Source organism: Salvelinus fontinalis, unplaced genomic scaffold (genome assembly GCF_029448725.1).
Source record: "Salvelinus fontinalis isolate EN_2023a unplaced genomic scaffold, ASM2944872v1 scaffold_0114, whole genome shotgun sequence".
Classification (NCBI taxonomy): domain Eukaryota; kingdom Metazoa; phylum Chordata; class Actinopteri; order Salmoniformes; family Salmonidae; genus Salvelinus; species Salvelinus fontinalis.
In genome coordinates this window covers 232,845-302,500 of record NW_026600323.1, presented here as the reverse complement: position 1 = coordinate 302,500, position 69,656 = coordinate 232,845, and the positions used below count along the sequence as shown (strand labels likewise).

The 69,656-nt window shown below is 48.2% G+C and overlaps 2 protein-coding genes across 6 annotated transcripts; both read left to right on the top strand.

The window, feature by feature from the left end:
• The first annotated feature begins 10,837 nt into the window (after positions 1-10,837).
• LOC129843330 (neuropeptide Y receptor type 2-like) lies at positions 10,838-13,709 on the top strand. Its single transcript, XM_055911965.1, has one exon. The coding sequence runs from the start codon at positions 11,176-11,178 to the stop codon at positions 12,265-12,267; it is 1,092 nt and encodes a 363-aa protein (XP_055767940.1). The 5' UTR covers positions 10,838-11,175; the 3' UTR covers positions 12,268-13,709.
• Positions 13,710-26,100: 12,391 nt separating this feature from the next.
• On the top strand, positions 26,101-63,765 carry LOC129843327 (PRELI domain-containing protein 1, mitochondrial-like). Of its 5 annotated transcripts, none has more exons than XM_055911956.1 (6): positions 26,103-26,225; positions 26,751-26,887; positions 40,854-41,079; positions 43,402-43,515; positions 55,309-55,387; positions 60,226-63,765. In XM_055911956.1, the coding sequence occupies exons 2-6, from the start codon at positions 26,796-26,798 to the stop codon at positions 60,348-60,350; spliced, it is 636 nt and encodes a 211-aa protein (XP_055767931.1). In that variant the 5' UTR covers positions 26,103-26,225; positions 26,751-26,795; the 3' UTR covers positions 60,351-63,765. The 5 variants fall into 5 exon arrangements, with proteins under 5 accessions (XP_055767935.1, XP_055767933.1, XP_055767931.1 ...); XM_055911959.1 differs by having other exon boundaries at positions 57,260-60,319; XM_055911957.1 differs by lacking the exon at positions 26,103-26,225 and adding an exon at positions 26,419-26,516.
• The last annotated feature ends 5,891 nt before the right edge of the window (positions 63,766-69,656 follow it).

Below are 69,656 nucleotides of genomic sequence, written 5' to 3'. Positions count from 1 at the left end.
GTCTGTCTGTCTGACCGTCTGTCCCCCTGTCTGCCTGTCTGTCTATCCCCTGTCTGTCTGTCTCTCTGTCTGTCTGTCTGTCTGTCTGTCTGTCTGTCTGTCTGTCTATCCCCCTGTCTGTCCCCCTGTCTGTCTGTCTGTCCCCCTGTCTGTCTGTCCCCCTTTCTGTCTATCTGTCTGTCCCCCTGTCTGTCTGTCCCCCTTTCTGTCTATCTGTCTGTCTGTCTGTCTGTCTGTCTGTCTGTCTGTCCCCCTGTCTGTCCCCCTGTCTGTCTATCTGTCTGTCCCCCTGTCTGTCTGTCTGTCTGTCTATCCGTCTGTCTCTCTGTCTGTCTATCTGTCTGTCCCCCTGTCTGTCTGTCCCCCTGTCTGTCTGTCCCCCTGTCTGTCTGTCCCCCTGTCCCCCTGTCTGTCTGTCCCCCTGTCTGTCTGTCTGTCTGTCTGTCTGTCTATCCGTCTGTCTGTCTGTCTGTCTGTCTGTCTATCCCCCTGTCTGTCTGTCCCCCTGTCCGTCTATCCCCCTGTCTGTCTGTCCCCCTGTCTGTCTGTCCCCCTGTCTGTCTGTCCCCCTGTCTGTCTATCCCCCTGTCTGTCCCCCTGTCTGTCTGTCCCCCTGTCTGTCTGTCTGTCTGAATGCTATCCCCATATGTCTGCTGACAGCGCCACATTGACAAAGAGTGATTAGAGCTGAGAAGGAAGGAAGGTTGTTTTATAATGCTAAGTTGTTCTGATCCAAATAGTAGTATAGCCTGCATAATAAACACAAACCCACCGGCCTAGATAGATGTATTAATCGACAAGTCTTATTTCTGACCCAGACACATGCTGTATGCTTCTGATTCCATATTTCAGTCTGAATTCCTTCTGGCCTGCCATTGGGATGAGGTGCTGGGAGGGTTGGAGGCTGAGGCTGGGAAGGATGAGGTGCTGGGAGGGTTGGAGACTGAGGCTGGGAGGAATAAGGTGCTGGGAGGGTTGGAGACTGAGGCTATGAGGGATCAGGTGCTGGGAGGGTTGGAGACTGAGGCTGGGAGGGATCAGGTGCTGGGAGGGTTGGAGGCTGGGAAGGATGAGGTGCTGGGAGGGTTGGAGGCTGGGAAGGATGAGGTGCTGGGAGGGTTGGAGACTGAGGCTAGGAGGGATCAGGTGCTGGGAGGGTTGGAGACTGAGGCTAGGAAGGATGAGGTGCTGGGAGGGTTGGAGGCTGGGAAGGATGAGGTGCTGGGAGGGTTGGAGGCTGGGAAGGATGAGGTGCTGGGAGGGTTGCAGACTGAGGCTAGGAGGGATCAGGTGCTGGGAGGGTTGCAGACTGAGGCTAGGAGGGATCAGGTGCTGGGAGGGTTGCAGACTGAGGCTAGGAGGGATCAGGTGCTGGGAGGGTTGGAGGCTGAGGCTAGGAGGGATCAGGTGCTGGGAGGGTTGGAGACTGAGAAGGATGAGGTGCTGGGAGGGTTGGAGACTGAGGCTAGGAGGGATCAGGTGCTGGGAGGGTTGGAGACTGAGAAGGATGAGGTGCTGGGAGGGTTGCAGACTGAGGCTAGGAGGGATCAGGTGCTGGGAGGGTTGCAGACTGAGGCTAGGAGGGATCAGGTGCTGGGAGGGTTGCAGACTGAGGCTCGGAAGGATGAGGTGCTGGGAGTGTTGCAGACTGAGGCTAGGAGGGATCAGGTGCTGGGAGGGTTGCAGACTGAGGCTAGGAGGGATCAGGTGCTGGGAGGGTTGCAGACTGAGGCTGGGAAGGATGAGGTGCTGGGAGTGTTGCAGACTGAGGCTAGGAGGGATCAGGTGCTGGGAGGGTTGGAGACTGAGGCTGGGAGGGATGAGGTGCTGGGAGTGTTGCAGACTGAGACTGGGAGGGATGAGGTGCTGGGAGGGTTGCAGACTGAGGCTAGGAGGGATCAGGTGCTGGGAGGGTTGGAGACTGAGAAGGATGAGGTGCTGGGAGGGTTGGAGACTGAGGCTAGGAGGGATCAGGTGCTGGGAGGGTTGCAGACTGAGGCTAGGAGGGATCAGGTGCTGGGAGGGTTGCAGACTGAGGCTAGGAGGGATCAGGTGCTGGGAGGGTTGGAGACTGAGAAGGATGAGGTGCTGGGAGGGTTGGAGACTGAGGCTAGGAGGGATCAGGTGCTGGGAGGGTTGGAGGCTGGGAAGGATGAGGTGCTGGGAGGGTTGGAGGCTGGGAAGGATGAGGTGCTGGGAGGGTTGGAGGCTGGGATGAATGAAGTCCTGGGAGGGTTGGAGGCTGAGAAGGATGAGGTGCTGGGAGGGTTGGAGGCTGAGGCTGGGAAGGATGAGGTGCTGGGAGGGTTGGAGGCTGAGGCCGGGAGGAATAAGGTGCTGGAAGGGTTGGAGACTGAGAAGGATGAGGTGCTGGGTGGGTTGGAGGCTGAGAAGGATGAGGTGCTGGGAGGGTTGGAAGCTGAGGCTAGGAGGGATCAGGTGCTGGGAGGGTTGGAGACTGAGGCTGGGAAGGTTCAGGTGCTGGGAGGGTTGGAAGAGGGAAGGATGAGGTGCTGGGAGGGTTGGAGGCTGAGGCTGGGAAGGTTCAGGTGCTGGGAGGGTTGGAGACTGAGGCTGGGAGGGATGAGGTGCTGGGAGGGTTGGAGACTGAGGCTGGGAGGGATGAGGTGCTGGGAGGGTTGGAGACTGAGGCTGGGAGGGATGAGGTGCTAGGAGGGTTGTAGGCTGGGAAGGATGAGGTGCTGGGAGGGTTGGAGACTGAGGCTGGGAGGGATGAGGTGCTGGGAGGGTTGGAGACTGAGGCTAGGAGGGATCAGGTGCTGGGAGGGTTGCAGACTGAGGCTGGGAAGGATGAGGTGCTGGGAGTGTTGCAGACTGAGGCTAGGAGGGATCAGGTGCTGGGAGGGTTGCAGACTGAGGCTAGGAGGGATCAGGTGCTGGGAGGGTTGCAGACTGAGGCTGGGAAGGATGAGGTGCTGGGAGTGTTGCAGACTGAGGCTAGGAGGGATCAGGTGCTGGGAGGGTTGGAGACTGAGGCTGGGAGGGATGAGGTGCTGGGAGTGTTGCAGACTGAGACTGGGAGGGATGAGGTGCTGGGAGGGTTGCAGACTGAGGCTAGGAGGGATCAGGTGCTGGGAGGGTTGGAGACTGAGAAGGATGAGGTGCTGGGAGGGTTGGAGACTGAGGCTAGGAGGGATCAGGTGCTGGGAGGGTTGCAGACTGAGGCTAGGAGGGATCAGGTGCTGGGAGGGTTGGAGACTGAGAAGGATGAGGTGCTGGGAGGGTTGGAGACTGAGGCTAGGAGGGATCAGGTGCTGGGAGGGTTGGAGGCTGGGAAGGATGAGGTGCTGGGAGGGTTGGAGGCTGGGAAGGATGAGGTGCTGGGAGGGTTGGAGGCTGGGAAGGATGAAGTGCTGGGAGGGTTGGAGGCTGAGAAGGATGAGGTGCTGGGAGGGTTGGAGGCTGAGGCTGGGAGGAATAAGGTGCTGGGAGGGTTGGAGACTGAGAAGGATGAGGTGCTGGGTGGGTTGGAGGCCGAGAAGGATGAGGTGCTGGGAGGGTTGGAGGCTGAGGCTAGGAGGGATCAGGTGCTGGGAGGGTTGGAGACTGAGGCTGGGAAGGATGAGGTGCTGGGAGGGTTGGAGACTGAGGCTGGGAGGAATAAGGTGCTGGGAGGGTTGGAGACTGAGGCTATGAGGGATCAGGTGCTGGGAGGGTTGGAGACTGAGGCTGGGAGGGATCAGGTGCTGGGAGGGTTGGAGGCTGGGAAGGATGAGGTGCTGGGAGGGTTGGAGGCTGGAAAGGATGAGGTGCTGGGAGGGTTGGAGACTGAGGCTAGGAGGGATCAGGTGCTGGGAGGGTTGGAGACTGAGGCTAGGAAGGATGAGGTGATGGGAGGGTTGGAGGCTGGGAAGGATGAGGTGCTGGGAGGGTTGGAGGCTGGGAAGGATGAGGTGCTGGGAGGGTTGCAGACTGAGGCTAGGAGGGATCAGGTGCTGGGAGGGTTGCAGACTGAGGCTAGGAGGGATCAGGTGCTGGGAGGGTTGCAGACTGAGGCTAGGAGGGATCAGGTGCTGGGAGGGTTGCAGACTGAGGCTAGGAGGGATCAGGTGCTGGGAGGGTTGGAGGCTGAGGCTAGGAGGGATCAGGTGCTGGGAGGGTTGGAGGCTGAGAAGGATGAGGTGCTGGGAGGGTTGCAGACTGAGGCTAGGAGGGATCAGGTGCTGGGAGGGTTGCAGACTGAGGCTAGGAGGGATCAGGTGCTGGGAGGGTTGCAGACTGAGGCTAGGAGGGATCAGGTGCTGGGAGGGTTGCAGACTGAGGCTAGGAGGGATCAGGTGCTGGGAGGGTTGCAGACTGAGGCTAGGAGGGATCAGGTGCTGGGAGGGTTGGAGGCTGAGGCTAGGAGGGATCAGGTGCTGGGAGGGTTGGAGGCTGAGGCTAGGAGGGATCAGGTGCTGGGAGGGTTGGAGGCTGAGAAGGATGAGGTGCTGGGAGTGTTGCAGACTGAGGCTAGGAGGGATCAGGTGCTGGGAGGGTTGCAGACTGAGGCTGGGAAGGATGAGGTGCTGGGAGTGTTGCAGACTGAGGCTAGGAGGGATCAGGTGCTGGGAGGGTTGCAGACTGAGGCTAGGAGGGATCAGGTGCTGGGAGGGTTGCAGACTGAGGCTGGGAAGGATGAGGTGCTGGGAGTGTTGCAGACTGAGGCTAGGAGGGATCAGGTGCTGGGAGGGTTGGAGACTGAGGCTGGGAGGGATGAGGTGCTGGGAGTGTTGCAGACTGAGACTGGGAGGGATGAGGTGCTGGGAGGGTTGCAGACTGAGGCTAGGAGGGATCAGGTGCTGGGAGGGTTGGAGACTGAGAAGGATGAGGTGCTGGGAGGGTTGGAGACTGAGGCTAGGAGGGATCAGGTGCTGGGAGGGTTGCAGACTGAGGCTAGGAGGGATCAGGTGCTGGGAGGGTTGCAGACTGAGGCTAGGAGGGATCAGGTGCTGGGAGGGTTGGAGACTGAGAAGGATGAGGTGCTGGGAGGGTTGGAGACTGAGGCTAGGAGGGATCAGGTGCTGGGAGGGTTGGAGGCTGGGAAGGATGAGGTGCTGGGAGGGTTGGAGGCTGGGAAGGATGAGGTGCTGGGAGGGTTGGAGGCTGGGAAGGATGAAGTGCTGGGAGGGTTGGAGGCTGAGAAGGATGAGGTGCTGGGAGGGTTGGAGGCTGAGGCTGGGAAGGATGAGGTGCTGGGAGGGTTGGAGGCTGAGGCCGGGAGGAATAAGGTGCTGGGTGGGTTGGAGGCTGAGAAGGATGAGGTGCTGGGTGGGTTGGAGGCTGAGAAGGATGAGGTGCTGGGAGGGTTGGAGGCTGTGGCTAGGAGGGATCAGGTGCTGGGAGGGTTGGAGACTGAGGCTGGGAAGGTTCAGGTGCTGGGAGGGTTGGAGGCTGGGAAGGATGAGGTGCTGGGAGGGTTGGAGGCTGAGGCTGGGAAGGTTCAGGTGCTGGGAGGGTTGGAGACTGAGGCTGGGAGGGATGAGGTGCTGGGAGGGTTGGAGACTGAGGCTGGGAGGGATGAGGTGCTGGGAGGGTTGGAGACTGAGGCTGGGAGGGATGAGGTGCTAGGAGGGTTGGAGGCTGGGAAGGATGAGGTGCTGGGAGGGTTGGAGACTGAGGCTGGGAGGGATGAGGTGCTGGGAGGGTTGGAGACTGAGGCTAGGAGGGATCAGGTGCTGGGAGGGTTGCAGACTGAGGCTGGGAAGGATGAGGTGCTGGGAGTGTTGCAGACTGAGGCTAGGAGGGATCAGGTGCTGGGAGGGTTGGAGACTGAGGCTGGGAGGGATGAGGTGCTGGGAGTGTTGCAGACTGAGACTGGGAGGGATGAGGTGCTGGGAGGGTTGCAGACTGAGGCTAGGAGGGATCAGGTGCTGGGAGGGTTGGAGACTGAGAAGGATGAGGTGCTGGGAGGGTTGGAGACTGAGGCTAGGAGGGATCAGGTGCTGGGAGGGTTGCAGACTGAGGCTAGGAGGGATCAGGTGCTGGGAGGGTTGGAGACTGAGAAGGATGAGGTGCTGGGAGGGTTGGAGACTGAGGCTAGGAGGGATCAGGTGCTGGGAGGGTTGGAGGCTGGGAAGGATGAGGTGCTGGGAGGGTTGGAGGCTGGGAAGGATGAGGTGCTGGGAGGGTTGGAGGCTGGGAAGGATGAAGTGCTGGGAGGGTTGGAGGCTGAGAAGGATGAGGTGCTGGGAGGGTTGGAGGCTGAGGCTGGGAGGAATAAGGTGCTGGGAGGGTTGGAGACTGAGAAGGATGAGGTGCTGGGTGGGTTGGAGGCCGAGAAGGATGAGGTGCTGGGAGGGTTGGAGGCTGAGGCTAGGAGGGATCAGGTGCTGGGAGGGTTGGAGACTGAGGCTGGGAAGGTTCAGGTGCTGGGAGGGTTGGAGGCTGGGAAGGATGAGGTGCTGGGAGGGTTGGAGGCTGAGGCTGGGAAGGTTCAGGTGCTGGGAGGGTTGGAGACTGAGGCTGGGAGGGATGAGGTGCTGGGAGGGTTGGAGACTGAGGCTGGGAGGGATGAGGTGCTAGGATGGTTGGAGGCTGGGAAGGATGAGGTGCTGGGAGGGTTGGAGACTGAGGCTTTGAGGGATGAGGTGCTGGGAGGGTTGGAGACTTAGGCTGGGAGGGATGAGGTGTTGGGAGGGTTGGAGACTGAGGCTGGGAGGGATGAGGTGCTGGGAGGGTTGGAGACTGAGGCTGGGAAGGATGAGGTGCTGGGATGGTTGGAGGCTGAGACTGGGAGGGATAAGGTGCTGTGAGGGTTGGAGACTGAGGCTGGGAGGGATGAGGTGCTAGGAGGGTTGGAGGCTGGGAAGGATGAGGTGCTGGGAGGGTTGGAGACTGAGGCTGGGAGGGATGAGGTGCTGGGAGGGTTGGAGACTGAGGCTGGGAGGGATGAGGTGTTGGGAGGGTTGGAGACTGAGGCTGGGAGGGATGAGGTGCTAGGAGGGTTGGAGGCTGGGAAGGATGAGGTGCTGGGAGGGTTGGAGACTGAGGCTGGGAGGGATGAGGTGCTGGGAAGGTTGGAGACTGAGATGGGAGGGATGAGGTGCTGGGAGGGTTGGAGACTGAGGCTGGGAGGGATGAGGTGCTGGGAGGGTTGGAGACTGAGGCTGGGAGGGATGAGGTGTTGGGAGGGTTGGAGACTGAGGCTGGGAGGGATGAGGTGCTAGGAGGGTTGGAGGCTGGGAAGGATGAGGTGCTGGGAGGGTTGGAGACTGAGGCTGGGAAGGATAAGGTGCTGGGAGGGTTGGAGACTGAGGCTGGGAAGGATAAGGTGCTGGGAGGGTTGGAGACTGAGGCTGGGAAGGATAAGGTGCTGGGAGGGTTGGAGACTGAGGCTGGGAAGGATAAGGTGCTGGGAGGGTTGGAGAATGAGGCTGGGAGGGATAAGGTGCTGGGAGGGTTGGAGAATGAGGCTGGGAAGGATGAGGTGCTGGGAGGGTTGGAGAATGAGGCTGGGAAGGATGAGGTGCTGGGATGGTTGGAGGCTGAGGCTGGGAGGGATAAGGTGCTGGGAGGGTTGGAGACTGAGACTGGGAGGGATAAGGTGCTGGGAGGATAGATAACTTAGCTCACCCCTAATATCAGATAATAGGTAATATCAGATAATAGATCATATCAGATCATATATCATACCAGAGTACTGAATGAAGTGTACATGGTATAGGGTACGATATGGGACGCATCCGTATTTGATTGTGTTTTTGCGGCAGTAATGATTCTGTTTCCCCAAAACTCACTGTGTAAGAACACCCTCAAACTTGCACACAATTTAACGTGTACATTTCATTTGACATCATCAGCTATTCAGCAAGCTACCTGGCAGGAGGATGGTGAGTGCACTGTACTGAGAGTCGATCAGCATGCGTGTGGTGTGCACTGAATTTCAATTAATAGACTCTATTTAGAGACCATCTACAGAGTTTTTCCCTTGTGCAAATAATCAAGGAGCTTTCATCACGCTGTGTTTGTGAGTCCCAAATGGCACCCTATTATGACGTGGTGAGGTTTGCTACCCAGGTGCAGAGAAAAGACGAGACGTGGAATCAGTGGTTAAGGATGAACATAATACTTTACTGGGAAACGGTAGCCGCGGGATCACAGTACAATTGGGAAGAAGAAGAATAAGGAAGACAATTAATTAAATAACGAAAAGATAACCGCTTGGTCTCAAAACCTCACTCAGGAAGGGAACCTCACTCAGGAAGGGACCTCACTCAGGAAGGGACCTCACTCAGGAAGGGACCTCACTCAGGAACGGGACCTCACTCAGGAACGGGATCTCACTCAGGAACGGGATCTCACTCAGGAACGGGACCTCACTCAGGAACGGGACCTCACTCAGGAACGGGACCTCACTCAGGAACGGGACCTCACTCAGGAACGGGACCTCACTCAGGAACAGGACCTCACTCAGGAAGGAACCTCACTCAGGAAGGAACCTCACTCAGGAACGGGACCTCACTCAGGAAGGGACCTCACTCAGGAAGGGACCTCACTCAGGAACGGGACCTCACTCAGGAAGGGACCTCACTCAGGAAGGAACCTCACTCAGGAAGGAACCTCACTCAGGAAGGGACCTCACTCAGGAAACAATTCAAGCTTCAGCAAAGGACAACAGAAAACACACCTCATTTAACAGGGACATATAATGGGTAAATAGGACACACCTGAGTGTGGTTAATGTCGCTAGGATGGTCTCTGCTGCCCTCTGGTGACAGGTGGAACCATGACACCTATATAGGGTCTCTGGTCAAAATTGGTGCACTATATAGGGGACAGGTGCACTGTATAGGGGATAGGTGCCCTATTTAGGGGATAAGGTGCCATTTGAGATGCAGCCTTAAAGTTCCTTTAAAACTGTTTTAGATTGGATATATAATCCCAGCCCCCGTCACCGCAGGAGGCCTTTCGCCTCCTGGTAAGCCGTCATTGTACATAAGAATTTGTTCTTAATTGACTTGCCTAGTTAAATGAAAGTTAAATTTAAAAAAATACAATAAAAGAATGATCTCCTCTCCTGGCTAATTTATTGCTGATCAAGGGGAGGTGTGAAAGTTATAAAATAGCACACTACTTGGGCTTTAAAGTAGTGCACTATATAGGGGATAGGTGCACTATATAGATGACAGGTGCACTGTATAGGGGATAGGTGCACTGTATAGGGGATAGGTGCACTATATAGGGGATAGGTGCCCTATATAGGGGATAGGTGCCATTTGGGTTTCCTAAAATACCCAGGATTTCATGCTTACTTCCTTCTGATTCCGGAGAATCAGGAATCTTCCAAACTAACCAAGATTTCTGGACCTGGGAAATGTTTTTGCAGCACTAGTGTCATTTCAGGTTTCTGGTTTTGTGGTGGAGACACAGGACACAGAGACAGTAAACAGTGTTCTGGTTTTGTGGTGGAGACACAGGACACACAGTAAACAGTGTACGCCATGCAGCAGTATATCTCTCTCCTCAAGCCCTCTCCTATAAACACACAGTGAGGAAGGATAGGAGGGATGCCCACTGATTATGAATTATAAACACACACACACACACATAGACTATAAACCCGGACGGTAGGGAACTATAGGAGAGATGACCACCGATCATGATTTATATAGACTTCCACAAATTACAACCTAGAAAGAAGAGCACAATATTGTAGGTACACAGAGAGGAGAGAGAGAGAGAGAGAGAGAGAGAGAGAGAGAGAGAGAGAGAGAGAGAGAGAGAGAGAGAGAGAGAGAGAGAGAGAGAGAGAGAGAGAGAGAGAGAGAGAGAGAGAGAGAGAGAGAGAGAGAGAGACAGAGAGAGACAGAGAGAGACACAGAGAGAGACACACAGAGAGAGAGACAGAGAGAGAGACAGAGAGAGAGACAGAGAGAGACACACAGAGAGAGAGACAGAGAGAGAGAGAGAGAGAAAGAGAGACAGAGACAGAGAGACAGAGACAGAGACACAGAGAGAGACAGAGAGAGAGACAGAGAGAGAGACAGAGAGAGAGACACAGAGAGACAGAAAGAAAGACCTGGAACAGACAGAGAGATAGACCAGAGAGAGGGAGATGAGTAATGTTGTATATCAGGGTGTATATTGAGAAGCCAGGGATATCTATGAACTGTACCAGTTAGCTGTACCCTCCTCCAGAGCACCAGGCTATCTAGGAACCTCCCTAAGTTAGTTGTCCCCTCCTCCAGAGGACCAGGCTATCTATGAACCTCCCTAAGTTAGTTGTCCCCTCCTCCAGAGGACCAGGCTATCTATGAACCTCCCTAAGTTAGTTGTCCCCTCCTCCAGAGGACCAGGCTATCTATGAACCTCCCTAAGTTAGTTGTCCCCTCCTCCAGAGGACCAGGCTATCTATGAACCTCCCTAAGTTAGTTGTCCCCTCCTCCAGAGGACCAGGCTATCTATGAACCTCCCTAAGTTAGTTGTCCCCTCCTCCAGAGGACCAGGCTATCTATGAACCTCCCTAAGTTAGTTGTAGCCTCCTCCAGAGCTATCTATGAACCTCCCTAAGTTAGTTGTCCCACCTTCTCCAGAGCTATCTATGAACCTCCCTAAGTTAGTTGTCCCACCTTCTCCAGAGCTATCTATGAACCTCCCTAAGTTAGTTGTCCCCCCTTCTCCAGAGCTATCTATGAACCTCCCTAAGTTAGTTGTCCCACCTTCTCCAGAGCTATCTATGAACCTCCCTAAGTTAGTTGTCCCCTTCTCCAGAGCTATCTATGAACCTCCCTAATTTAGTTGTCCCCTCCTCCAGACTCAGAGAGCTAACAACCCATATTTTGCTCATGTTTTACTCTGGTGGTTGTAGAATTTGTCTTTCACCTGACCCCTCTCCTCTGTGTTATCACTGAGAATGTTCCATCTGTTGTTTCTCCCACTGCAGGTATCTGGACTTCCCAGCTGACTGAGAGACCAGGCAGTGTTGTCTTCCCTACCAGTAGACTGAATAACCAGACCAGACCAGACCAGACCAGGCAGTGCTCCCAGTGTATCTGGACTGGACCAGGGACTAGTTGGCTTCAGTGACTGGACTCTGCAGTGTTACCATCAGTATTGGACTATATAAACTGTATTTGAACTGACTGACCAGCTCCAGTGATCTTCCCTCCTTACCTCCCAGCAGAAAACCCCTCAGACCCTTTTAAACCCAGACCCCTCCAACAGCCAGTCCACATGGACACCACCTCAACCAACTGGCAGCAAGGCATCCTGGGTAACGACAGTCTCAGCCTCCACCTCGACCGGCCGGGGTTCCACTCTGACATCACCAAGCATGTAGGAGTCCAGGCTGTTTTGATCACAGCGTATAGTCTAATCATCTTACTGGGCCTAGTAGGCAACGCCCTAGTCATCTACATGATCATCCGCTTCCGGAACATGAGGACAGTCACTAACTTCTTCATAGCTAACCTGGCCCTGGCCGACCTGCTGGTGGATACGTTGTGCTTACCGTTCACACTGGTTTATACCTTGCTCGACGAGTGGAAGTTTGGCGCGGTGCTGTGTCACATGGTCCCGTTCGCCCAGGCGCTGAGCGTTCACGTATCGATCCTGACGCTGAGCGTCATCGCTCTGGAGCGCTACAGGTGTATCGTGTTCCACCTGGGCCAGCGCCTCACCTGGCGAAGCAGCCTGCTCATCATGGCTCTCACCTGGACGCTGTCCTCCATGCTGGCCAGCCCGCTCGCCATCTTCAGAGAGTACCGTCAGGAGGAGATCCCGTCCATCAACCTGAGGATCTCAGTCTGCTATGAGAAGTGGCCTTACGGCAGCAGCAGAGATGGAGTCATTTACAGCCTGTCTATGTTACTGCTGCAGTACGTGCTGCCACTCTCCATCATCAGTTACGCCTACATCTGCATCTGGGTGAAGCTGAAGAACCACGTGAGTCCAGCGAGCCGCGTCGACGCCGTCCAGCGCAGGAAGAAGACCACCAAGATGCTGGTTATGGTGGTTGTAGTCTTCGCCACATGCTGGCTACCCTTCCACGTGTTTCAACTAGCCAGTGACCTAGACCTGGTGCTCAGCTTAAGACAATACAAGCTCATCTATACCCTCTTCCACATTGTAGCCATGTGCTCCACCTTCGCCAACCCGCTCCTGTACGGCTGGATGAATAAGAACTACAGGAACGGGTTCCTCATGGTGTTCAGGTGTGAGGATAAACCAGACAGTATTCACCCTGAGGGATCCTTCAGGACCCGGTCACTAAGAAGGATGTCTCTGAACAGGAGGAACGGAGGACACCCTCCTACTGCCGTCTGATTGATCTGCCGTCTGATTGGTTGATTGATCTGCCGTCTGATTGGTTGATTGATCTGCCGTCTGATTGGTTGATTGATCTGCTGTCTGATTGGTTGATTGATCTGTCGTCTGATTGGTTGATTGATCTGCCGTCTGATTGGTTGATTGATCGTCTGATTGAGGCTGCTGTATGGAGTGATATTAGCACCATTAGAAAGAGAATCGGAGGCTGCTGTAAAAAAATCTAAAATAAGCCTTGTGAACCATCTACTGTTTCTGTAGAGTGAACCAGAACGGCCCATAGGGCAGGAGTCCATCTACTGTTTCTGTAGAGTGAACCAGAACGGCCCATAGGGCAGGAGTCCATCTACTGTTTCTGTAGAGTGAACCAGACGACCCATAGGGCAGGAGTCCATCTCCTGTTTCTGTAGAGTGAACCAGAACGGCCCATAGGGCAGGAGTCCATCTCCTGTTTCTGTAGAGTGAACCAGAACGGCCCATAGGGCAGGAGTCCATCTCCTGTTTCTGTAGAGTGAACCAGAACGGCCCATAGGGCAGGAGTCCATCTCCTGTTTCTGTAGAGTGAACCAGAACGGCCCGTAGGGCAGGAGTCCATCTCCTGTTTCTGTAGAGTGAACCAGAACGGCCCGTAGGGCAGGAGTCCATCTACTGTTTCTGTAGAGTGAACCAGAACGGCCCGTAGGGCAGGAGTCCATCTACTGTTTCTGTAGAGTGAACCAGAACGGCCCGTAGGGCAGGAGTCCATCTACTGTTTCTGTAGAGTGAACCAGAACGGCCCATAGGGCAGGAGTCCATCTCCTGTTTCTGTAGAGTGAACCAGAACGGCCCATAGGGCAGGAGTCCATCTCCTGTTTCTGTAGAGTGAACCAGAACGGCCCGTAGGGCAGGAGTCCATCTACTGTTTCTGTAGAGTGAACCAGAACGGCCCATAGGGCAGGAGTCCATCTCCTGTTTCTGTAGAGTGAACCAGAACGGCCCGTAGGGCAGGGGTCCATCTCCTGTTTCTGTAGAGTGAACCAGAACGGCCCATAAATCACTTTGGATTAAAGCGTCTGTTAATATAATATATTGATGTATAAGTACACCCCCTGGACAGGACACTATACTGCTGTATGGAGTGATATTAGTGCCAACAGAAAGGAAATCGGGAATTGCTGCACTTATTATTGTTAAAGCATCTCTTCAATGATGCTAGGACCAGGAGTTTTTCCTGACCTCACAACCGACCTGAGCAAGAAAAACTCTGGACCCTATAGTTACCTGACCGTGTGGGATAACTAGGATAAACTCTGGACCCTACAGTTCCCTGACCGTGTGGGATAACTGGGATAAACTCTGGACCCTACAGTTACCTGACCGTGTGGGATAACTAGGATAAACTCTGGACCCTACAGTTCCCTGACCGTGTGGGATAACTAGGATAAACTCTGGACCCTACCGCTACCTGACCGTGTGGGATAACTAGGATAAACTCTGGACCCTACAATTCCCTGACCGTGTGGGATAACTAGGATAAACTCTGGACCCTACCGCTACCTGACCGTGTGGGATAACTAGGATAAACTCTGGACCCTACAGTTACCTGACCGTGTGGGATAACTAGGATAAACTCTGGACCCTACAGTTCCCTGACCGTGTGGGATAACTAGGATAAACTCTGGACCCTACAGTTCCCTGACCGTGTGGGATAACTAGGATAAACTCTGGACCCTACAGTTCCCTGACCGTGTGGGATAACTAGGATAAACTCTGGACCCTACAGTTCCCTGACCGTGTGGGATAACTAGGATAAACTCTGGACCCTACAGTTCCCTGACCGTGTGGGATAACTAGGATAAACTCTGGACCCTACAGTTCCCTGACCGTGTGGGATAACTAGGATAAACTCTGGACCCTACAGTTACCTGACCGTGTGGGATAACTAGGATAAACTCTGGACCCTACAGTTCCCTGACCGTGTGGGATAACTAGGATAAACTCTGGACCCTACAGTTACCTGACCGTGTGGGATAACTAGGATAAACTCTGGACCCTACAGTTCCCTGACCGTGTGGGATAACTAAGATGAACTCTGGGTCCTAGTTATATAGCCTTGGTCAGATCATGTGGTGTGGATCAGGAAAAACTCCTGGTCCTATTTGAGGATTATTAATATGAGACTTTACAAGGACCTTAATAGGGTTGTGGTGAAACTGTCTGAATCGAATGACCTAACCTTGAATATCTACCTTGAGATTACTGACTGACTGAGGTTCAAAGTTGAAAGAAGACATTGCATGTGTAAATGTTTTATGTTTCGCTACTTCATCTAACTGTCTATGGTACTTCTAAATAATTAACTACGCTTGTCCGATGAATTCAAAGACGCGTTGATTGATCAAGCCGTTATCTTTGGTTGTAACAGAACTCATTAAAACTGACTATAACAGGATGAGGTAGAGAGAACACATGGTTATTTACATTCACGGAACAATAGACTTGTTTAAATTAGTGACTGAGTCCAAAATGGCTCCCTATTCCATATATAGTGCACTACAGTTGACCATAGTCCTATGGGCTAAGGTAGTGGACTATATATAGAGTAGGGCGCCATTTTGGAGGTAGACCCTGTCAATGTTCGCTAAGGGACACACAGTAAAAATGTTCACGCCTACTCTAGTTGAAGTGGATGGGTCCAAAATGGCTCCCTATTCCCTCTACAGTGCACTACTGTTGGCCATAGTCCTATGGGCTAAGGTAGTGGACTATATATAGAGTAGGGCGCCATTTTGGAGGTAGACCCTGTCAATGTTCGCTAAGGGACACACAGTAGAAATGTTCACGCCTACTCTAGTTGAAGTGGATCGTTAGACAAAGGGATATAATTGGCAGCATAATGAAGTTGATTTGCTATTCACTGTGTGTGAGTCCCACACGGCACCCTGTTCCCTATATAGTGGACTTCTTTAGATCAGAGCCTGGTCATTAGTAGTGCACTAGAAAGGGAATAACGTGTCATTTGACACTCAGCCAGTGTCAACGCTCTACAACGTTCACTTCACAACAGGATGTGGGGGCCTCCAGCGTCGGGGGCCTCCAGCGTCGGGGGGCCTCCAGCGTCGGGGGGCCTTCAGCGTCGGGGGGCCTTCAGCGTCGGGGGGCCTTCAGCGTCGGGGGGCCTCCAGCGTCGGGGGCCTCCAGCGTCGGGGGCCTTCAGCATCGGGGGGCCTCCAGCGTCGGGGGGCCTCCAGCGTCGGGGGGCCTCCAGCGTCGGGGGGCCTCCAGCGTCGGGGGGCCTCCAGCGTCGTGGGCCTTCAGCGTCGTGGGCCTCCAGCGTCGGGTGACTCCAGCGTCGTGAGCCTCCAGCGTCGGGGGACTCCAGCGTCGGGGGACTCCAGCGTCGGGGGCTTCCAGCGTCGTGAGCCTCCAGCGTCGGGGGACTCCAGCGTCGTGAGCCTCCAGCGTCGTGAGCCTCCAGCGTCGTGAGCCTCCAGCGTCGGGGGCCTCCAGCGTCGGGGGCCTCCAGCGTCGGGGGCCTCCAGCGTCGTGGGCCTCCAGCGTCGTGAGCCTCCAGCGTCGGGGGCCTCCAGCGTCGGGGGCCTCCAGCGTCGGGGGCCTCCAGCGTCGGGGGCTTCTTTTGTATTTAAAGCAGAGAAAAGAGCCCTCCATCCTCACTGTGGGGATTCTCTCACAATGGCAGGCTGACGTCTCTGGCATTGCAAATATGAAGAATGAATTAATATTATTTGATTAAGTCATCAGATACATCTAGGCTTTCATTCATTGAACTCAGTGCAATGCAGTATCTGCTGGATGTTCTGGGAATTTGGAATAATCAGGGAACTATCTGCATGATAGCACTAACCGAGCTGGGACCAGGCTAAGAGGAACAAGCAGGCCAGTCCATGTCTAATGTGTAGTGCATCTGTCACAGATAAAGAGACATTCTGAGATGGTGTGGTGGTCAAATGTAGTTGTCCTCTTTACTGTTGCTAGTCACATCAACTATACAACATTCTTCAACAATAAAGTGAATATTCAACTGACAGTTTTAACTAGCCCAACATTCCACACACAGTTTGACACAAGCAGACAAGGAAGAGGGAAATATTTTTATTCTGAACTGAGGTAGCTACATCGAGTAAGAGAGGTTTATACGGTTGTGGAGGATGATCCTGACTCATTGTTATATTGCACGGTCATATCTTAAACCTTTAATTAGACAGGTAAGACAGCTAGGTCACTGAACTCTAGAGGTGGATCTTTCACAACACCTTGAATGATTGATCTGTACACACTCAGGTAACGTAGGTCTCGTTTATTTCTCTCCAATAAAAAGCTTGTTGAGGTACATTTCAAAACCAAACCATTGTTGTTGTAATAGGAAAATGGTCTAATAGGCGGTGAGATTAAATAGATTTCCTTATTAGGTATAAACCCCAAAATAAATAGAAATTGTTCGACATTTTGTATTCACGACTCAGTCGTTCTGAAAAAAAAGTGCTGCGTTTCTGAAACGGGTCATTAACAGGTCATTAACAGTCACCTGACTGTCACTATAAGGATAATAGATGTTAACAGGTCTTATACAGTCACCTGACTGTCACTATGAGGATAATAGATGTTAACATACAGTCACCTGGCTGTCAATATGAGGATAACAGATGTTAACATACAGTCACCTGACTGTCACTGTGAGGATAACAGATGTTAACATACAGTCACCTGGCTGTCAATATGAGGATAACAGATGTTAACATACAGTCACCTGGCTGTCAATATGAGGATAACAGATGTTAACATACAGTCACCTGACTGTCACTGTGAGGATAACAGATGTTAACATACAGTCACCTGACTGTCACTATGAGGATAAGAGATGTTAACATGGTCTTATACAGTCACCTGACTGTCACTGTGAGGATAACAGATGTTAACAGGTCTCATACAGTCACCTGACTGTCAATGTGAGGATAATAGATGTTAACAGGTCTCATACAGTCACCTGACTGTCAATATGAGGATAAGAGATGTTAACATACAGTCACCTGACTGTCACTGTGAGGATAACAGATGTTAACAGGTCTCATACAGTCACCTGACTGTCACTATGAGGATAATAGATGTTAACATACAGTCACCTGACTGTCACTATGAGGATAAGAGATGTTAACATGGTCTTATACAGTCACCTGACTGTCACTATGAGGATAAGAGATGTTAACATGGTCTTATACAGTCACCTGACTGTCACTATGAGGATAACAGATGTTAACAGGTCTCATACAGTCACCTGACTGTCACTATGAGGATAATAGATGTTAACATACAGTCACCTGACTGTCACTGTGAGGATAACAGATGTTAACATACAGTCACCTGACTGTCACTATGAGGATAAGAGATGTTAACATGGTCTTATACAGTCACCTGACTGTCACTGTGAGGATAACAGATGTTAACAGGTCTCATACAGTCACCTGACTGTCAATGTGAGGATAATAGATGTTAACAGGTCTCATACAGTCACCTGACTGTCAATATGAGGATAAGAGATGTTAACATACAGTCACCTGACTGTCACTGTGAGGATAACAGATGTTAACAGGTCTCATACAGTCACCTGACTGTCACTATGAGGATAATAGATGTTAACATACAGTCACCTGACTGTCACTATGAGGATAAGAGATGTTAACATGGTCTTATACAGTCACCTGACTGTCACTATGAGGATAAGAGATGTTAACATGGTCTTATACAGTCACCTGACTGTCACAATGAGGATAACAGATGTTAACAGGTCTCATACAGTCACCTGACTGTCACTATGAGGATAATAGATGTTAACATACAGTCACCTGACTGTCACTATGAGGATAAGAGATGTTAACATACAGTCACCTGACTGTCACTGTGAGGATAAGAGATGTTAACATACAGTCACCTGACTGTCACTATGAGGATAATAGATGTTAACATACAGTCACCTGACTGTCAATATGAGGATAATAGATGTTAACATACAGTCACCTGACTGTCAATGTGAGGATAATAGATGTTAACATACAGTCACCTGACTGTCAATGTGAGGATAATAGATGTTAACATACAGTCACCTGACTGTCACTGTGAGGATAACAGATGTTAACATACAGTCACCTGACTGTCAATGTGAGGATAATAGATGTTAACAGGTCTTATACAGTCACCTGACTGTCAATATGAGGATAATAGATGTTAACATACAGTCACCTGACTGTCACTATGAGGATAATAGATGTTAACATACAGTCACCTGACTGTCACTATGAGGATAATAGATGTTAACATACAGTCACCTGACTGTCAATATGAGGATAATAGATGTTAACATGGTCTTATACAGTCACCTGACTGTCACTGTGAGGATAAGAGATGTTAACATACAGTCACCTGACTGTCACTATGAGGATAATAGATGTTAACATACAGTCACCTGACTGTCAATATGAGGATAAGAGATGTTAACATACAGTCACCTGACTGTCAATATGAGGATAATAGATGTTAACATACAGTCACCTGACTGTCAATGTGAGGATAACAGATGTTAACAGGTCTCATACAGTCACCTGACTGTCACTGTGAGGATAACAGATGTTAACAGGTCTTATACAGTCACCTGACTGTCACTATGAGGATAATAGATGTTAACATACAGTCACCTGGCTGTCAATATGAGGATAACAGATGTTAACAGGTCTCATACAGTCACCTGGCTGTCAATATGAGGATAATAGATGTTAACATACAGTCACCTGACTGTCAATGTGAGGATAACAGATGTTAACAGGTCTTATACAGTCACCTGGTTGTCAATATGAGGATAACAGATGTTAACAGGTCTCATACAGTCACCTGACTGTCAATGTGAGGATAATAGATGTTAACATACAGTCACCTGACTGTCACTGTGAGGATAATAGATGTTAACCGACAGTCACCTGACTGTCAATATGAGGATAAGAGATGTTAACATACAGTCACCTGACTGTCAATGTGAGGATAATAGATGTTAACATACAGTCACCTGGCTGTCAATGTGAGGATAACAGATGTTAACAGATCTTATACAGTCACTTGACTGTCACTATGAGGATAATAGATGTTAACATACAGTCACCTGACTGTCACTGTGAGGATAATAGATGTTAACATACAGTCACCTGGCTGTCAATATGAGGATAATAGATGTTAACAGGTCTTATACAGTCACCTGACTGTCACTATGAGGATAATAGATGTTAACATACAGTCACCTGACTGTCAATATGAGGATAAGAGATGTTAACATACAGTCACCTGACTGTCAATATGAGGATAATAGATGTTAACAGGTCTTATCAAGTCACCTGACTGTCAATGTGAGGATAACAGATGTTAACAGGTCTTATACAGTCACCTGACTGTCAATGTGAGGATAATAGATGTTAACATACAGTCACCTGACTGTCAATGTGAGGATAATAGATGTTAACAGGTCTTATACAGTCACCTGACTGTCAATATGAGGATAAGAGATGTTAACAGGTCTTATACAGTCACCTGACTGTCAATATGAGGATAATAGATGTTAACAGGTCTTCTACAGTCACCTGACTGTCAATGTGAGGATAAGAGATGTTAACAGGTCTTATACAGTCACCTGACTGTCAATATGAGGATAAGAGATGTTAACAGGTCTTATACAGTCACCTGACTGTCAATATGAGGATAAGAGATGTTAACATACAGTCACCTGACTGTCACTGTGAGGATAATAGATGTTAACAGGTCTTATACAGTCACCTGACTGTCACTATGAGGATAATAGATGTTAACATACAGTCACCTGACTGTCAATGTGAGGATAATAGATGTTAACAGGTCTTCTACAGTCACCTGACTGTCAATGTGAGGGTAACAGATGTTAACAGGTCTTATACAGTCACCTGGCTGTCAATATGAGGATAATAGATGTTAACATACAGTCAGCTGACTGTCAATATGAGGATAAGAGATGTTAACATACAGTCACCTGACTGTCACTGTGAGGATAACAGATGTTAACAGGTCTCATACAGTCACCTGACTGTCAATGTGAGGATAATAGATGTTAACATACAGTCAGTCACCTGACTGTCAATATGAGGATAATAGATGTTAACATACAGTCACCTGACTGTCAATGTGAGGATAACAGAGGTTAACAGGTCTTATACAGTCACCTGACTGTCAATGTGAGGATAATAGATGTTAACATACAGTCACCTGACTGTCAATGTGAGGATAAGAGATGTTAACATACAGTCACCTGACTGTCAATATGAGGATAATAGATGTTAACAGGTCTTATACAGTCACCTGACTGTCAATATGAGGATAATAGATGTTAACATACAGTCACCTGACTGTCAATATGAGGATAATAGTTGTTAACAGGTCTTATACAGTCACCTGACTGTCACTATGAGGATAATAGATGTTAACATACAGTCACCTGACTGTCAATGTGAGGATAAGAGATGTTAACAGGTCTCATACAGTCACCTGACTGTCAATATGAGGATAATAGATGTTAACATACAGTCACCTGACTGTCAATATGAGGATAATAGATGTTAACATACAGTCACCTGACTGTCAATATGAGGATAATAGATGTTAACAGGTCTTCTACAGTCACCTGACTGTCAATGTGAGGATAAGAGATGTTAACAGGTCTTCTACAGTCACCTGACTGTCAATGTGAGGATAATAGATGTTAACAGGTCTTATACAGTCTCCTGACTGTCAATATGAGGATAATAGATGTTAACATACAGTCAGCTGACTGTCAATATGAGGATAACAGATGTTAACATACAGTCCCCTGACTGTCAATGTGAGGATAATAGATGTTAACATAGTCACCTGACTGTCAATATGAGGATAATAGATGTTAACAGGTCTTCTACAGTCACCTGACTGTCAATGTGAGGATAAGAGATGTTAACAGGTCTTATACAGTCACCTGACTGTCAATATGAGGATAACAGATGTTAACATGGTCGTATACTGCCACCTGGCTGTCAATATGAGGATGCACAGGGATGGCTTTTGCCACAGATTATGCATTATATTGTCCGGGCAAAAGCATTTTAATACTATAATATTCGCATAGAAACGTCTAAGAAGCAGTAGATCTGTCATTCTCATTGAAAGCCAGTCTAAGAAGCTGTAGATCTGTTCTATGTTGCTCTTTTTCTCTCCTTCCCATTCTTAAGTTTCGTTTGTGCGTCTTTTACTTTCGGTTTTGTTCACCAGCTTAAAACAGCTGAAAATACAATATTTTTGGTTATGGAAAATATATTCACAGTTAAGAGACCGCTCTAACAATTAAATGAAATGTCTTCAGAAATGGAAGGAGGTCGGGAGGCAAGGTCAGGTGGGACCATTCTAGACAATTAGAGGGCAGATACGCATGTGGAGAACAGGCACAATCATAGATATTAGCAAAAGGATCTCTGGCTCAACTCCTATATGTGTTTTTTATCAAAGTTGCCGGTGTGTCGCGTGTCCTACTTATGACAACACACTCATGACAACTTCAGCATTCCAAGACGTTTATTCGATCAAACAAGCCTCAAGTAGCACCAAAGCTATACATTTTTGTTGTTGATCGAATTCAACCCTCTCATTGACATCCATACAAAAAAAGCAACCTAGCTTGGTTAACGAAACAATTGTCGCCACCAACTGGGTGAAAAAATGTACTAAAATAAAAGTAAATTCCACTACGGGGAAGAGAAAATGAACATTAATCCACACAAACTATGAAAAAAAATTACATTAATATATATATTCCCCCTCCTTCAGTCATTTAAAAGCTCAAATCCCCTCTTCGGGCTCTGGGGCCTGAGAGGGTGGGGCTGTATGAGGCAGTAATCCATATAGCTCCTCAGATGTTAAATATGTTCATCAACCATTGCAGAAACAATCATGTTAAACTTTCTTAACTTTTTATCTATTTTTACTTGCGCCATGCATTTATCACCATTGCTATAAAAGCAACAAAGTCCACTTTCTTCACATGTCGTGATCCTGCTGGTGACAAGCAGGCCTGGATGCATGTTGCTGTATAGCTCCCCTGTTATTCACTACCATCGGGCCTTCTGCTCTTTCTACTGCCTCCGCATAGATAATAGGAGACAGATTTTGTCAACCTCCATCTCTTTCACCTTATTTGGGCATTCCAAAGATGTTGCCTCGGGTTCTCCTCCACAAATACAACACTTTATTCATTTGCAAATTCTCTTCTTCTATACAATCTCCATTAAAGTGATCTTCCCCACATGTCCCGAATCTGGGCTCCTTCCATCTGCAGACACTCTCTACATGGCCCAAATGTTCACATCTCTTACACTGCAATGGCCTGGAAACTTTTACGGAGTACAAAGGGAAACCCAGACGCGAGCTGCCCAGTGACGTGAGCCTACCAGACGAGCTAAATGCCTTTTATGCTCACTTCGAGGCAAGCAACACTGAAGCATGCACGAGAGCACCAGCTGTTCTGGATGACTGTGTGATAAAGCTCTCGGTAGCCGATGTGAACAAAACCTTTAAACAGGTCAACATTCACAAAGCAGCTGGGCCAGACGGATTACCAGGACGCGTACTCAAAGCATGCGCGGACCAATTGGCAAGTGTCTTCACTGACATTTTCAACCTTTCCCTGACTGAGTCTGTAATACCTACATGTTTCAAACATACCACAATAGTCCCTGTGCCCAAGGAAGCGAAGGTAACCTGCCTAAATGATTACCGCCCCGTGGCATTCACGTCAGTAGCCATGAAGTGCTTTGAAAGGCTGGTCATGGCTCACATCAACAGCATCCTCCTGGACACCCTAGACCCACTCCAATTCGCATACCGCCCAAACAGATCCACAGATGATGCAATCTCAAATCGCACTCCACACTGCCCTTTCTCACCTGGACAAAAGGAACACCTATGTGAGAATGCTGTTCATTGACTACAGCTCAGTGTTAAACACCATAGTGCCCAAGAAGCTCATCACTAAGCCAAGGACTCTGGGACTAAACACCACCCTTTGCAACTGGATCCTGGACTTCCTGACGGGCCGCCCCCAGGTGGTAAGAGTAGGTAACAACACGTCTGCCACGCTGATCCTTAACACTGGGGCCCCTCAGGGGTGTGTACTTAGTCCCCTCCTGTACTCCCTGTTCACCCACAACTGCGTGGCCAAACACGACTCCAACACCATCATTAAGTTTTCTGACAACACAACAGTGGTAGGCCTGATCACCGACAATGATGAGACAGCCTATAGGGAGGAGGTCAGAGAACTGGCAGTGTGGTGCCAGGACAACAACCTCTCCCTCAACGTGACCAAGACTAAGGAGCTGATCGTGGACTACAGGAAAAGGAGGACCGAACACGCCCCCATTATCATCGACGGGGCTGTAGTGGAGCGGGTCGAGAGTCTCAAGTTCCTTGGTGTCCACATCACCAATGAACTATCATGGTCCAAACATACCAAGACAGTCATGAAGAGGGCACGACAAAACCTATTCCCCCTCAGGAGACTGAAAAGATTTGGCATGTGTCCCCAGATCCTCAAAAAGTTCTACAGCTGCACCATCGAGAGCCTCCTGACTGGTTGCATCACCGCCTGGTATGGCAACTGCTCGGCATCTGACCGTAAGGCGACACAGAGGGTAGTGCGAACGGCCCTATACATCACTTAGGCCAAGCTTCCTGCCATCCAGGACCTATATAATAGGCGTGTCAGAGGAAAGCCTATAAAATTGTTAAACTCCAGACACATAGACTGTTATCTCTGCTACCACATGGCAAGCGGTACCGGAGCACCAAGTCTATGACCAAAAGGCTCCTCAACAGCTTCTACCCCCAAGCCATAAGACTGCTGAACAATTCATAAAATCGCCACCGGACAATTTACATTGACCCCCCACCCTTTAGTACACTCACTGTTTGTATGCATAGTCACTTCGCCCCCACTTACATGTACAGATTACCTCAACTAGCCTGTACCCCTCCACATTGACTCGGTACCGGTGCCCCCTGTATATAGCCTCCACATTGACTCTGTACCGGTACCCCCTGTATATATCCTCCACATTGACTCTGTACCGTAATACCCTGTATATAGCCTCCACATTGACTCTGTACCGTAATACCCTGTATATAGCCTCCACATTGACTCTGTACCGTAATACCCTGTATATAGCCTCCACATTGACTCTGTACCGTAATACCCTGTATATAGCCTCCACATTGACTCTGTACCGTAATACCCTGTATATAGCCTCCACATTGACTCTGTACCGTAATACCCTGTATATAGCCTCCACATTGACTCTGTACCGTAATACCCTGTATATAGCCTCCACATTGACTCTGTACCGTAATACCCTGTATATAGCCTCCACATTGACTCTGTACCGTAATACCCTGTATATAGCCTCCACATTGACTCTGTACCGTAATACCCTGTATATAGCCTCGCTATTGTTATTGTGTTACTTTTATTATTACTTTGTATTCTATTCTACTTGGTAAATATTTTCTTCTGCTTGAACTACACTGTCGGTTAAGGGCTTGTAAGTAAGCATTTCACGGTAAAGTCTACACTTGTTGTATTCGGCGCATGTAACAAATACAATTAGATTTGATTTGATACAAAAGACAGAGTAGTACACATATCACAGCTGCACTCGGTTTAGGACTCCACATCGAAAAACAGAATAGACAAACTCTTCTCTTTCCTTCAATCAACCACACAATTCATCCTATGAACGTCGACCACTCCAGGAATTTTCCTTAGCGTTATTCCTTTGACGGGTTCCCTGCTCTGTAGCTAAAAACACGACACAGGATAATAATTCACTTGAGTGAGGCCAACAAATTTTATTTTATTTGATTTATTTTACCGTTATTTTACCAGGTAAGTTGACTGAGAACACGTTCTCATTTGCAGCAACGACCTGGGGAATAGTTACAGGGGAGAGGAGGGGGATGAATGAGCCAATTGTAAACTGGGGATTATTAGGTGACCATGATGGTTTGAGGGCCAGATTGGGAATTTAGCCAGGACACCGGGGTTAACACCCCTACTCTTACGATAAGTGCCATGGGATCTTTAATGACCTCAGAGAGTCAGGACACCCGTTTAACGTCCCATCCGAAAGACGGCACCCTACACAGAGGCAGTGTCCCCAATCACTGCCCTGGGGAATTGGGATATTTTTTAGACCAGAGGAAAGAGTGCCTCCTACTGGCTCTCCAACACCACTTCCAGCAGCATCTGGTCTCCCATCCAGGGACTGACCAGGACCAACCCTGCTTAGCTTCAGAAGCAAGCAAGTAGTGGTATGCAGGGTGGTATGCTGCTGTTCCTTCTGATCAGCTGAAACACACAAAATCAATGCAAGCACCCTCTTGTATTTCACTGACTACTTTACCCAAGGCTTTTTTCACCATTTTGGACACTCTCCCTGATCTACCAAATCAGGCCCCAATCACTGTGATATAAGAACAGCCCCAATACTCCCAGAAAACCAACTCTTACCAGATACAAAGGGGTAAAAACAACACTAGACGATTCCTTTCCCACAATCATTTTACTTAATTTTTCATCATTTTGGACAAACGTCCATTCATCCTTATTTCCACCGCAATCAGATTCAAGCGCCTTCTCTGCTTCCACCACCCTCCTTCCCCCGAAACAACGCCACCTGCTGTGGAGAAGCCAGATTTTGGATCGCTTTCGCTTCACCGCTTCCTCTCTGGTCTTGGTCTCACCGGATATGTCGTTATTCTTGACCTTCCCTTTCAATTGGCCGGAATCAGTCTGTCGTGTAGCTGCAAGCTACATTCTTCTAAAAGTAGTAGAAAATGCACTTATCTCCGCTGTAAATGGTATTGCCAACGAGGTAAGTGGCTTTCTTACCGTTTCATATTCAAGCGGAAAGATGTGTAGATTTTCTTTTTCCTCATATGAAAATGGGTCACTTTAGCTATGTAGCTAATTAATTGATGGCGTTTACCACCCACTCTATGCTAAGCTAACTAGCTCGTTACCTTAGCATTCTAGTAAGACTCGAGGGACTGAGTGCAGACGTGACCGTTTCCTGTCAAACTGTCACTAGCGATGTCGTTAGCAGAACTGGGTTGCATATCGAGCGGTATATGGACATGCATATAGCGTTAATATGGACAGACGGGTAAACGTTAACTTAGCTAACTATGGCTTGTGCGCACGTTAACTGTTTTTAATTTAACCAAAGTTGATGGACAGCTGTCATTTTAAAGCGCAACGTTCCACTTTCTATGCTTTGCCTAGGAGTTTCGCTTTTTGTTGCAGCCTTCTAATTTCACGATTAATTGGGCAAATGTGCATGTAATTGATCATATACTAGCTAATTTGATCTTACTCTCGTGTACTATTCTTCTAACAGGTATTTACCAAAGTGTACATATAAAGTCGTCTTTTTACGGGAACAATGGTGAAGTACTTTGCCTGTGTGGGTCTTCTGAAAAGTTCCTGGGACCAAGTCTGCATCGCTTTCTGGGAGCGATACCCCAACCCCTACAGGTAAGAAAGATACCCCTACAGGTAAGAAAGATACCCTAGCCCAATACTGGACAAAAGGAGCCTCTCCTTACTCCTTGATGATGAGTTCATTATTTGAATCAGCTGTGTAGTGTTAGGGCAAAAATCCAAACGTACACCCCTTGGCGTTTGGGAAACGCTGCCTTTGCCCAAGGACCTTACACGTTCTGTTTATAGGGCGGATTGGCTCTGGAAGCCAAAACAGACAAATACTCCATCTAAATGTGAATCTAATTGTGAATCTAAATCGAAATGTGAATCTAAATGTGAATCGATACTCAATTGCGGTACGGTCCTAGAAACATATCGCTACTTTCATATCACATAAATTATTTCACAAATGTAAAAAGTCACATTTATTGTACACAGTTGCAGCTAGCAGTAATTTTCAGTGACAATAGCACAGGTAATCCACTCTGTCTTCCATCTGTATGTAACCGATGTGAAATGGCTAGCTAGTTAGCGGTGGTGCGCGCAGCCTTTCAGTCGGTTACGTCACTTGCTCTGAAACCTAGAAGTAGTGGTTCCCCTTGCTCTGCAAGGGCCGCGGCTTTTGTGGAGCGATGGGTAACGATGCTTCGCGGGTGACTGTTGTTGATGTGTGCAAAGGGTCCCTGGTTCGCGCCCGGGTCGGGGCGAGGGGACGGTCTAAAGTTATACTGTTACATGTATACAAGCGCTGTAGTATATAATTATGTTCGTGTGGGAACCCTAACCCTATGGAACTGAGAGTTATGATGAAGGACTAGCCTCTACAGGTAAGAAAGATACCCTAGCCACGGAACGTGTGACGCATTCAAATTATGAGGACAACGCCACGCATTTATAGACGCGTTAGCTGACATCATGAAAATTATGCGTGCGCCTCAGTGGGGCGGAAGTCTGTCTTGTTGTTGTGGTTTTGGATGGCCAGTTAGCGACCAACAATGACAAGCTGCTGCCAGATAGCGACCAACAATGACAAGCTGCTGCCAGATAGCGACCAACAATGACAAGCTGCTGCCAGATAGCGACCAACAATGACAAGCTGCTGCCAGATAGCGACCAACAATGACAAGCTGCTGCCAGATAGCGACCAACAATGACAAGCTGCTGCCAGATAGCGACCAACAATGACAAGCTGCTGCCAGATAGCGACCAACAATGACAAGCTGCTGCCAGATAGCGACCAACAATGACAAGCTGCTGCCAGATAGCGACCAACAATGACAAGCTGCTGCCAGATAGCGACCAACAATGACAAGCTGCTGCCAGATAGCGACCAACAATGACAAGCTGCTGCCAGATAGCGACCAACAATGACAAGCTGCTGCCAGATAGCGACCAACAATGACAAGCTGCTGCCAGATGGCGACCAACCATGACAAGCTGCTGCCAGATGGCGACCAACCATGACAAGCTGCTGCCAGATGGCGACCAACCATGACAAGCTGCTGCCAGATGGCGACCAACCATGACAAGCTGCTGCCAGATGGCGACCAACCATGACAAGCTGCTGCCAGATGGCGACCAACCATGACAAGCTGCTGCCAGATGGCGACCAACCATGACAAGCTGCTGCCAGATGGCGACCAACCATGACAAGCTGCTGCCAGATGGCGACCAACCATGACAAGCTGCTGCCAGATGGCGACCAACCATGACAAGCTGCTGCCAGATGGCGACCAACCATGACAAGCTGCTGCCAGATGGCGACCAACCATGACAAGCTGCTGCCAGATGGCGACCAACCATGACAAGCTGCTGCCAGATGGCGACCAACCATGACAAGCTGCTGCCAGATGGCGACCAACCATGACAAGCTGCTGCCAGATGGCGACCAACCATGACAAGCTGCTGCCAGATGGCGACCAACCATGACAAGCTGCTGCCAGATGGCGACCAACCATGACAAGCTGCTGCCAGATGGCGACCAACCATGACAAGCTGCTGCCAGATGGCGACCAACCATGACAAGCTGCTGCCAGATGGCGACCAACCATGACAAGCTGCTGCCAGATGGCGACCAACCATGACAAGCTGCTGCCAGATGGCGACCAACCATGACAAGCTGCTGCCAGATGGCGACCAACAATGACAAGCTGCTGCCAGATGGCGACCAACAATGACAAGCTGCTGCCAGATGGCGACCAACAATGACAAGCTGCTGCCAGATGGCGACCAACAATGACAAGCTGCTGCCAGATGGCGACCAACAATGACAAGCTGCTGCCAGATGGCGACCAACAATGACAAGCTGCTGCCAGATGGCGACCAACAATGACAAGCTGCTGCCAGATGGCGACCAACAATGACAAGCTGCTGCCAGATGGCGACCAACAATGACAAGCTGCTGCCAGATGGCGACCAACAATGACAAGCTGCTGCCAGATGGCGACCAACAATGACAAGCTGCTGCCAGATGGCGACCAACAATGACAAGCTGCTGCCAGATGGCGACCAACAATGACAAGCTGCTGCCAGATGGCGACCAACAATGACAAGCTGCTGCCAGATGGCGACCAACAATGACAAGCTGCTGCCAGATGGCGACCAACAATGACAAGCTGCTGCCAGATGGCGACCAACAATGACAAGCTGCTGCCAGATGGCGACCAACAATGACAAGCTGCTGCCAGATGGCGACCAACAATGACAAGCTGCTGCCAGATGGCGACCAACAATGACAAGCTGCTGCCAGATGGCGACCAACAATGACAAGCTGCTGCCAGATGGCGACCAACAATGACAAGCTGCTGCCAGATGGCGACCAACAATGACAAGCTGCTGCCAGATGGCGACCAACAATGACAAGCTGCTGCCAGATGGCGACCAACAATGACAAGCTGCTGCCAGATGGCGACCAACAATGACAAGCTGCTGCCAGATGGCGACCAACAATGACAAGCTGCTGCCAGATGGCGACCAACAATGACAAGCTGCTGCCAGATGGCGACCAACAATGACAAGCTGCTGCCAGATGGCGACCAACAATGACAAGCTGCTGCCAGATGGCGACCAACAATGACAAGCTGCTGCCAGATGGCGACCAACAATGACAAGCTGCTGCCAGATGGCGACCAACAATGACAAGCTGCTGCCAGATGGCGACCAACAATGACAAGCTGCTGCCAGATGGCGACCAACAATGACAAGCTGCTGCCAGATGGCGACCAACAATGACAAGCTGCTGCCAGATGGCGACCAACAATGACAAGCTGCTGCCAGATGGCGACCAACAATGACAAGCTGCTGCCAGATGGCGACCAACAATGACAAGCTGCTGCCAGATGGCGACCAACAATGACAAGCTGCTGCCAGATGGCGACCAACCATGACAAGCTGCTGCCAGATGGCGACCAACCATGACAAGCTGCTGCCAGATGGCGACCAACCATGACAAGCTGCTGCCAGATGGCGACCAACCATGACAAGCTGCTGCCAGATGGCGACCAACCATGACAAGCTGCTGCCAGATGGCGACCAACCATGACAAGCTGCTGCCAGATGGCGACCAACCATGACAAGCTGCTGCCAGATGGCGACCAACCATGACAAGCTGCTGCCAGATGGCGACCAACCATGACAAGCTGCTGCCAGATGGCGACCAACCATGACAAGCTGCTGCCAGATGGCGACCAACCATGACAAGCTGCTGCCAGATGGCGACCAACCATGACAAGCTGCTGCCAGATGGCGACCAACCATGACAAGCTGCTGCCAGATGGCGACCAACCATGACAAGCTGCTGCCAGATGGCGACCAACCATGACAAGCTGCTGCCAGATGGCGACCAACCATGACAAGCTGCTGCCAGATGGCGACCAACCATGACAAGCTGCTGCCAGATGGCGACCAACCATGACAAGCTGCTGCCAGATGGCGACCAACCATGACAAGCTGCTGCCAGATGGCGACCAACCATGACAAGCTGCTGCCAGATGGCGACCAACCATGACAAGCTGCTGCCAGATGGCGACCAACCATGACAAGCTGCTGCCAGATGGCGACCAACCATGACAAGCTGCTGCCAGATGGCGACCAACCATGACAAGCTGCTGCCAGATGGCGACCAACCATGACAAGCTGCTGCCAGATGGCGACCAACCATGACAAGCTGCTGCCAGATGGCGACCAACCATGACAAGCTGCTGCCAGATGGCGACCAACCATGACAAGCTGCTGCCAGATGGCGACCAACCATGACAAGCTGCTGCCAGATGGCGACCAACCATGACAAGCTGCTGCCAGATGGCGACCAACCATGACAAGCTGCTGCCAGATGGCGACCAACCATGACAAGCTGCTGCCAGATGGCGACCAACAATGACAAGCTGCTGCCAGATGGCGACCAACAATGACAAGCTGCTGCCAGATGGCGACCAACAATGACAAGCTGCTGCCAGATGGCGACCAACAATGACAAGCTGCTGCCAGATGGCGACCAACAATGACAAGCTGCTGCCAGATGGCGACCAACAATGACAAGCTGCTGCCAGATGGCGACCAACAATGACAAGCTGCTGCCAGATGGCGACCAACAATGACAAGCTGCTGCCAGATGGCGACCAACAATGACAAGCTGCTGCCAGATGGCGACCAACAATGACAAGCTGCTGCCAGATGGCGACCAACAATGACAAGCTGCTGCCAGATGGCGACCAACAATGACAAGCTGCTGCCAGATGGCGACCAACAATGACAAGCTGCTGCCAGATGGCGACCAACAATGACAAGCTGCTGCCAGATGGCGACCAACAATGACAAGCTGCTGCCAGATGGCGACCAACCATGACAAGCTGCTGCCAGATGGCGACCAACCATGACAAGCTGCTGCCAGATGGCGACCAACCATGACAAGCTGCTGCCAGATGGCGACCAACCATGACAAGCTGCTGCCAGATGGCGACCAACCATGACAAGCTGCTGCCAGATGGCGACCAACCATGACAAGCTGCTGCCAGATGGCGACCAACCATGACAAGCTGCTGCCAGATGGCGACCAACCATGACAAGCTGCTGCCAGATGGCGACCAACCATGACAAGCTGCTGCCAGATGGCGACCAACCATGACAAGCTGCTGCCAGATGGCGACCAACCATGACAAGCTGCTGCCAGATGGCGACCAACCATGACAAGCTGCTGCCAGATGGCGACCAACCATGACAAGCTGCTGCCAGATGGCGACCAACCATGACAAGCTGCTGCCAGATGGCGACCAACCATGACAAGCTGCTGCCAGATGGCGACCAACCATGACAAGCTGCTGCCAGATGGCGACCAACCATGACAAGCTGCTGCCAGATGGCGACCAACCATGACAAGCTGCTGCCAGATGGCGACCAACCATGACAAGCTGCTGCCAGATGGCGACCAACCATGACAAGCTGCTGCCAGATGGCGACCAACCATGACAAGCTGCTGCCAGATGGCGACCAACCATGACAAGCTGCTGCCAGATGGCGACCAACCATGACAAGCTGCTGCCAGATGGCGACCAACCATGACAAGCTGCTGCCAGATGGCGACCAACCATGACAAGCTGCTGCCAGATGGCGACCAACCATGACAAGCTGCTGCCAGATGGCGACCAACCATGACAAGCTGCTGCCAGATGGCGACCAACCATGACAAGCTGCTGCCAGATGGCGACCAACCATGACAAGCTGCTGCCAGATGGCGACCAACCATGACAAGCTGCTGCCAGATGGCGACCAACCATGACAAGCTGCTGCCAGATGGCGACCAACCATGACAAGCTGCTGCCAGATGGCGACCAACCATGACAAGCTGCTGCCAGATGGCGACCAACCATGACAAGCTGCTGCCAGATGGCGACCAACCATGACAAGCTGCTGCCAGATGGCGACCAACCATGACAAGCTGCTGCCAGATGGCGACCAACCATGACAAGCTGCTGCCAGATGGCGACCAACCATGACAAGCTGCTGCCAGATGGCGACCAACCATGACAAGCTGCTGCCAGATGGCGACCAACCATGACAAGCTGCTGCCAGATGGCGACCAACCATGACAAGCTGCTGCCAGATGGCGACCAACCATGACAAGCTGCTGCCAGATGGCGACCAACCATGACAAGCTGCTGCCAGATGGCGACCAACCATGACAAGCTGCTGCCAGATGGCGACCAACCATGACAAGCTGCTGCCAGATGGCGACCAACCATGACAAGCTGCTGCCAGATGGCGACCAACCATGACAAGCTGCTGCCAGATGGCGACCAACCATGACAAGCTGCTGCCAGATGGCGACCAACCATGACAAGCTGCTGCCAGATGGCGACCAACCATGACAAGCTGCTGCCAGATGGCGACCAACCATGACAAGCTGCTGCCAGATGGCGACCAACCATGACAAGCTGCTGCCAGATGGCGACCAACCATGACAAGCTGCTGCCAGATGGCGACCAACCATGACAAGCTGCTGCCAGATGGCGACCAACCATGACAAGCTGCTGCCAGATGGCGACCAACCATGACAAGCTGCTGCCAGATGGCGACCAACCATGACAAGCTGCTGCCAGATGGCGACCAACCATGACAAGCTGCTGCCAGATGGCGACCAACCATGACAAGCTGCTGCCAGATGGCGACCAACCATGACAAGCTGCTGCCAGATGGCGACCAACCATGACAAGCTGCTGCCAGATGGCGACCAACCATGACAAGCTGCTGCCAGATGGCGACCAACCATGACAAGCTGCTGCCAGATGGCGACCAACCATGACAAGCTGCTGCCAGATGGCGACCAACCATGACAAGCTGCTGCCAGATGGCGACCAACAATGACAAGCTGCTGCCAGATGGCGACCAACAATGACAAGCTGCTGCCAGATGGCGACCAACAATGACAAGCTGCTGCCAGATGGCGAACCAACAATGACAAGCTGCTGCCAGATGGCGAACCAACAATGACAAGCTGCTGCCAGATGGCGACCAACAATGACAAGCTGCTGCCAGATAGCGACCAACAATGACAAGCTGCTGCCAGATAGCGACCAACAATGACAAGCTGCAGCCAGATAGCCACCAACAATGACAAGCTGCTGCCAGATAGCTCGTTTTATCTTGTTCTTGATACTATGACTTGTTTTGACTGACGTCACCTCTATGCTAATATTAGCTAGCTAGCTAACCAACAACTGTAACGACGTATAACGAGTGCTCATTGTGGAAATGTATGTTTTCAATAAACATTGGAGACTAAATATATTTAACATGTTGTCAACACTATGCCAATCCTGTCTGTTCTGCATGTGTTGGTTTCGTTGCTAGATAACCAACCTGTCTACAGTGGTGTAAAAGTACCATAAGTCGTTTTTTTGGGGGTATCTGTACTTTACTATTTGTATTTTTGACAACTTTTACTTCACTACATTCCTGAAGAAAATATTGTACTTTTACTCCATACATTTTCCCTCACAACCCAAAGTCCTCATTTTGAATGCTGAGTAGGACAGGAAAATTGTGAAATTCACGCACTTATCAAGAGAACACGTGGTCATCCCTACGACCTCTGTTCTGGCGGACTCACTAAACATAAATGCATCTTTTGTAAATAATGTCTGAGTGTTGGAGTGTGCCCTTGGCTATCTGTAAATAATGTCTGAGTGTTGGAGTGTGCCCTTGGCTATCTGTAAATGATGTCTGAGTGTTGGAATGTGTCCCTGGCTATCTGTAAATAATGTCTGAGTGTTGGAATGTGTCCCTGGCTATCTGTCAGTTTTTTAAAACGTTGCCATCTGCTTTGCCTACTATAAGAAAGTTGAAATGATTAATACTTTTGATACTTAAGTATATTTAAAACCAAATACTTTTGGACTTTTACTCAAGTAGTATTTTACTGGGTGACTTTCACTTGAGCAACTTTCTATTAATGTATTTATACTTTTACTGAAGTGTGACAGTTGGGTAGTTTTTCCACCCCTGCCCCATCAATATGTTCATCAATCCCCCAAAAGTCCCATTTCAAGTCAATGTTGAATAAACTTAATTTGAACTTACTCCACCTGTTGTCTGCTGATTTCATCCTTAGTCGGGTGGAAATACGAGACAAAATATCCACAGGCAAGTGTTATCTAACTGACTTCCAGAACGCTGGTCTATATAATTATCTGTAGCTCTGTATTTCCGGGGTGTATTTTCACTGTTACGTTTGGCTATCGTTTACGTAGTGTGCATCAGGTGCGAATGCATCAAGTGATTGAAAATAGAAGCAGAGAGAACCATATACCGTCCGGGCAATGTAATCAGAGCAGTGAAAATATTTTTTTTTGTCATACCTGTGGTATGCAGTCTGATATACCACAGCTGTCAGCCAATAAGCATTCAGGGCTCAAACTACCCAGTTTATAAATAGACCTTGACTAAACCTCCTAATGTGACTAGGCTGTACTATAAATAGACCTTGACTAACCCTAATGTGACTAGGCTATACTATAAATAGACTTTGACAAACCCTAATGTGACTAGGCTATACTATAAATAGACCTTGACTAACCCTAATGTGACTAGGCTGTACTATAAATAGACCTTGACTAACCCTAATGTGACTAGGCTATACTATAAATAGACTTTGACAAACCCTAATGTGACTAGGCTATACTATAAATAGACCTTGACTAACCCTAATGTGACTAGGCTGTACTATAAATAGACCTTGACTAACCCTAATGTGACTAGGCTGTACTATAAATAGACCTTGACTAACCCTCCTAATGTGACTAGGCTGTACTATAAATAGACCTTGACTAACCCCCCTAATGTGACTAGGCTGTACTATAAATAGACCTTGACTAACCCCCCTAATGTGACTAGGCTGTACTATAAATAGACCTTGACTAACCCTAATGTGACTAGGCTGTACTATAAATAGACCTTGACTAACCCTAATGTGACTAGGCTGTACTATAAATAGACCTTGACTAACCCTAATGTGACTAGGCTGTACTATAAATAGACCTTGACTAACCCTAATGTGACTAGGCTATACTATAAATAGACCTTGACTAACCCTAATGTGACTAGGCTATACTATAAATAGACCTTGACTAACCCTAATGTGACTAGGCTATACTATAAATAGACCTTGACTAACCCTAATGTGACTAGGCTGTACTATAAATAGACCTTGACTAACCCTAATGTGACTAGGCTGTACTATAAATAGACCTTGACTAACCCTAATGTGACTAGGCTGTACTATAAATAGACCTTGACTAACCCTAATGTGACTAGGCTGTACTATAAATAGACCTTGACTAACCCTAATGTGACTAGGCTGTACTATAAATAGACCTTGACTAACCCTCCTAATGTGACTAGGCTGTACTATAAATAGACCTTGACTAACCCTCCTAATGTGACTAGGCTGTACTATAAATAGACCTTGACTAACCCTCCTAATGTGACTAGGCTGTACTATAAATAGACCTTGACTAACCCTAATGTGACTAGGCTGTACTATAAATAGACCTTGACTAACCCTAATGTGACTAGGCTGTACTATAAATAGACCTTGACTAACCCTAATGTGACTAGGCTGTACTATAAATAGACCTTGACAAACCCATATAAATGCCCAACCTGTAAAACAGGTTATTTGCTGTATCACTAAAGCCATAGTGAAGTTAAAGCATTGTTAGTGCACACACACACACACCTGGCAAAACATTCACTGTCAGTAATTCAAGGGTTACTACAAGATACTTACCCAGTCAGACGAACTCATGGAAACCATTTTTCTGTGTCTCTGCGTGCAGTTTGGAAATGATTGAAATTAGCATATCGTTAGCTTAGCGCAATTTACTGTTAATCTCCCGGTACTAGAACATGAAAAATGGTTTGTTGCAGGGGAGGCTGCTGAGGGGGGGACGGCTCATAGTCGTGCCTAGAATGGAGTCAATGGAATGGTAACAACCACATGTTTCCATTGACTCAATGTCAAGGCATTATTATGTGCCGGCCTCCACTGGTTTTGGCACTAGATTTATTTTTAACTTTCGGGTACTTCCGTCAAATGTGTCTCACGGATCAAACCGGTCTATCAGCGCAGCAGATGTCCCCCTTTTTTATAGCGCTCTTGTTAACTTCTTCTGTGCAGCATGAGTGGAGAGCTAACACGGCATGTAGAAATGTTGAAACTGTTCGTTACTGTTCGCGAAACAATGTCCTACAAGCTAGAACCCTTTACAATGCAAGAACAACATTGTAGCATAAAGATGGATAGACGTTGTAGCATAGAGATGTATAGATATCGTAACGTTGTAGCATAGAGATGGATAGACGGCGTAACGTTGTAGCATAGAGATGGATAGACATCGTAACGTTATAGCATAGAGATGGATAGACAACACAACGTTGTAGCATAGAGATGGATAGACGGCGTAACGTTGTAGCATAGAGATGTATAGACGGCGTAACGTTGTAGCATAGAGACGGATAGACGGCGTAACGTTGTAGCATAGAGATGTATAGACGGCGTAACGTTGTAGCATAGAGATGTATAGACGGCGTAACGTTGTAGCATAGAGATGTATAGACGGCGTAACGTTGTAGCATAGAGACGTATAGACGGCGTAACGTTGTAGCATAGAGACGTATAGACGTCGCAACGTTGTAGCATAGACATCGTAACGTTGTAGCATAGAGATGGATAGACATCGTAACGTTGTAGCATAGAGATGGATAGACATCGTAACGTTGTAGCATAGAGATGGATAGACATCACAACGTTGTAGCATAGAGATGGATAGACATCGTAACGTTGTAGCATAGAGACGGATAGACGTTGTAGCATAGAGACGGATAGACGTTGTAGCATAGAGATGGATAGACGTTGTAGCATAGAGACGGATAGACGTTGTAGCATAGAGACGGATAGACGTTGTAGCATAGAGATGGATAGACGTTGTAGCATAGAGATGGATAGACGTTGTAGCATAGAGATGGATAGACGTTGTAGCATAGAGATGGATAGACGTTGTAGCATAGAGATGGATAGACGTTGTAGCATAGAGATGGATAGACGTTGTAGCATAGAGACGGATAGACGTTGTAGCATAGAGATGGATAGACGTTGTAGCATAGAGATGGATAGACGTTGTAGCATAGAGATGGATAGACATCACGTTGTAGCATAGAGATGGATAGACATCACGTTGTAGCATAGAGACGGATAGACGTCGTAACGTTGTAGCATAGAGACGGATAGACGTCGCAACGTTGTAGCATAGAGACGGATAGACGTCGTAACGTTGTAGCATAGAGACGGATAGACGTCGTAACGTTGTAGCATAGAGACGGATAGACGTCGCAACGTTGTAGCATAGAGACGGATAGACGTCGCAACGTTGTAGCATAGAGACGGATAGACGTCGTAACGTTGTAGCATAGAGACGGATAGACGTCGTAACGTTGTAGCATAGAGACGGATAGACGGCGTAACGTTGTAGCATAGAGATGTATAGACGGCGTAACGTTGTAGCATAGAGATGGATAGACATCGTAACGTTGTAGCATAGAGACGGATAGACATCGCAACGTTGTAGCATAGAGACGGATAGACATCACAACGTTGTAGCATAGAGACGGATAGACATCGTAACGTTGTAGCATAGAGACGGATAGACGTTGTAGCATAGAGACGGATAGACGTTGTAGCATAGAGACGGATAGACGTTGTAGCATAGAGACGGATAGACGTTGTAGCATAGAGACGGATAGACGTCGTAGCATAGAGACGGATAGACGTTGTAGCATAGAGATGGATAGACGTTGTAGCATAGAGACGGATAGACGTTGTAGCATAGAGATGGATAGACGTTGTAGCATAGAGACGGATAGACATCACGTTGTAGCATAGAGACGGATAGACGTCGTAGCATAGAGATGGATAGACGTTGTAGCATAGAGATGGATAGACGTTGTAGCATAGAGATGGATAGACGTTGTAGCATAGAGACGGATAGACGTTGTAGCATAGAGACGGATAGACGTTGTAGCATAGAGATGGATAGACGTTGTAGCATAGAGATGGATAGACGTTGTAGCATAGAGACGGATAGACGTTGTAGCATAGAGACGGATAGACGTTGTAGCATAGAGACGGATAGACGTTGTAGCATAGAGACGGATAGACGTTGTAGCATAGAGATGGATAGACGTTGTAGCATAGAGATGGATAGACGTTGTAGCATAGAGACGGATAGACGTTGTAGCATAGAGACGGATAGACGTTGTAGCATAGAGACGGATAGACGTTGTAGCATAGAGACGGATAGACGTTGTAGCATAGAGACGGATAGACGTTGTAGCATAGAGACGGATAGACGTTGTAGCATAGAGACGGATAGACGTTGTAGCATAGAGACGGATAGACGTTGTAGCATAGAGATGGATAGACGTTGTAGCATAGAGACGGATAGACGTTGTAGCATAGAGATGGATAGACGTTGTAGCATAGAGATGGATAGATGTTGTAGCATAGAGATGGATAGACGTTGTAGCATAGAGACGGATAGACGTCGCAACGTTGTAGCATAGAGACGGATAGACGTCGTAACGTTGTAGCATAGAGACGGATAGACGTCGCAACGTTGTAGCATAGAGACGGATAGACGTCGCAACGTTGTAGCATAGAGATGGATAGACGTCGCAACGTTGTAGCATAGAGACGGATAGACGTCGTAACGTTGTAGCATAGAGACGGATAGACATCGTAACGTTGTAGCATAGAGATGGATAGACATCACAACGTTGTAGCATAGAGACGGATAGATATCGTAACGTTGTAGCATAGAGACGGATAGACATCGCAACGTTGTAGCATAGAGACGGATAGACATCGTAACGTTGTAGCATAGAGACGGATAGACATCGTAACGTTGTAGCATAGAGACGGATAGACATCGTAACGTTGTAGCATAGAGACGGATAGACGGCGTAACGTTGTAGCATAGAGACGGATAGACGGCGTAACGTTGTAGCATAGAGACGGATAGACATCGCAACGTTGTAGCATAGAGATGGATAGACGTCACAACGTTGTAGCATAGAGACGGATAGACGTCACAACGTTGTAGCATAGAGACGGATAGACATCACAACATTGTAGCATAGAGATGGATAGACATCACAACGTTGTAGCATAGAGATGGATAGACATCGTAACATTGCAGCATAGAGATGGATAGATGTTGTAGCATAGAGATGGATAGATGTTGTAGCATAGAGATGGATAGATGTTGTAGCATAGAGACGGATAGACGTTGTAGCATAGAGATGGATAGACGTTGTAGCATAGAGACGGATAGACGTTGTAGCATAGAGACGGATAGACGTTGTAGCATAGAGACGGATAGACGTTGTAGCATAGAGACGGATAGACGTTGTAGCATAGAGACGGATAGACGTTGTAGCATAGAGATGGATAGACGTTGTAGCATAGAGATGGATAGACGTTGTAGCATAGAGATGGATAGACGTTGTAGCATAGAGATGGATAGACGTTGTAGCATAGAGACGGATAGACGTTGTAGCATAGAGACGGATAGATGTTGTAGCATAGAGATGGATAGATGTTGTAGCATAGAGATGGATAGATGTTGTAGCATAGAGATGGATAGACGTTGTAGCATAGAGATGGATAGACGTTGTAGCATAGAGATGGATAGACGTTGTAGCATAGAGATGGATAGACGTTGTAGCATAGAGATGGATAGACGTTGTAGCATAGAGATGGATAGACATCGTAACCTTGTAGCTGTCCCATTATGTGAGGGCACGGGCAGCGCCATTGACAAATACAACGTTTCTACCTCTAATCTTTTGGTATCCTTTTAAGCTGTAAAGTGTCTCTGAATCACCCCTCCCATCTCCTTTCTCCCCAGCATATCTCTAACTGTAATACAATATTACAATGAACTCTCCTCTCTTCTCTCCCCCACAGTAACCACGTCCTGACGGAGGACATCATCTTCAGGGACGTAACTCCCGGTAACCGTCTGGTCTCTAGGCGACTGCTGACCAAAACTAACCGCGCCCCTCGCTGGATGGAGAAGTACCTGCCGGTTACCATGGCCAGGCACGCCTACATCATCGAGGATTCCATCGTGGACCCCCAGAACAGAACCATGACAACGCTGACTTGGAACATCAGCCACGCACGCATGATGGTACGTGTGATCGACCGGGATTCGAACCATGACTGTGCTAGCCTGCTGAGCTAAAGCCTTGTTATTAGCTCAGGGAGGTAACGCAAGTCTTTATCTTTTGAATCTATACTACATGACCAAAAGTATGTGGACACCTTCTCGTCGAACATCTCATTCCAAAATCATGGGAATTAATATAAAGTTGGTCCCCCCCTTTGCTGCTATAACAGTCTCCACTCTTCTGGGAAGGCTTTCCACTAGATGTTGGAACATTGCTGCTATAACAGCCTCCACTCTTCTGGGAAGGCTTTCCACTAGATGTTGGAACATTGCTGCTATAACAGCCTCCACTCTTCTGGGAAGGCTTTCCACTAGATGTTGGAACATTGCTGCTATAACATCCTCCACTCTTCTGGGAAGGCTTTCCACTAGATGTTGGAACATTGCTGCTAGGACTTGCTTCCATTGAGCCACAAGAGCATTAGTGAGGTCGGGCACTGATGTTGGGCGATTAGGCCTGGCTCACAGTCTGCGTACCAATTCATCCCAAAGGTATTCGATGGGGTTGAGGTCAGGGCTCTGTGCAGGCCAGTCAAGTTCTTCCACACAACTTGTCAAACCATTTCTGTATGGACCTCGCGTTGTGCACGGGAGCATTGTCATGCTGAAACAGGAAAGGGCCTTCCCCAAACTGTTGCCACAAAGTTGGGAGGACAGAATCATCTAGAATGTCATTGTATGCTGTAGCATTAAGATTTTTCTTCACTGGAACTAAGGGGACCGAACCATGAAAAACAGCCCCAGACCATTATTTCTCCTCCACCAAACTTTACAGTTGGCACTATGCATTGGGGCAGGTAGTGTTCTCCTGGCATCCGCCAAACCCAGATTCGTCCGTCGGACTGCCAGATGGTGAGCGTGATTCATCACTTCAGAGAACCACTGCTCGAGAGTCCAATGGCGGCGAGCTTTATACCACTCGATGCTTGGCATTGCGCATGGTGATCTTAGGCTTGTGTGCGGCTGCTCGGCCATGGAAACCCATTTCATGAAGCTCCCGATGAACAGTTCTTGTGCTGACGTTGCTTCCAGAGGCAGTTTGGAACTCAGTAGTGAGTGTTGCAAACGAGGACAGACAATTTTTACGCAATTCAACACTCGGCGATTCCGTTCTGTGAACTTGTGTGGCCTACCACTACGTGGCTGAGCCGTTGTTGCTCCTAGATGTTTCCACATCACAATAACATCACTTACAGTTGACCGGGGCAGCTCTAGCAGGGCAGAAATTTGACCAACCGACTTGTTGGAAAGGTGGCATCCTATGACGGTGCCACGTTGAAAGTCACTGAGCTCTTCAGTAAGGCCATTCTACTGCCAATGTTTGTCTATGGAGATTGCATGGCTGTGTGCTCGATTTTTTTTTTTTAAATAAACATAATTTTTTTTATACACCTGTCGGCAACGTGTTTGGCTGAAACGGCCAAATCTACTAATTTGAAGGAGTGTCCACATACTTTTGTGTATATGAATTTGAGCAGTATTTCTCTGGTGGGAGTTCCCCTGAATTCACTATGAAGACATGAACCAGCTCTTAATACAATGTGGACCCCAGGAAGATTAGCTGGCGTTAGCGAATGGGGATCCTAATAAAAATGACTGACTATCTCCTACTCCAGCATTGGGAAAGTCTTCAGGCCCCTTTGACATTTTCCACATTTTGTTACAGCCTTATTCTAAAATCGATTAAATTGTCCCCCCCCCCCCCCCCCTCACATCAATCTACACACAATACCTCCATAATGACAAAGCAAAAGCAGGTTTTTAGAAATGGTTACAAATGTATTTCAAGTTTTTAAAAAACGATCACTTTTACATAAGTATTCAGACCTTTGTTGAAACACCTTTGGCAGCGATTACAGCCTCGAGTCTTCTTGGGTATGACGCTATAAGCTCGGCTCGTCTGTATTTGTGTAGTTTCTCCCATTCTTCTCTGCAGATCCTCTCAAAGGTCTGAACATTTATGTTAAGTTATATCTTCTACACCTGCATTGCTTGCTGTTTGGGGGTTTTAGGCTGGGTTTCTGTACAGCACTTTGTGACATCAGCTGATGTAAGAAGGGCTTCATAAATACATTTGATTGATTGGTTGATTTCTGTTTTCTATTTTTAATATTTTAGCAAAAAATGTCTACACCTGTTTTTCGCTTTGTCATTGTGTGTAGATTGATGAGGAAAACAATGAATTGAATCCATTTTAGAATAAGGCTGTAACGTTATACTTTCTGAATGCACTCTATTTACTTATAGTCCTAATAAAGGTCTATGTTTTGATTCCCCTGTCAGTCTGTGGAGGAGCGCTGTGAGTACAGAATTAACCCTGACAACACCAGCTGGACGGAGATTAACAGAGAGGCCTGGATCTCGTCTAACCTCTACGGGCTCTCCAGAGCTATACAGGTGTGTGTTTATACAGGTGTGTGTTTATACAGGTCGGTGGGGTTAACCTCTACGGGCTCTCCAGAGCTATACAGGTGTGTGTTTATACAGGTTGGTGGGGTTAACCTCTACGGGCTCTCCAGAGCTATACAGGTGTGTGTTTATACAGGTCGGTGGGGTTAAAGGTTAAAGGGCCAGTGGGAACTAAGTGGTGCTGGAAGGGTAGGGTCCCTAGAAAGTCCCTGACTTGACAATCTTTCTACCTCCATGTAAAGTACATAGATATGGAGCCATGTATAGGATGTAGATATGGAGCCATGTATAGGACGTAGATGTGGAGCCATGTATAGGACGTAGATGTGGAGCCATGTATAGGACGTAGATATGGAGCCATGTATAGGACGTAGATATGGAGCCATGTATAGGACGTAGATATGGAGCCATGTATAGGACGTAGATATGGAGCCATGTATAGGACGTAGATATGGAGCCATGTATAGGACGTAGATATGGAGCCATGTATAGGACGTAGATATGGAGCCATGTATAGGACGTAGATATGGAGCCATGTATAGGACGTAGATATGGAGCCATGTGTAGGACGTAGATATGGAGCCATGTGTAGGACGTAGATATGGAGCCATGTATAGGACGTAGATATGGAGCCATGTGTAGGACGTAGATATGGAGCCATGTGTAGGACGTAGATATGGAGCCATGTGTAGGACGTAGATATGGAGCCATGTGTAGGACGTAGATATGGAGCCATGTGTAGGACGTAGATATGGAGCCATGTGTAGGACGTAGATATGGAGCCATGTGTAGGACGTAGATATGGAGCCATGTGTAGGACGTAGATATGGAGCCATGTGTAGGACGTAGATATGGAGCCATGTGTAGGACGTAGATATGGAGCCATGTGTAGGACGTAGATATGGAGCCATGTGTAGGACGTAGATATGGAGCCATGTGTAGGACGTAGATATGGAGCCATGTGTAGGACGTAGATATGGAGCCATGTGTAGGACGTAGATATGGAGCCATGTGTAGGACGTAGATATGGAGCCATGTGTAGGACGTAGATATGGAGCCATGTGTAGGACGTAGATATGGAGCCATGTGTAGGACGTAGATATGGAGCCATGTGTAGGACGTAGATATGGAGCCATGTGTAGGACGTAGATATGGAGCCATGTGTAGGACGTAGATATGGCGCCATGTGTAGGACGTAGATATGGCGCCATGTGTAGGACGTAGATATGGCGCCATGTGTAGGACGTAGATATGGCGCCATGTGTAGGACGTAGATATGGCGCCATGTGTAGGACGTAGATATGGCGCCATGTGTAGGACGTAGATATGGCGCCATGTGTAGGACGTAGATATGGCGCCATGTGTAGGACGTAGATATGGCGCCATGTGTAGGACGTAGATATGGCGCCATGTGTAGGACGTAGATATGGCGCCATGTGTAGGACGTAGATATGGCGCCATGTGTAGGACGTAGATATGGCGCCATGTGTAGGACGTAGATATGGAGCCATGTGTAGGACGTAGATATGGAGCCATGTGTAGGACGTAGATATGGAGCCATGTGTAGGACGTAGATATGGAGCCATGTGTAGGACGTAGATATGGAGCCATGTGTAGGACGTAGATATGGAGCCATGTGTAGGACGTAGATATGGAGCCATGTGTAGGACGTAGATATGGAGCCATGTGTAGGACGTAGATATGGAGCCATGTGTAGGACGTAGATATGGAGCCATGTGTAGGACGTAGATATGGAGCCATGTGTAGGACGTAGATATGGAGCCATGTGTAGGACGTAGATATGGAGCCATGTGTAGGACGTAGATATGGAGCCATGTGTAGGACGTAGATATGGAGCCATGTGTAGGACGTAGATATGGAGCCATGTGTAGGACGTAGATGTGGAGCCATGTGTAGGACGTAGATGTGGAGCCATGTGTAGGACGTAGATGTGGAGCCATGTGTAGGACGTAGATGTGGAGCCATGTGTAGGACGTAGATGTGGCGCCATGTGTAGGACGTAGATGTGGCGCCATGTGTAGGACGTAGATGTGGCGCCATGTGTAGGACGTAGATGTGGCGCCATGTGTAGGACGTAGATGTGGCGCCATGTGTAGGACGTAGATGTGGCGCCATGTGTAGGACGTAGATGTGGCGCCATGTGTAGGACGTAGATGTGGCGCCATGTGTAGGACGTAGATGTGGCGCCATGTGTAGGACGTAGATGTGGCGCCATGTGTAGGACGTAGATGTGGCGCCATGTGTAGGACGTAGATGTGGCGCCATGTGTAGGACGTAGATGTGGCGCCATGTGTAGGACGTAGATGTGGCGCCATGTGTAGGACGTAGATGTGGAGCCATGTGTAGGACGTAGATGTGGAGCCATGTGTAGGACGTAGATGTGGAGCCATGTGTAGGACGTAGATGTGGAGCCATGTGTAGGACGTAGATGTGGAGCCATGTGTAGGACGTAGATGTGGAGCCATGTGTAGGACGTAGATGTGGAGCCATGTGTAGGACGTAGATGTGGAGCCATGTGTAGGACGTAGATGTGGAGCCATGTGTAGGACGTAGATGTGGAGCCATGTGTAGGACGTAGATGTGGAGCCATGTGTAGGACGTAGATGTGGAGCCATGTGTAGGACGTAGATGTGGAGCCATGTGTAGGACGTAGATGTGGAGCCATGTGTAGGACGTAGATGTGGAGCCATGTGTAGGACGTAGATGTGGAGCCATGTGTAGGACGTAGATGTGGAGCCATGTGTAGGACGTAGATGTGGAGCCATGTGTAGGACGTAGATGTGGCGCCATGTGTAGGACGTAGATGTGGCGCCATGTGTAGGACGTAGATGTGGCGCCATGTGTAGGACGTAGATGTGGCGCCATGTGTAGGACGTAGATGTGGCGCCATGTGTAGGACGTAGATGTGGCGCCATGTGTAGGACGTAGATGTGGCGCCATGTGTAGGACGTAGATGTGGCGCCATGTGTAGGACGTAGATGTGGCGCCATGTGTAGGACGTAGATGTGGCGCCATGTGTAGGACGTAGATGTGGCGCCATGTGTAGGACGTAGATGTGGAGCCATGTGTAGGACGTAGATGTGGAGCCATGTGTAGGACGTAGATGTGGAGCCATGTGTAGGACGTAGATGTGGAGCCATGTGTAGGACGTAGATGTGGAGCCATGTGTAGGACGTAGATGTGGAGCCATGTGTAGGACGTAGATGTGGAGCCATGTGTAGGACGTAGATGTGGAGCCATGTGTAGGACGTAGATGTGGAGCCATGTGTAGGACGTAGATGTGGAGCCATGTGTAGGACGTAGATGTGGAGCCATGTGTAGGACGTAGATGTGGAGCCATGTGTAGGACGTAGATGTGGAGCCATGTGTAGGACGTAGATGTGGAGCCATGTGTAGGACGTAGATGTGGAGCCATGTGTAGGACGTAGATGTGGAGCCATGTATAGGACGTAGATGTGGAGCCATGTATAGGACGTAGATGTGGAGCCATGTATAGGACGTAGATATGGAGCCACAAGCTGGCAGTTTGCCTGTTTCAGCCTGTGTAGAAGTTGTTGATTTACTGTCTGTTATCTGACTTTGATAAACCCTCAGCTGGTGTGTTGGCTATTAAACCGTCCAGTCGGGTTTACTGAGCCTTGTGAAAGTTAGTGACAACGGGAATCAGTTTAGACATGTCTATACTAACATCACTGCCAGTCATACCACACTAACATCACTACACAAACATAAATAATATGAAAATATCTACTTCTGCTTCCCAGTAAAGCAATAAAAAAACAAGCAAGCATCCCAGAAAAGTGCTAAAAAATAGCCGGCAGCTTAAGAAACAAGGTTCATGAAATTAATAATTTACTAGTAACAGATGACATTCATATTCTGACTATCTCTGAAACTCACTTAGACAATACCTTTGATGATACAGTGGTAGCAATACAAGGTTATAACATCTACTGAAATGCCAGTGGAGGTGTTGCTGTTTATATTCAGAGCCACATTCCTGTAGAGATTAGAGAGGATCTCATGTTAAATACTGTTGAAGTAATATGGCTACAGGTTCATCTGCCTCACCTAAAGCCCATTCTGGTGGGAAGCTGCTATAGACCACCAAGTGCTAACAGGTTCATCTGCCTCACCTAAAGCCCATTCTGGTGGGAAGCTGCTATAGACCACCAAGTGCTAACAGTCAGTATCTGGATAACGTGTGTGAAATGCTTGATAATGTATGTGATATCAACAGAGGTATATTTTCTGGGTGATTTTTAAATATTGACTAGCTCTCATCAAGCTGCCCTCTCGAGAGAAAGCTTCAAACTCTAACCAGTGTCTGCAACCTGGCTCAGGTTATCAGTCAACCTACCAGGGTCGTTACAAACAGCACAGGAATGAAATCATCAATATGTATTGATCACATCTTTACTAATGCTGCAGAAATTAGCTTGAAAGCAGTATCCAGATCCATCAGATCTATTGATCACAATATAGGAGCCATATCTAGGAAAACCACAGTTCCAAAGACTGGGCCTAATATAGTGTATAAGAGGACAGGCTGGGCCTAATATAGTGTATAAGAGGACAGGCTGGGCCTAATATAGTGTATAAGAGGTCAGGCTGGGCCTAATATAGTGTATAAGAGGTCAGGCTGGGCCTAATATAGTGTATAAGAGGTCAGGCTGGGCCTAATATAGTATATAAGAGGTCAGGCTGGGTCTAATATAGTGTCTAAGAGGTCAGGCTGGGTCTAATATAGTGTATAAGAGGTCAGGCTGGGCCTAATATAGTGTATAAGAGGTCAGGCTGGGCCTAATATAGTGTATAAGAGGTCAGGCTGGGCCTAATATAGTGTATAAGAGGTCAGGCTGGGCCTAATATAGTGTATTAGAGGTCAGGCTGGGCCTAATATAGTGTATAAGAGGACAGGCTGGGCCTAATATAGTGTATAAGAGGTCAGGCTGGGCCTAATATAGTGTATAAGAGGACAGGCTGGGCCTAATATAGTGTATAAGAGGACAGGCTGGGCCTAATATAGTGTATAAGAGGTCAGGCTGGGCCTAATATAGTGTATAAGAGTTCATACAATAAGTTTTGTAGTGATTCATATGTTGATGATATAAAGAATATTTGTTGGTCCGTGTGTAATGAGGAGCAAACAGACGTTGCACTTGACACATTTATGAAATTACTTATTTCAGTTACCAATAAGCAACGCCCCCCCATTAAGAAAATAACTGTAAACTTAAATCCCAATGGATTGATGAGGGATTGAAAAATTGTATGGTTGAGAGGGCCGAGGCAAAAGGAATGGCAAATAAGTCTGGCTGCACAACCGATTAGCAAACTTCTTGCAAATTTGAGAAATCATGTGACTAAACTAAATAAAAAATATACTATGAAATAAATAAATGACATAAAGAATGATAGTAAAAAGCTTTAGAGGTAAACTCACTTTTGGAAAAAAAATGGCCCTTTGAATGTTTTCGCTACTACTGGAGAGCCCACCCATTCAGCATCGTTCACACCCTCTTAAGCTTTAGCCACACCCATCTCTTTAAGGGTTGATCTGAGTGTTCAAGCACAACTTGCTAACGTTGGCTAACTTGCTAGCTACTTCCAGACACAAATGAGAGAACAGCTCACTGAACATTACTCCCCCTAGCGGAGCGGGTTAGGCTGTTTTTATGTTATCCAGAGCGTTGATGACTGCAACTGTGCTGTCAGATTGTCCGTTCGTAAATTCAAAACGCGTCGCTCTCGGAGCATTTAGAGCGCACTCTGGACGAGGAGTGGGGTTGATCCGAGCGTTCTGACCTTACAACGGCAGTCAAGCACCCAAGCTAACTGGCTAACTGGCTAACATTGGCTAACTGGCTAACATTGGCTAACATTGGCTAACATTGGCTAACATTGGCTAACATTGGCTAACATTGGCTAAGTAACTGGCTAAGTAACTGGCTAAGTAACTGGCTAAGTAACTGGCTAAGTAACTGGCTAAGTAACTGGCTAAGTAACTGGCTAAGTAACTGGCTAAGTAACTGGCTAAGTAACTGGCTAAGTAACTGGCTAAGTAACTGGCTAAGTAACTGGCTAAGTAACTGGCTAAGTAACTGGCTAAGTAACTGGCTAAGTAACTGGCTAAGTAACTGGCTAAGTAACTGGCTAAGTAACTGGCTAAGTAACTGGCTAAGTAACTGGCTAAGTAACTGGCTGGCTGGCTGGCTAACTGGCTGGCTGGCTGGCTGGCTGGCTGGCTAACTGGCTGGCTGGCTAACTGGCTAACTGGCTGGCTGGCTGGCTAACTGGCTGGCTGGCTGGCTGGCTAACTGGCTGGCTGGCTAACTGACTGGCTGGCTGGCTGGCTGGCTAACTGACTGGCTGGCTGGCTGGCTAACTGACTGGCTGGCTGGCTGGCTGGCTAACTGACTGGCTGGCTGGCTGGCTGGCTAACTGACTGGCTGGCTGGCTGGCTAACTGACTGGCTGGCTGGCTGGCTGGCTAACTGACTGGCTGGCTGGCTGGCTAACTGACTGGCTGGCTGGCTGGCTAACTGACTGGCTGGCTGGCTGGCTAACTGACTGGCTGGCTGGCTGGCTGGCTAACTGACTGGCTGGCTGGCTGGCTGGCTGGCTGGCTAACTGACTGGCTGGCTAACTGGCTGGCTGGCTGGCTAACTGGCTGGCTGGCTGGCTAACTGACTGGCTGGCTGGCTAACTGACTGGCTGGCTGGCTAACTGACTGGCTGGCTGGCTAACTGACTGGCTGGCTAACTGGCTGGCTGGCTGGCTAACTGGCTGGCTGGCTAACTGACTGGCTGGCTAACTGACTGGCTGGCTGGCTAACTGGCTGGCTGGCTAACTGACTGGCTGGCTAACTGACTGGCTGGCTAACTGACTGGCTGGCTAACTGACTGGCTGGCTGGCTAACTGGCTGGCTGGCTGGCTAACTGACTGGCTGGCTGGCTAACTGACTGGCTGGCTGGCTAACTGACTGGCTAACTGATTGGCTAACTGGCTAACATTGGCTAACTGGCTAACATTGGCTAACTGGCTAACATTGGCTAACTACTTCCAAACACATAATGAGAGAACACCCAACTCTGACCATTATACTCGCCCTAGCAGAGCTGGTTATCCAGAGCGTTGGTGACTTGTAACTGTGCCGCTGGCAACAAGTACGCTTTTTTTGCCCGACGTTTACTGACACCGGCCATATTCAACGGATGTTGCGCATTCGTAAATTCATCAGCTATTCTGCATTCTGGCACAGTCAGACGAGAGTGCTCTGAAATCCAGACTGAATTTACGAACACACCCGAAATGGTTACTTGCATCCTTTTGTTAAGACCTATAGGTAGGTGAAACATAATCCCACCTCATGACGTCACTACCCTGCTATCAGCAGGTAGCTAAGCAACCAGGTTAGCTGTTAACATTTGGCTACAGCTAGCCAAGCAAATGGCTTTTTCAGTCAATTTAAAATATCTGAAAATGTAGCTAGCTGGAGTATCTCGCCCATATACATCATTCATGGTTGGACGTGTCTCCTGTCATGGATGCCACGGTTGCCTTTTAGTTTGAAGATGTAATCCGGAGACAGGTGTTTTCTCCATCTCCTTAGTTATAATACTCTAATTCCACAGATTTTTTTTCAAAACAAGATACATTTTTTTTTAAACCGCGTTAGACATGATTACCTAGACATACTGACCAGGTTAAATAGACAGAAGCCTGCTATATGGCAGACCAATCCAAACTCATCTCTCGGCATGTCCAGCCCACTCAATATCTCAGCCAATCATGGCTAGCGGGAAGGTTGCTGTCTCGTTCTGTGGCTAAAACTACTAGCCTTGTATTTACAGATGGCATACAAGTTTGTTATTAAGGCACATGAAAGTTCACATGTTCGAGAAGGTATTTCTGCCCCCCAAAAAAACGCATTGCGTTCAAACTGCTCTCCTGTGAAGTAGTGACCTGCGACATACGCCTAGTTTCCGGAAACGGGTCACATATTGTGGATAAAAAGTGATGTGTTATGGCTTTACACCCCCTGCTATAAAGTGGATAAAGAGTTACCTGTCTAACAGAACACAGAGGGTGTTCTTTAATGGAAGTCTCTCCAACATAATCCAGGTGGAATCAGGAATTCCGCAGGGCAGCTGTCTAGGCCCCTTTTTTTCAATCTTTACATGCCACTGGTTTTGAGTATAGCCAGTGTTTGCGGATGACTCAACACTATACATGTCAGCTACTACAGCAATCGAAATGTCTGCAACACTTAACAAAGAGCTGCAGTTAGTTTCAGTGTGGGTGGCAAGGAATAAGTTTGGGTTAGGGCTAAATATTTCAAAAACTAAAAGCTTTGTATTTGGGACAAATCATTCACTAAACCATAAACCTCAACTAAATCCTTTAATAAATAATGTGGAAATTGAGCAAGTTGATGTGACTAAACTGCTTGGAGTAACCCTGGATTGTAAACTGTCATGGTTAAAACATATTGATGCAGTAGTAGCTAAGATGAGGGGAGAAGTCTGTCCATAATAAAGCGATGCTCTGCCTTCATAACAACACTATCAACAAGGCAGGTCCTACAGGCCCTAGTTTCTACCTTCATAACAACACTATCAACAAGGCAGGTCCTACAGGCCCTAGTTTCTACCTTCTTAACAACACTATCAACAAGGCAGGTCCTACAGGCCCTAGTTTCTACCTTCTTAACAACACTATCAACAAGGCAGGTCCTACAGGCCCTAGTTTCTACCTTCTTAACAACACTATCAACAAGGCAGGTCCTACAGGCCCTAGTTTCTACCTTCTTAACAACACTATCAACAAGGCAGGTCCTACAGGCCCTAGTTTCTACCTTCTTAACAACACTATCAACAAGGCAGGTCCTACAGGCCCTAGTTTCTACCTTCTTAACAACACTATCAACAAGGCAGGTCCAACAGGCCCTAGTTTCTACCTTCTTAACAACAGGTTCGATAATATATATTTTTTAAATACACCACGACATGCCACCAGAGGTCTCTTCACAGTCCCCAAGTCCAGAACAGACTATGGGAGGTGCACAGTACTACATAGAGCCATGACTACATGGAACTCTATTCCACAGTACTACATAGAGCCATGACTACATGGAACTCTATTCCACAGTACTACATAGAGCCATGACTACATGGAACTCTATTCCACAGTACTACATAGAGCCATGACTACATGGAACTCTATTCCACAGTACTACATAGAGCCATGACTACATGGAACTCTATTCCACAGTACTACATAGAGCCATGACTACATGGAACTCTATTCCACAGTACTACACAGAGCCATGACTACATGGAACTCTATTCCACAGTACTACATAGAGCCATGACTACATGGAACTCTATTCCACAGTACTACATAGAGCCATGACTACATGGAACTCTATTCCACAGTACTACATAGAGCCATGACTACATGGAACTCTATTCCACAGTACTACATAGAGCCATGACTACATGGAACTCTATTCTACAGTACTACATAGAGCCATGACTACATGGAACTCTATTCCACAGTACTACATAGATCCATGACTACATGGAACTCTATTCCACAGTACTACATAGAGCCATGACTACATGGAACTCTATTCCACAGTACTACATAGAGCCATGACTACATGGAACTCTATTCCACAGTACTACATAGAGCCATGACTACATGGAACTCTATTCCACAGTACTACATAGAGCCATGACTACATGGAACTCTATTCCACAGTACTACATAGATCCATGACTACATGGAACTCTATTCCACAGTACTACATAGAGCCATGACTACATGGAACTCTATTCCATAGTACTACATAGAGCCATGACTACATGGAACTCTATTCCACAGTACTACATAGAGCCATGACTACACGGAACTCTATTCCACAGTACTACATAGAGCCATGACTACATGGAACTCTATTCCACAGTACTACATAGAGCCATGACTACATGTAACTCTATTCCACAGTACTACATAGAGCCATGACTACATGGAACTCTATTCCACAGTACTACATAGAGCCATGACTACATGGAACTCTATTCCACAGTACTACATAGAGCCATGACTACATGGAACTCTATTCCACAGTACTACATAGAGCCATGACTACATGGAACTCTATTCCACAGTACTACATAGAGCCATGACTACATGGAACTCTATTCCACAGTACTACATAGAGCCATGACTACATGGAACTCTATTCCACAGTACTACATAGAGCCATGACTACATGGAACTCTATTCCACAGTACTACATAGAGCCATGACTACATGGAACTCTATTCCACAGTACTACATAGAGCCATGACTACATGGAACTCTATTCCACAGTACTACATAGAGCCATGACTACATGGAACTCTATTCCACAGTACTACATAGAGCCATGACTACATGGAACTCTATTCCACATCAGGTAACTGATGCAGCAGGAGAATCAGATTTATAAAACAGGTATAAATACACCTTATGGAACAGCGGGGACTGTTTAGAGACACACACACAGGCACAGACACATGGATTTTGTGTTATAGATATGTGGTAGTAGAGTATAGGCCTGAGGGCACATACTTCGTGTGTAGTGAATTCTGCTATACAATTTTAAAAACATTACATTCATAACTGCCTTAATTTTGCTGGACCCCAGGAAGAGTAGCTGCTGCCTTGGTTAGAAACTAATGGGGATCCATAATAAACCCCAGGAAGAGTAGCTGCTGCCTTGGCAGGAACTAATGGGGATCCATAATAAACCCCAGGAAGAGTAGCTTCTGCCTTGGCAGGAACTAATGGGGATCCATAATAAACCCCAGGAAGAGTAGCTTCTGCCTTGGCAGGAACTAATGGGGATCCATAATAAACCCCAGGAAGAGATGCTGCTGTCTTGACAGGAACTAATGGGGATCCATAATAAACCCCAGGAAGAGTAGCTGCTGCCTTGGCAGGAACTAATGGGGATCCATAATAAACCCCAGGAAGAGTAGCTGCTGCCTTGGCAGGAACTAATGGGGATCCATAATAAACCCCAGGAAGAGATGCTGCTGCCTTGGCAGGAACTAATGGGGATCCATAATAAACCCCAGGAAGAGTAGCTGCTGCCTTGGCAGGAACTAATGGGGATTCATAATTAATACAAATACCACCACAGAACTAACATCACTGTCAGTCATACCACAAAACAAGACCAGCATTCCCTGTCATACGCTAACCATCATTAATGTATGGCCTCACTTTACAGGAATTCGGCCTTGCCCGGTTCAAGACCAGCTTTCCCTGTCATACGCTAACCATCATTAATGTATGGCCTCACTTTACAGGAATTCGGCCTTGCCCGGTTCAAGACCAGCATTCCCTGTCATACGCTAACCATCATTAATGTATGGCCTCACTTTACAGGAATTCGGCCTTGCCCGGTTCAAGACCAGCATTCCCTGTCATACGCTAACCATCATTAATGTATGGCCTCACTTTACAGGAATTCGGCCTTGCCCGGTTCAAGACCAGCATTCCCTGTCATACGCTAACCATCATTAATGTATGGCCTCACTTTACAGGAATTCGGCCTTGCCCGGTTCAAGACCAGCATTCCCTGTCATACGCTAACCATCATTAATGTATGGCCTCACTTTACAGGAATTCGGCCTTGCCCGGTTCAAGACCAGCATTCCCTGTCATACGCTAACCATCATTAATGTATGGCCTCACTTTACAGGAATTCGGCCTTGCCCGGTTCAAGACCAGTGTTACGAAGACCATGAAAGGGTTTGAATACGTCCTGGCCAAAATGCAAGGTAAGATGAAGGCCAGTTGTTTTATTACGCTGTAAAATAAGGTGGGAAACGGCGCGGTGTTGCGGTGGGGCGGTAGGAACGGCACGGTGTTGCGGTAGAAACGGCGCGGTGTTGCGGTGGAAACGGCACGGTGTTGCGGTAGAAACGACACGGTGTTGCGGTAGAAACGGCGCGGTGTTGCGGTGGAAACGGCACGGTGTTGCGGTAGAAACGACACGGTGTTGCGGTAGAAACGGCGCGGTGCTGCGGTAGAAACGGCACGGTGTTGCGGTAGAAACGACGCGGTGCTGCGGTAGAAACGACGCGGTGCTGCGGTAGAAACGGCGCGGTGTTGCGGTAGAAACGGCGCGGTGTTGCGGTGGAAACGGCACGGTGTTGCGGTAGAAACGACACGGTGTTGCGGTAGAAACGGCGCGGTGTTGCGGTGGAAACGGCACGGTGTTGCGGTAGAAACGACGCGGTGTTGCGGTAGAAACGGCGCGGTGTTGCGGTAGAAACGGCGCGGTGTTGCGGTAGAAACGGCGCGGTGTTGCGGTAGAAACGGCGCGGTGTTGCGGTAGAAACGGCGCGGTGTTGCGGTAGAAACGGCGCGGTGCTGCGGTAGAAACGACACGGTGCTGCGGTGGGGCGGTAGAAACGGCGCGGTGCTGCGGTAGAAACGGCGCGGTGTTGCGGTAGAAACGGTTCAGTTCAGTCGTGGCCAAAAGTTTTGAGAATGACACAAATATTAATTTCCACAGTTTGCTGCTTCAGTGTCTTTAGATATTTTTGTCAGATGTTACTATGGAATACTGAAGTATAATTACAAGCATTTTATAAGTGTCAAAGACTTTTATTGGTAATTATATAAAGTTGATGCAAAGAGTCAATATTTGCAGTGTTGACCCTTCTTTTTCAAGACGTCTGCAATCCGCCCTGGCATGCTGCCAATTAACTTCTGGGCCACATCCTGACTGATGGCAGCCCATTCTTGCATAATCAATGCTTGGAGTTTGTCAGAATTTGTGGGGTTTTGTTTGTCCCCCCGCCTCTTGAGGATTGACCCCAAGTTCTCAATGGGATTAAGGTCTGGGGAGTTTCCTGGCCATGGACTCAAAATATCGATGTTTTGTTCCCCGAGCCACTTAGTTATCACTTTTGCCTTATGGCAAGGTGCTCCATCATCCTGGAAAAGGCGTTGTTCGTCACCAAACTGTTCCTGGATGGTTGGGAGAAGTTGCTCTCGGAGGATGTGTTGGTACCATTCTTTATTCATGGCTGTGTTCTTAGGCAAAATTGTGAGTGAGCCCACTCCTTTGGCTGAGAAGCAACCACACACATGAATGGTCTCAGGATGCTTTACTGTTGGCATGACACAGGACTGATGGTAGCGCTCACCTTGTCTTCTCTGGACAAGCTTTTTTCCGGATGTCCTACACAATCGGAAAGGGGATTCATCAGAGAAAATGACTTTACCCCAGTTCTCAGCAGTCCAATCCCTGTACCATTTACAGAATATCAGTCTGTCCCTGATCTTTTTCCTGGAGAGAAGTGGCTTCTTTGCTGCCCTTCTTGACACCAGGCCTTCCTCCAAAAGTCTTCGCCTCACAGCGTGCAGATGCACTCACACCTGCCTGCTGCCATTCCTGAGCAAGCTATGTACTGGTGGTGCCCTGATCCCGCAGCTGAATCAACTTTAGGAGAAGGCCCTGGCGCTTGCTGGACTTTCTTGGGCACCCTGAAGCCTTCTTCACAACAATTGAACCGCTCTCCTTGAAGTTCTTGATGATCCGATAAATGGTTGATTTAGGTGCAGTCTTACTGTCAGCAATATCCTTGCCTGTGAAGCCCTTTTTGTGCAAAGCAATGATGACGGCACGTGTTTCCTTGCAGGTAACCCTGGTTGACAGAGGAAGAACAATGAGTCCAAGCACCACCCTCCTTTTGAAGCTTCCAGGCTTTTATTCACTCTGTCATGCTGATTGAGTTAGATCTCCAGCCTTGTCCTCGTCAACACTCACACCTGTGTTAATGAGAGAGACAATGACATTTTGTCAGCTGGTCCTTTTGTGGCAGAGCTGAAATGCAGTGGAAATGTTTTTGGGGGGATTCAGTTCATTTGCATGGCAAAGAGAGACTTTGCAATTAATTGCAAGTCATCTGATCACTTTTCATAACATTCTGGAGTATATGCAAATTGCCATCATACAAACTGAGGCAGCAGACTTTGACACAAATATTAATTTTCACATTCTCAAAACTTTTGGCCACGACTGTACACAGAGAGGGACTGTCTATACTCTCTACTTTTACAGTTCAATGTGCTATAAAAAGAACAGGCTCTTTGCTTGAATCTTTCACAGCAACAAGACATGCTGGAGTCTAATCTTCTCATCAATTACAATAATATTCAACCAACGACTACATTTAATTCTTACCCTATGAGGTTCAGACTACTGCTGCTTTTCTGGTCTAAACCAGGCCCTGATTACAGGGGAACAATGACTGGTGTCCCAGGTCTAAACCAGGCCCTGATTACAGGGGAACAATGACTGGTGTCCCAGGTCTAAACCAGGCCCTGATTATAGGGGAACAATGACTGGTGTCCCAGGTCTAAACCAGGCCCTGATTACAGGGGAACAATGGCTGGTGTCCCAGGTCTAAACCAGGCCCTGATTACAGGGGAACAATGGCTGGTGTCCCAGGTCTAAACCAGGCCCTGATTACAGGGGAACAATGACTGGTGTCCCAGGTCTAAACCAGGCCCTGATTACAGGGGAACAATGACTGGTGTCCCAGGTCTAAACCAGGCCCTGATTACAGGGGAACAATGACTGGTGTCCCAGGTCTAAACCAGGCCCTGATTACAGGGGAACAATGACTGGTGTCCCAGGTCTAAACCAGGCCCTGATTACAGGGGAACAATGACTGGTGTCCCAGGTCTAAACCAGGCCCTGATTACAGGGGAACAATGATTGGTGTCCCAGGTCTAAACCAGGCCCTGATTACAGGGGAACAATGACTGGTGTCCCAGGTCTAAACCAGACCCTGATTACAGGGGAACAATGGAACAAAGCAGTGGAACTGGCTTGCAGGTCGGGTTTGAATTTGAGGGATTTAGACTCCTTACCTCCAACCATGTTCTAACCACCATGTTTCCTCGCTCTCTCTTCTCTAATCACCACGTTTCCTCTCTCCTCCAACCTCTAACCACGTTTCCTCTCTCCTCTAACCACCACGTTTCCTCTCTCCTCTAACCACGTTTCCTCTCTCCTCTAACCACGTTTCCTCTCTCCTCTAACCTCGTTTCCTCTCTCCTCTAACCTCGTTTCCTCTCTCCTCTAACCTCGTTTCCTCTCTCCTCTAACCACGTTTCCTCTCTCCTCTAACCACGTTTCCTCTCTCCTCTAACCACGTTTCCTCTCTCCTCTAACCACGTTTCCTCTCTCCTCTAACCACGTTTCCTCTCTCCTCTAACCACGTTTCCTCTCTCCTCTAACCACGTTTCCTCTCTCCTCTAACCACGTTTCCTCTCTCCTCTAACCACGTTTCCTCTCTCCTCTAACCACGTTTCCTCTCTCCTCTAACCACGTTTCCTCTCTCCTCTAACCACGTTTCCTCTCTCCTCTAACCACGTTTCCTCTCTCCTCTAACCACGTTTCCTCTCTCCTCTAACCACGTTTCCTCTCTCCTCTAACCACGTTTCCTCTCTCCTCTAACCACGTTTCCTCTCTCCTCTAACCACGTTTCCTCTCTCCTCTAACCACGTTTCCTCTCTCCTCTAACCACGTTTCCTCTCTCCTCTAACCACGTTTCCTCTCTCCTCTAACCACGTTTCCTCTCTCCTCTAACCACGTTTCCTCTCTCCTCTAACCACGTTTCCTCTCTCCTCTAACCACGTTTCCTCTCTCCTCTAACCACGTTTCCTCTCTCCTCACCTAACCTCGTTTCCTCTCTCCTCACCTAACCTCGTTTCCTCTCTCCTCACCTAACCTCGTTTCCTCTCTCCTCTAACCTCTAACCACGTTTCCTCTCTCCTCACCTAACCTCGTTTCCTCTCTCCTCTAACCTCTAACCACGTTTCCTCTCTCCTCTAACCACGTTTCCTCTCTCCTCTAACCACGTTTCCTCTCTCCTCACCTAACCTCGTTTCCTCTCTCCTCACCTAACCTCGTTTCCTCTCTCCTCTAACCTAACCACGTTTCCTCTCTCCTCTAACCTCTAACCACGTTTCCTCTCTCCTCTCTCCTCTAACCACGTTTCCTCTCTCCTCTCTCCTCTAACCACGTTTCCTCTCTCCTCTAACCACGTTTCCTCTCTCCTCTAACCACGTTTCCTCTCTCCTCTAACCACGTTTCCTCTCTCCTCTAACCTCGTTTCCTCTCTCCTCTAACCACGTTTCCTCTCTCCTCTAACCACGTTTCCTCTCTCCTCTAACCACGTTTCCTCTCTCCTCTAACCACGTTTCCTCTCTCCTCTAACCTCGTTTCCTCTCTCCTCTAACCACGTTTCCTCTCTCCTCTCTCCTCTAACCACGTTTCCTCTCTCCTCTAACCTCTAACCACGTTTCCTCTCTCCTCTAACCACGTTTCCTCTCTCCTCTAACCTCTAACCACGTTTCCTCTCTCCTCTAACCTCTAACCACGTTTCCTCTCTCCTCTAACCACGTTTCCTCTCTCCTCTCTCCTCTAACCACGTTTCCTCTCTCCTCTCTCCTCTAACCACGTTTCCTCTCTCCTCTAACCACGTTTCCTCTCTCCTCACCTAACCTCGTTTCCTCTCTCCTCACCTAACCTCGTTTCCTCTCTCCTCTAACCACGTTTCCTCTCTCCTCTAACCTCGTTTCCTCTCTCCTCCAGGTGAGGCCCCCTCCAGGACCATGGCTGAGCATGCTACAGAGAGGGCCAGGGAGACGGCTCTGGCAGCCAAAGAGAAAGCTAAAGACCTGGCCTCACAGGCTCACAAGAAACAACAGTATGTCTGAGCTGCCGGTGTAGGGTGAAGTTTCCCCTAGATGCTGATATGGTTAAGATTAGGATTGGGGGCAGGGGAATCTGATCCTAAGTGTCTTCCTAGAAACTTTATCCTGGAGCCTGAGGTGCCGGTGGGAGGAAGTAGACATTGGCCCATGTCAGACCTGCCTGGATTCAAAGACTATTCAGGAATAATTTCAAGTACTTTATCTGGGATCGATTTTGAAGTATGCCTGGTACAATGGAACCAATAGAATACTGAAAAAACCCTGCTCATTTGGCACTCCAGGCAGACTCAAGCAATTACAAAAAAGTAAATAAATAAAAATGTTGAATAGTATTTGATCCCAGATCTGTTTGGCCCTAACTACTTGTCCAGAGTCAGATCTTATTTCCCCCCCCCCTTAATGATTACATTTGGAGGTAGGGGAATCTGATCCCAGATCTGTGATTAGGGTTGCAAAATTCCGGTAACTTTTCCAAAATTCCAAGTTTTTCCAGAGATACCAGTTGGAAGATTCCCGGATCAAGAGGTAATACGCATGAAATCTGAAATCCTCCAACCAGAATTTCTGGAACATTTCTGGAATTTTGTAAATGCTTTGGTAATGTTGCTCCACTAGGTTTGACTGAGCTAGGGCATGGACCGTTCAAGCTTGATTTGGTAATGTTGCTCCACTAGGTGTGACTGAGCTAGGGCATGGACCGTTCAAGCTTGATTTGGTAATGTTGCTCCACTAGGTGTGACTGAGCTAGGGCATGGACCGTTCAAGCTTGATTTGGTAATGTTGCTCCACTAGGTGTGACTGAGCTAGGGCATGGACCGTTCAAGGTTGAGGTGGTAATGTTGCTCCACTAGGTTTGACTGAGCTAGGGCATGGACCGTTCAAGGTTGAGGTGGTAATGTTGCTCCACTAGGTGTGACTGAGCTAGGGCATGGACCGTTCAAGCTTGATTTGGTAATGTTGCTCCACTAGGTGTGACTGAGCTAGGGCATGGACCGTTCAAGGTTGAGGTGGTAATGTTGCTCCACTAGGTGTGACTGAGCTAGGGCATGGACCGTTCAAGCTTGATTTGGTAATGTTGCTCCACTAGGTGTGACTGAGCTAGGGCATGGACCGTTCAAGCTTGATTTGGTAATGTTGCTCCACTAGGTTTGACTGAGCTAGGGCATGGACCGTTCAAGCTTGATTTGGTAATGTTGCTCCACTAGGTGTGACTGAGCTAGGGCATGGACCGTTCAAGCTTGATTTGGTAATGTTGCTCCACTAGGTGTGACTGAGCTAGGGCATGGACCGTTCAAGCTTGATTTGGTAATGTTGCTCCACTAGGTTTGACTGAGCTAGGGCATGGACCGTTCAAGCTTGATTTGGTAATGTTGCTCCACTAGGTGTGACTGAGCTAGGGCATGGACCGTTCAAGCTTGATTTGGTAATGTTGCTCCACTAGGTGTGACTGAGCTAGGGCATGGACCGTTCAAGCTTGATTTGGTAATGTTGCTCCACTAGGTGTGACTGAGCTAGGGCATGGACCGTTCAAGCTTGATTTGGTAATGTTGCTCCACTAGGTGTGACTGAGCTAGGGCATGGACCGTTCAAGCTTGATTTGGTAATGTTGCTCCACTAGGTGTGACTGAGCTAGGGCATGGACCGTTCAAGCTTGATTTGGTAATGTTGCTCCACTAGGTGTGACTGAGCTAGGGCATGGACCGTTCAAGCTTGATTTGGTAATGTTGCTCCACTAGGTGTGACTGAGCTAGGGCATGGACCGTTCAAGCTTGATTTGGTAATGTTGCTCCACTAGGTGTGACTGAGCTAGGGCATGGACCGTTCAAGCTTGATTTGGTAATGTTGCTCCACTAGGTGTGACTGAGCTAGGGCATGGACCGTTCAAGCTTGATTTGGTAATGTGGCTCCACTAGGTGTGACTGAGCTAGGGCATGGACCGTTCAAGGTTGAGGTGGTAATGTTGCTCCACTAGGTGTGACTGAGCTAGGGCATGGACCGTTCAAGGTTGAGGTGGTAATGTTGCTCCACTAGGTGTGACTGAGCTAGGGCATGGACCGTTCAAGCTTGATTTGGTAATGTTGCTCCACTAGGTGTGACTGAGCTAGGGCATGGACCGTTCAAGCTTGATTTGGTAATGTTGCTCCACTAGGTTTGACTGAGCTAGGGCATGGACCGTTCAAGCTTGATTTGGTAATGTTGCTCCACTAGGTGTGACTGAGCTAGGGCATGGACCGTTCAAGCTTGATTTGGTAATGTTGCTCCACTAGGTGTGACTGAGCTAGGGCATGGACCGTTCAAGCTTGATTTGGTAATGTTGCTCCACTAGGTTTGACTGAGCTAGGGCATGGACCGTTCAAGCTTGATTTGGTAATGTTGCTCCACTAGGTGTGACTGAGCTAGGGCATGGACCGTTCAAGCTTGATTTGGTAATGTTGCTCCACTAGGTGTGACTGAGCTAGGGCATGGACCGTTCAAGCTTGATTTGGTAATGTTGCTCCACTAGGTGTGACTGAGCTAGGGCATGGACCGTTCAAGCTTGATTTGGTAATGTTGCTCCACTAGGTGTGACTGAGCTAGGGCATGGACCGTTCAAGCTTGATTTGGTAATGTTGCTCCACTAGGTGTGACTGAGCTAGGGCATGGACCGTTCAAGCTTGATTTGGTAATGTGGCTCCACTAGGTGTGACTGAGCTAGGGCATGGACCGTTCAAGGTTGAGGTGGTAATGTTGCTCCACTAGGTGTGACTGAGCTAGGGCATGGACCGTTCAAGGTTGAGGTGGTAATGTTGCTCCACTAGGTGTGACTGAGCTAGGGCATGGACCGTTCAAGCTTGATTTGGTAATGTTGCTCCACTAGGTGTGACTGAGCTAGGGCATGGACCGTTCAAGCTTGATTTGGTAATGTTGCTCCACTAGGTTTGACTGAGCTAGGGCATGGACCGTTCAAGCTTGATTTGGTAATGTTGCTCCACTAGGTGTGACTGAGCTAGGGCATGGACCGTTCAAGCTTGATTTGGTAATGTTGCTCCACTAGGTGTGACTGAGCTAGGGCATGGACCGTTCAAGCTTGATTTGGTAATGTTGCTCCACTAGGTTTGACTGAGCTAGGGCATGGACCGTTCAAGCTTGATTTGGTAATGTTGCTCCACTAGGTGTGACTGAGCTAGGGCATGGACCGTTCAAGCTTGATTTGGTAATGTTGCTCCACTAGGTGTGACTGAGCTAGGGCATGGACCGTTCAAGCTTGATTTGGTAATGTGGTCGGGAGGCTTCGTATGACTTCCGGCGCTTCCGGAGGCATGCAGTCTAAATCAAACTCTGTAACGCATCGCCATGCGCCTCTCAAATGTTGTAACAATGCAGAGAGCTCTGTATAGCTCCGCGTTGACATGATTGGTTGACGGTAAGCGGGGGGGGGGGGGGGTCCTGTATTAACACAAACTCACTTCCTTCACAGCAGCTCTGCGAAACGCAAAAAAAAAAAAGTCAGTTTTGCTCTTGACTTGTGCAGTAGACGCTGTACGGCCACTACAGATGTTGTATCGTACGTCACAGAGCGTCAACTGAGTAACTGTTATTGTTGGAGGCATGCGGCAACAATAGGGACAGGACAACACCAGTCCCACCCAGCAGGTGGTCTACTGTGCCCGGTCGGTGTCGCTCGGGTCTTGTCCTTTTTAAATCGGGAGCTAGTAACAGAGACTGGTCCAGGTCTCCAGAAATGACTCGTTATGGTTTCCATCTGGATGTTTTTGTGACCGATACTTTCGTAGTTTAAAAAAAGTCTTAACACCATGATGGAGTTCCACACAGTTGGGTGAAGCTGTCCGTAGACGCTGATCTTGGGTCAGTTTAGCATTTCCCCCCCACTAACGTCTACGGTTAGGATCGGGGGGAGGGAGAAGCTGATCCTAGACCTGTCGACCTACCCACCATTCCCTCCCAAATCAAAGGGTTGCATCCCAAATGCAACCCTATTCCCTATATAGTGCACTACTTTAGACCAGAGCCCTATTCCCTATATAGTGCACTACTTTAGACCAGAGCCCTATTCCCTATATAGTGTACTACTTTAGACCACAGCCCTATTCCCTATATAGTGCACTACTTTTAACCAGAGCACTATTCCCTATATAGTGCACTACTTTTAACCAGAGCCCCATAGGCACTGAAGAGTTTTAAACCAGAGACATATAGACCCTGATATAAAGTAGTGTCCCAGAGACATATAGACCCTGATATAAAGTAGTGTCCCAGAGACATATAGACCCTGATATAAAGTAGTGTCCCAGAGACATATAGACCCTGATATAAAGTAGTGTCCCAGAGACATGTAGACCCTGATATAAAGTAGTGTCCCAGAGACATATAGACCCTGATATAAAGTAGTGTCCCAGAGATATATAGACCCTGATATAAAGTAGTGTCCCAGAGACATATAGACCCTGATATAAAGTAGTGTCCCAGAGACATATAGACCCTGATATAAAGTAGTGTCCCAGAGACATATAGACCCTGATATAAAGTAGTGTCCCAGAGACATATAGACCCTGATATAAAGTAGTGTCCCAGAGACATGTAGACCCTGATATAAAGTAGTGTCCCAGAGACATATAGACCCTGATATAAAGTAGTGTCCCAGAGACACATAGACCCTGATATAAAGTAGTGTCCCAGAGACATATAGACCCTGATATAAAGTAGTGTCCCAGAGATATATAGACCCTGATATAAAGTAGTGTCCCAGAGACATATAGACCCTGATATAAAGTAGTGTCCCAGAGACATATAGACCCTGATATAAAGTAGTGTCCCAGAGACACATAGACCCTGATATAAAGTAGTGTCCCAGAGACATATAGACCCTGATATAAAGTAGTGTCCCAGAGTCATATAGACCCTGATATAAAGTAGTGTCCCAGAGACATGTAGACCCTGATATAAAGTAGTGTCCCAGAGTCATATAGACCCTGATATAAAGTAGTGTCCCAGAGATATATAGACCCTGATATAAAGTAGTGTCCCAGAGACATATAGACCCTGATATAAAGTAGTGTCCCAGAGACATATAGACCCTGATATAAAGTAGTGTCCCAGAGACATGTAGACCCTGATATAAAGTAGTGTCCCAGAGACATATAGACCCTGATATAAAGTAGTGTCCCAGAGACATATAGACCCTGATATAAAGTAGTGTCCCAGAGACATATAGACCCTGATATAAAGTAGTGTCCCAGAGACATATAGACCCTGATATAAAGTAGTGTCCCAGAGTCATATAGACCCTGATATAAAGTAGTGTCCCAGAGACATATAGACCCTGATATAAAGTAGTGTCCCAGAGTCATATAGACCCTGATATAAAGTAGTGTCCCAGAGACATATAGACCCTGATATAAAGTAGTGTCCCAGAGACATATAGACCCTGATATAAAGTAGTGTCCCAGAGACATATAGACCCTGATATAAAGTAGTGTCCCAGAGACATATAGACCCTGATATAAAGTAGTGTCCCAGAGTCATATAGACCCTGATATAAAGTAGTGTCCCAGAGACATATAGACCCTGATATAAAGTAGTGTCCCAGAGTCATATAGACCCTGATATAAAGTAGTGTCCCAGAGACATATAGACCCTGATATAAAGTAGTGTCCCAGAGACATGTAGACCCTGATATAAAGTAGTGTCCCAGAGACATATAGACCCTGATATAAAGTAGTGTCCCAGAGACATGTAGACCCTGATATAAAGTAGTGTCCCAGAGACATATAGACCCTGATATAAAGTAGTGTCCCAGAGATATATAGACCCTGATATAAAGTAGTGTCCCAGAGTCATATAGACCCTGATATAAAGTAGTGCCCTAAGTAGGGAATAGGGTGCCATTTTGAGCCAGCCTCAGTGCTCTCTTCTCTTCAGCTCTTTAACCTCTTGTGCTCTTCTGTCTTCTCTGTTACAGGAAGCATTTCTCTCTGTCTGTTTTAATTCCTTTACCTTCGTATAGTTTTGTTTCTCACACTGTAGATGAGACCGCCTACATATCTTAATTTACGTTTTGTGTTTTAGCCTTACGATTTATAAATATTTGTTTTTCATTTCAAAATCAAATCTTTTATTTCTGCTAGCTAAAAAAAAGCAAATCTCAAAATAAATCTCTTGATTCATCTCTCTTCGCTGCATATTCATTGATTTCAGTTATGGCGTTTTTCATTTAATTTTTACTGATTCAGAATGATATTTCATTGCTTCAAATTAAACGTGGTACTAGTGTGATGAGGGGGGTCCACGTTATTTGTAGTCGTTGCTTGAAAGTGAAGCTCGCTCTTGACATTGTGAAAAGACAGGATTGCTGTGGATATCAATGTCTGTATGATGTATGCTTGAAGAAATTGGCTCCAGGAAGTGAGTCAAATTGCAAATGACACTTAAAGACATCCTGGGTGTGACTGTTTGTTTGTGTTTTACCTCCCGCTTTGGGCTGGATGTGTCTGTGTAGTTTAATCAATAAGGCTCGAGGGGATGTTGGCACGTGGCCTATATACACCACAGCTAAGGGCTGTTCTTAAACCACAACCCAATGTGGATTGGCAATATACCACAAATCCAGAGGTGCCTTATTACTATTATAAACTGGTTACCAATGTAATTAGAGCAGTGGAAAAAATATTTGTTTTTGTCATATCCATGGTATACGGTCTGATATACCACGGCTGTCAGCCAATCAGCATTCAGGGCTTGAACCACCCAGTTTCTAAACATGCATAATCTCCATGAGCAGAATTTACTGTCTTACCTCAATTAGCCATGAAATCCCTAGTTTCCAGACCTTTTTCCGCCACATGGGCCAGCCCTCAAGCAATTAGTTTTAGTTCAGCCCCTTGACATTTTGAGTGACAGCAAGATGCAGAGCGAGAGAGGGAGCAATGACGTGGTGTACATATGTGATGTAGTACACAATATTGCGGGGACCACTTTTGGCTTGTGAGTACTACTTTCAGAACCACTGGCTGAGAAGTATACAAACGTACTGGAGAATTACATTTTTAAGAGAATTTAATTACATTTTTTATTTTTTAAATGAATGCATACAACTGATGAATGTGCTATGTTTGAGCAACAGTATCGGCTTATTGATGAATACCAATAAATATTTTATGTTACTGGATCCTTTTGTCATTTGTTTTCCTCAAATAATTGCATAGTACCTTGAATAACAAGGAAGTGATTAGTATTAAATATGTATTCGTACGTAATAGTACTGGAACAGAGGAAGACGGGTGAGTGCCTTAAGATATTCTATTGTTGCAATGACAAGGTCACAAGGCATCTTGTTGGGGTATAAACATCCTGAACCAGGCAGTCAGCACACCTCAGTGGGTAACATCCTGAACCAGGCAGTCAGCACACCTCAGTGGGTAACATCCTGAAGGCAGTCAGTCAGCACACCTCAGCGGGTAACATCCTGAACCAGGCAGTCAGCACACCTCAGTGGGTAACATCCTGAAGGCAGTCAGCACACCTCAGCGGGTAACATCCTGAACCAGGCAGTCAGCACACCTCAGTGGGTAACATCCTGAACTAGGCAGTCAGCACACCTCAGTGGGTAACATCCTGAACCAGGCAGTCAGCACACCTCAGTGGGTAACATCCTGAACCAGGCAGTCAGCACACCTCAGTGGGTAACATCCTGAACCAGTCAGTCAGTACACCTCAGTGGGTAACATCCTGAAGTCAGTCAGTACACCTCAGTGGGTAACATCCTGAAGTCAGTCAGTACACCTCAGTGGGTAACATCCTGAACCAGGCAGTCAGCACACCTCAGTGGGTAACATCCTGAACCAGGCAGTCAGCACACCTCAGTGGGTAACATCCTGAACTAGGCAGTCAGCACCTCAGTGGGTAACATCCTGAACCAGTCAGTCAGCACACCTCAGTGGGTAACATCCTGAACCAGGCAGTCAGCACACCTCAGTGGGTAACATCCTGAACCAGGCAGTCAGCACACCTCAGTGGGTAACATCCTGAACCAGGCAGTCAGCACACCTCAGTGGGTAACATCCTGAACTAGGCAGTCAGCACACCTCAGTGGGTAACATCCTGAACCAGTCAGTCAGCACACCTCAGTGGGTAACATCCTGAACCAGGCAGTCAGCACACCTCAGTGGGTAACATCCTGAACCAGTCAGTCAGTACACCTCAGTGGGTAACATCCTGAAGTCAGTCAGTACACCTCAGTGGGTAACATCCTGAAGTCAGTCAGTACACCTCAGTGGGTAACATCCTGAACCAGGCAGTCAGCACACCTCAGTGGGTAACATCCTGAACCAGGCAGTCAGCACACCTCAGTGGGTAACATCCTGAACTAGGCAGTCAGCACCTCAGTGGGTAACATCCTGAACCAGTCAGCACACCTCAGTGGGTAACATCCTGAACCAGGCAGTCAGCACACCTCAGTGGGTAACATCCTGAACCAGGCAGTCAGCACACCTCAGTGGGTAACATCCTGAACCAGGCAGTCAGCACACCTCAGTGGGTAACATCCTGAACCAGGCAGTCAGTCAGTCACCTCAGTGGGTAACATCCTGAACCAGTCAGTCAGTCAGTACACCTCAGTGGGTAACATCCTGAAGTCAGTCAGTACACCTCAGTGGGTAACATCCTGAACCAGGCAGTCAGCACACCTCAGTGGGTAACATCCTGAACCAGGCAGTCAGTCACCTCAGTGGGTAACATCCTGAACCAGGCAGTCAGTCACCTCAGTGGGTAACATCCTGAACCAGGCAGTCAGCACACCTCAGTGGGTAACATCCTGAACCAGGCAGTCAGCGCACCTCAGCGGGTAACATCCTGAACCAGGCAGTCAGTCACCTCAGTGGGTAACATCCTGAACCAGGCAGTCAGTCAGCACACCTCAGTGGGTAACATCCTGAACCAGGCAGTCAGCACACCTCAGTGGGTAACATCCTGAACCAGGCAGTCAGCACACCTCAGTGGGTAACATCCTGAACCAGGCAGTCAGCACACCTCAGTGGGTAACATCCTGAACCAGGCAGTCAGCACACCTCAGTGGGTAACATCCTGAACCAGGCAGTCAGTCACCTCAGTGGGTAACATCCTGAACCAGGCAGTCAGCACACCTCAGTGGGTAACATCCTGAACCAGTCAGTCAGTCACCTCAGTGGGTAACATCCTGAACCAGGCAGTCAGCACACCTCAGTGGGTAACATCCTGAACCAGGCAGTCAGCACACCTCAGTGGGTAACATCCTGAACCAGGCAGTCAGCACACCTCAGTGGGTAACATCCTGAA

Excerpts from the sequence above, each read along its gene's own strand:
- LOC129843330 (XM_055911965.1), top strand. The coding sequence starts at position 11,176 with ATGGACACCACCTCAACCAACTGGCAGCAAGGCATCCTGGGTAACGAC.
- LOC129843327 (XM_055911956.1), top strand. The coding sequence starts at position 26,796 with ATGGTGAAGTACTTTGCCTGTGTGGGTCTTCTGAAAAGTTCCTGGGAC. Across the intron at positions 43,516-55,308 it reads GGCTCTCCAGAGCTATACAG|GAATTCGGCCTTGCCCGGTT; the intron begins GTGTGTGTTTAT and ends CTCACTTTACAG. Across the intron at positions 55,388-60,225 it reads CGTCCTGGCCAAAATGCAAG|GTGAGGCCCCCTCCAGGACC; the intron begins GTAAGATGAAGG and ends TCTCTCCTCCAG.